This window comes from Phoxinus phoxinus (genome assembly GCF_949152265.1).
Source record: "Phoxinus phoxinus genome assembly, chromosome: 18".
Taxonomy (NCBI): Eukaryota; Metazoa; Chordata; class Actinopteri; order Cypriniformes; family Leuciscidae; genus Phoxinus; species Phoxinus phoxinus.
Window position 1 is genome coordinate 27,092,452 of NC_136893.1, and position 72,089 is coordinate 27,164,540.

The window sequence follows — 72,089 nt, forward strand, 5'->3', positions numbered from 1 at the left end:
TTGTGTAGGTCCAGTAGTCTGAGAACATATGGACAAGTTTGGGGTCAGTAAGAGATGAATACTTTTATTACGCAAGGACACATTAAACTGATCAAAAAAGTGAGAGTAAATACATTTATAATGTTACAAAAAATTTCCATGTCAATAAATGCTGTTCTTTTGAACTTTTTATTTATCAAATAATCCTGAAAAAAAAGATCACGGTTTCCAAAAAAAATATTAAACAACACAACAGTTTTCAACATCAGCATAATAAATAATAATAATAAAATAAATAATAATCGTCACATGTAGTTCTGATCTGGTTTCCTTTTCTCTGTGTTCTGTTCCTGTTTTGCATGTGTTCCCTTTGCTATTTTGTTTCCTCAGACGGAGGAATTGAGCCTGCCGTGAATACGAGCCGAAGCCTACTAAAAAGACTGAGCCAAACATCGCCCTAGAGCCTGAGCTTTGGCAAACGTATGACTCAGTGTATGAGCCGGTGTGGTGCCGAAATAGTGACCCACCGAATTATGTGACCCTTGGCACTGTAGTGACGGTAGGGTTAGGATTGGGATTAAGAGTAGGTCAGTGGGTCACAGAATGGACTGTATGCACAGCTGCACTACTTCCTGAACTTTAGCCAGCTCCTTTGTTTCATGTCTGCCATTATTGGACAAACTGATTAATCCAGGTGTGCCTGACCAACAACAATAATCAGACACCCCTGGATTAATCAGTTTGTCAATAATGGCAGACAGGAAACAAAGGAGCTGGCTAAAGTTCAGGAAGTAGTGCAGCTGTGCATAAAGTCCATTCGGCACAACACCAGCAACACCATGCTTCGCCGTGGGAATGCTCGTCGAATACAAGGGGATGGAGGAAAAGCCCACCCACACTCCCATCTCCGGTGTTCCCAGATTTCCCTTCCAACCTCAGCCAGTTCCTCAGCCCCACCTCAGCTGGTTCCCTTCATCCCCTCGACCTCTCTCTGAATGGATCTGGCTCAGGTCTTCCAGTCTCCGCCCGGTCAAGGGGATTCCCCAGCTCCTCTTTCTGCTGCTGTTCCTGTCACTCCACATCAGCCCGTCGCTCTGACTCTTCCGCTTCGGCTCCTCCCTCCCTCGGCTCCACCTGCGGTAATCAGCCTTATGGCTCCACCAGGCTCCCTCGATCCTCCGGCTCCATCTCGGCCGGATGTCACCTTGCCTTCGCCACAGACTTGCGAGCCGTCCGCTCTCCACCCCTATGTCTCCGTCTGGCTCTGCCTTGCCTCCGGCTCCACCTCAGCCTTCCGGTACCCTGCTTCCGTCTCGGGGGGTCATCGCAACGGCTCGGTCTCGCCGTCGAAGCCTGCGGTGTCGTGCAGATCCACCTGCTCTCCGCCTCTCCACCGGTTCCGTCGCCATCCGTGTTCCCCATGGCATTGTTGAGGAAAACTCCACCAAAAGCTCCTCCCTCCCTCGACTCCGCCATGGGGCTCCTCCCACCATCTTTGCCTACCTGGTCTCCTCCTCAGTCTTCATCCCGGGTTCCCTTTCCTCTGCCTTCTCTGCGCCCTCCTCCAGAGACCCCGTCCTCCCTCCCCAGTTGGACCTTTCTACGGCATGCGGCGTAATGTCACGTGTAGTTCTGATCTGGTTTCGTTTGCGCTGTGTTCCCTTGTTGTTTTCTATGGCATTGAGTTCACACATGTTCCTAAGTTACGTTAATCATCACCAGTCTATTTAAGCCTTGAGTTTTCTCTAGTTCTTCGTCCTGGTTCATGATTGTTAGTTTGGTTGTTTTTTCCTTAGTTTCCCTTCGTATGTACCATTAAAGACTGTATTCCTTTGAGACTCCAGCATTGTGCGACCTATACAGCCAGATCATTACAATAATAATAATAATAATTGTATCTTGAGCACCAAATCAGTATATTACATTTATGATCATGTGACAATGAAGACTGGAGTAATGATGCTAAAAAAAATTAAGCTTTACATTACAGGAAAAAAAAATACATTTTAAAATATATTGAAATTAAAATTTTTTATTTTTAATTGTAATAATATTTCACATTATTACTTTTTACTGTATTTTTTTTTTATTAAAAAAATGCAGCCTTGGTGAACATAAGAGACAAAAAAAAGACCTCAAACTTTTGAACAGTGGTGTAAAATGAAGTAAATGTCAGTGATTAAGCGACATTGAGAGTATGTCTCTGTACAGACAATCTGATTTTCTTGTTTCCACTGAAGTAAAAGAGAGAGCATTCTCAAAACTCGCTGTAGATCATGATCATCGGATTTTGTGCTGCTGTCATTCAAGCCAAAAAGAACATTTAAAAAAAAAACACACGCAAAAAAACTTTTACGTTTTCAATTTGACCCTTCATTCATATTTTCGCATCCAGTGATAAAAGTGCAAAATAGAGGGATTTTTAGTAGTACTCTTGACTTGTGGACTCCACGGAAGAAAGAAAACAATGCAGGGCTGGAATGACATTAAATTGAATAAATATTGTTAGAATAATCCCTTTATTGTCCTCTTATAATTTACATTTTACCTTTTAGAAAATGTCTTTCAGTCCTTATTATTATTAATTGAAGCATTTTATCGGACTTGCATATGAAACACTTCAGTATTTACCTAAGTTCTCCTACCTAGATCCCGTTATCCCAGCCGAAGTGACTAGCCGAGCACTAACTGCATGGAAATCCCCTTAAGTGCACTGTGGTGATGGGGGACTCCAGTCAGTCTGGCAGGATACACTCCAGCTATGATCACACATCTGATATTTACATTACCAAACTCCTGCTTTAAACACTAGGCCACTACCCATCACACCATCTTCAGTTATGCAGTTTGGCAATTCAGGCCTCAGTGACACTCTGAGAATGAAAGGGAACGAAACTCTGAAGGTCTTTCGAAGGTAAAACGTCAGAGAAAAAAATCCAAACGACCCAGGGAAAACCATCTTCCTCTTTGCAACCAATTCAGTATCTCCTAGGTGTGCGGCACAAACTCTCAGACTCCCAGATATGAATCAATCGAGGCTAAACGAAGAGTTTGGAAATGAACTGGCTGCATTTGTCTGATGCTGAATAGAGCACGATGTTTCGCATTAGTCTATACGTTAAAGAGAGATTGAGAACAATAAGACTGAGATTGGCACTTAGGAAAGAGAGAGGAGGTGGTGAATAGACTGTCATTAACCTCCATGCTCTCGTTCTCTCTCCCTCCATCTATCTCACTCTCTTGTTCAGCTAGAAAGGTGCTTATTATCTAAATTAGTTAATCTTACACTCCAATGGAGTACGGCAGCCATTCACAGAGCCCGCCGTGACGCTGTGAAGTTTAAATCTAACTTGTATCTTGAGATATGGGAATCTCTGAAAAGTGTAAATGTCTCTGAATGAACAATACATGGAAACAAAAGTATTAAATAAAATAAGTACCTATTATTGAGGATTATATGTCAAACTCTATCTTGCTGTTGGACCCTTTTCACAGAGTTTTGTTACTGTATTTTACTCTGGTATTATTATTAATAATAAAACAGATAAGTTAACATTGCTGTGATGGAGTTTACAGTTTCCTTACACTACCTTTCTAGCAACATCTTTGTAATTGTTTCTAACAAAATCAAAAATACTTTTTTTTCACTCATATACTAGCTAGCTAGCTATAGATTGCTAAATGAATTAATAAGTAGTCTTATTTTTATGTTGTGTGATAAATGCTAATAGTGACGTGACATGCTTAATTGTTTAATAATGTTATTGACAAGAATCGTACTCTTATTGATTCTAGTTTTAGAATTCTAGTTTTCTAGTTTTGTCTTTTGCTTTTGAATCAGAAGAAAATCCTGCAATATACGACTTTCTATGGTCTCTCAGTTTACGGCTAAATGCCAGCTGTGTCATTTATTCTGCCATAATTTCCTTCTGCATTTTAAACCCCCGAAATGTGAAAAATACTGGAAACACCAGTTGATAAAATGAGATGTGTGAGTAATTTCATGATTGATAAACCGCACCAGAATCTGCTGATGTATTCATACAATCATTCACACCTGCACAGTATGTAAGTTATATGGAGGATTGTAGACGGCCATCAGCATAAATAGTTTTCTACAGTCAATTAAATGTGTTGGACCAGTGTTTCTCAATTGGTGGGCTGCAAGAGTGTTTTGAGTGTGTAGTGGAGTGTGTAGTCTAACAACAACAGCAACAAAACTTGTTCTGATTCAGTTTCTGTGGTCAGATGAGATGTTGTCAGGCTATATGTCACTGTCATTATTTTATCGTTATTTTATACAAATGTTCCTGTCCTGTCAGACTCTATACTGTGCTCGTAGACTCTATACACTCTCTTCAATTGACCCTTCGCAGGGAGCTTGATTGACAGGTGATCTGACCAATCATACTTCACCATCCACCATTTTGTCCGACAAAGCAGTCAGGAGAGTTAGTAGATTAACATGGGAGGATTTGATCTTGAGAAGTGTAGTGTACTGACGCCTTCCCGCAGTTAAAACAACATTCCTTCTGATGTTCATTCATGTTTATTTGATGCTATAAATGAACTAGAAGGAAGAGATGATCGGTTCACGTGCGGCTTTAAGTGAGGCGACACAGCGATCTGTCACGACACATTAAAGAGCCACAAAACGCTATTTATTGTTTCAATTTCTTTAAAAAAATGACCAAATTTGAAAGGTGAGAATAATATCAAAAGTAACCCAAAAGTAACCTGGCGTGTTGTCAGTCTCCTCTCTGCTCCGCGATGTATTTTTCACTGCGTGAGAACATGGTGTGGCGTGAGAGCGTCGTAGCTTGTCAGCCATAGCGACAGTAACTAAAGGGGGTGGGTCTTTGCGAACGGTCAATTGCACGCGCAAATACGAGTTGCATGCTGTATATTTCTTCGTTATACATAAAGCACAAAATAAATTACGAGCATGCAATGTCGCAGTTCCCTTTCGTAGGGAACTCGCACTGCGTCGTTGAAAACGACTCTTTGGGGACGCTCCCTAAGCGTACGCCTCTGAAGTATGAATGAAACTAATCCAATCCTGATTGGTGTTGCGTCGTGACGTAACATGTGACGGCATAACCGGATGCATAAAAGTGTCGCCGGCGCACACACACATTAGCTTTCGCTCTTCAGCAAGCGCTCTCTGTTTTTGTCTGTCTTATTTGGTGTTGTCTGTCTGATCCAGTCACTGTATTATGGCGACTGAGCAATTCATTAGATGTGTGCACCCCTGCCCAAAATATATTACGGGTGGGGACACGCATCAGTTGTGTGTGAATTGTTTTGGAGTGTAACACACGCACGGGCAGCTCTCGAGGGGGCTGTCTGTGATCTCTGTGAAACACTCCCTATCAGTACTGCGCTCGCGTTCCCCGTGGTTCAGGTCCCGCGTCCGTTGAGGCGGCGCGGTGACTCAGATCGCGGGGTTCGCAAAGGGATCTTGCAGATGAGGATGAGACTGCTGCGGCACTTTCTCATTCTTCATCTGAAGGTTCTAAGGCTCTCGTTCATGGTGCAGAAGCCCGCGCTGCGGCTTCTTCTGCCCGTGACGAGACCTCGATGTTTGAACTATCTGCTTCCGAGGGAGTGGATGTGTTCAGCATCGAGGCGGCCGGAGGAGCGTGAGTTAAATTCACCAGTTCGCGTTCCCCGCGGTTCGGGTCCCGCGTCCGTTGAGGCGGCGCGTCGACTCAGATCGCGGGGTTCACGGGGATCTTGCAAATGAGAATGAGACTGCTGCGGCACATTCTCATTCCCTATTTGAAGGTTCTGTGGCTCCCTTTCTTGGTGCAGAAGCCCGCGCTGCGGCTTCTTCTGCCCGTGATGAGAACATGATGTTTGAACTATACACTTCTGAGGGAGTGGATGTGTTCAGCATTAAGGCGGGTGAGCGTGAGTTAAATTCACACAGCTCGCGCGCGGCGAATCAGATCGCGGGATTCGCGATAGGATCTTGCAGATGAGAATGAGACTGCTGCGGCACTTTCTCATTCCCTATTTAAAGGTTCTGGGGCTCCCGTTCATGGTGCAGAAGCCCGCGCTGCGGCTTCTTCTGCCCGTGATGAGAACCTGATGTTTGAACTATCTGCTTCTGAGGGAGTGGGTGTGTTCAGCATCGAGGCGGATGAACGTGAATTAGACTCGCCAGCTCACGTTCTCCGTTGTTCAGGTCCGCGACTCAGATCGTGGGGTTCGTAAATAAAATAAATAATAAAATATGAATTTTGCTGATGAGAGTGAGACTGCTGCGGCACTTTCTCATTCGAATGGTTCTAAGCCCGCGATGCGGCTTCTTCTGCCCATGACAAGCACCCGATGTTAAAATAAAAAATCTTCAACATCGAGGCTTAATAGCGTGTTGTTATCCGTGCTGTGGCCAGATGAAAATTAACTGGCCACATGTTAGACAGGAAGCGCTTAATAAATAACTAAGAAAGGAAATAAGTGAACACTTCCTGCAGCAACAATCACAACATCAGCGCCGGAGCTTACCATTTTTATTGATTTATTTATTTTTCCTGACTTGTATAATTATCTAAGTCATGGGATAAACCCCACTCCTTCCTCGAGAGCCCCTCCCTCTGGAGTTTGGCAACAGATAAATTTATCTCGCTCTTTTGATCAGAAGGATGACCTGAGGGCCGTCCTTCAGGCAAGAGGGCTTCAGGAAAGAGGTTCTACCTGAAATAAAAATTAGACCCTTTCCCTCCCCCCTGTTGTAGAGCAACTGAGGTTGTTCTCACAGCGGAGCCCTCAGGAAAACTATGTGGTTGCCCGCCGTCCAAGACGCTTCGGGCCACATCAGTTTCCAGCGAACGCATACTGTTGTGTTCGCTCCAAAAAGCTTGAAAAAGGGCATTGACTATGGTTACAAAATCGGTCTCGACTAATCCCTGCCGGTCATCTGCTTCAGGGGGTCGAGAACAATGCTCAAAGAATACCCAAAACCAGCCTCAAGGGGCTGGTTCCCGTAATAGATTTTGTTGAAGCGTGTCAAAAGCTTACCCAACATATCTGCATGGGTCCTGCGTATAAGCAGGATTGGGTGATGGAACAAAAAGTATACTCTTTACTGGTCAGAGAGGCCATATGATGGGTTCCTCCTCCAGACAGGGAGTCCGGATTTCTCAGCCGGTACTTTATAGTTCCAAAGAAGGATGGAGGGTTCCTGCCGATTTTAGATCTGAGTCACTTAAATCGTTCTCTGAGGAGCTTCAGGTTCAAGATGCTCATCGTGAATCAAATCAGGTCCGAGGACTGGTTTATCACGATAGGTCTAAAAGACGCATACTTCCGTGCTCCATCCTTCCAATATACAGGAGGTTCCTGAGGTTCGCTTTCGGGGGCGAAGCGTACCAAATTCGGGTTCTTCCGTTTGGCCTAGCACTCTCCCCTCACAAAAGCTCCAAGTGTATGGATGCAGCTCTGGTCCTACTGAGGCTTCAGGACATCCTCACACTTAATTGAATCGACGACTGGCCCATTCTGGCTCAGTCTCGAGCAATGGCAGTTCGGCATCGAGATGTCGTCCTTGGCCGTATTCCAGAGCTTGGGGGTGAGACTCAACACGAAGAAAAGCGTGTTGGTACCAGCTCAGAAAACTACGTTTCTGGGCGTGGTATGGAACTCAGATACAATGTGGGCACATATGTCTTCCGCGTGTATCGAGTCCATCTGGGCCATGGCATCCGGGATAAAGCTAGGCCAGGCCATCACTGTAAAGCAATTTCTAAGACTGCTGGGCCTCATGGCAGCTGTGTCCAACATAATACCTTTTGGACCTTCTACACATGAGGCTCCTTCAGTGGTGGCTGATAGCCAAGGGGATTTCCCCAAGGGGGAATCCGTTCCGAACAATCAGGGTTACGCGCCGATGCCTTCGTTTCCCTAATTAATATGGAAGAAACCTTGGTTCCTGTCCCAAGGGCCAGTGTTAGCAGCGTCATGTCGCCGGAAAACCGTTTCGACAGGCGCCTCCTTCACTGGCGTGGGCGTGGTCATGGATGGCCGCTTTGCCAGGGGTCTGTGGCAGAACCATCAACATGTTTGGCATATATTTTGCCTAGAGATGTTGGCTGTGTTCAGGGCTCCGAGGAGCTTCCTCCCAGACATCAATTTATCTGAACCGACAAGGGGGACTCAGATCGCGCCCTCTATCCAGACTGGCGCATCAGATTAATCTATGGTCCCAGGGGAAATTATTATCTATTAGAGCAATATATGTCCCGAGGGTTCAGAATCAGGGAGCAGACATCCTGTCGAGGCAGGGGCTGAGGCCCGGGGAATGGAGACTTCACCCAGAGGTGGTGAAGTTGATATGGCAGAGGTTGGACCAATGGAAGTGGATCTGTTTGCGTCTCGAGAGACGTCCCACTGTCCACTTTGGTTCTCCCTCACTCATCCAGCCCCACTGGGGTTGGATGCCATGGTACAGGCTTGGCTGAGGCTTCGCCTGTATGCTTTCCCCCCGATCGCTCTGCTCCCGGGAGTCCTGGAGAGGGTCCGTCAGGAGGGCATCAGTCTTCTTCTGATAGCCCCGTTGTGGCCGGCCCAAGTATGGTTTTCAGACATATTTTCACTTCTGATAGCTCCGCCGTGGCAGATTCCTCTGAGGAGGGATCTGTTGTCTCAGGCGGAGGGCACAATATTCCACCCTCGCCCGGAGCTGTGGAAATTGTGGGTCTGGCCCCTGAGGGGGTCCAGTACCTAGATGCCGGTCTATCAGCTGGGATGGTCAAAACCATACTTAGCTCTAGGGCTCCGTCTACTATGAGATTATATGGCCTCAAGTGGTAGGTTTTTCCACTTGGAGTAGAGAACATGAGTTAGATCCAGTTAACTGCCCAGTGGCTTCAGTTCTGGAGTTTCTTCAAGATCGTTTCTCTGCGGGTCTCTCCCCGTCCACACTTAAGGTGTACGTGGCTGCCAGTTCGGCGGTCCATGCACCACTGAGTGATGGGCCTTTGGGGAGGCACCAACGGGTCATACTATTTCTCCATGGTACATGGAGGTCAGGTCCTTCCTGGGACCTGGTGGTGGTTCTCGAAGGGCTATCCCTGGCTCCCTTCGAATCCCTCCAGTCAGCTTCGCCTAGGACCTCACGTTCAAGATAGCCTTTCTCTTAGCTGTTTCTTAAAATTATTAAGAGAGTGGGAGATCTCCAAGCCCTGGCACTAACGCCAGCTTGCTTGGGGTTTTGCCCCCGGCAGAGTTAAGGCCATCCTGCACCCGAGATCCGGCTATGTGCCTTAAGTGCATTCTAACATGGCTAGGTCCATGGTCCTGCGAGCATTTCATCCTCCACCTCATGTGTCGGCAGAAGAAGAGAGGTTCCTTTGCTCTGCCAGTCAGGGTTCCGAGTATTTACCTTGAGGGGTCCTCTTCTTCGAGGAGGTCGGACCTACTACTGTTAGTGTGTTTTGGGTCACCTAATAAGGGGCTCCCGGCATCCAAACAAACCATAAGTAGGCCTACAAGGTGCGCAATTTGCCTTCACCTTTGGCCGTAAGGGCTCATTTTAACAGAGGCATGGCGTCCTCTAGGGCCCTCCGTTCGGGAGTGCCCCTCCAGGAGATCTGTGAGGCAGCCGGTTGGGCTACCCTGCACACTTTCATCAGGTTTTATTGTCTTCACCTCCTTAGTGCGTCTGACGCACGAGTGCTCTCGTCCTAGCTTAAGTGCCTGAGATCAACTTCACTCTAGGACAGGCTTTTTCGGTGCGTGGCCTAGTGGGTATTCGTTCCCCAAAGAGTCGTTTTCAACGACGCAGTGCGAGTTCCCTACGAAAGGGAACGTCTCGGGTTACGACTGTAACCCTTGTTCCCTGAGGAGGGAACGAGACACTGCGTCGTCTTGCCACGCCCCTTAACGCCTGGGAGTGGCTTGCTTCATCGCGAGGCTAATGTGTGTGTGCGCCGGCGACACTTTTATGCATCCGGTTATGCCGTCACATGTTACGTCACGACGCAACACCAATCAGGATTGGATTAGTTTCATTCATACTTTAGAGGCGTACGCTTAGTGTGTTGTCCTCACTGCAGTGTAGCAACTGTAGCTATACAACCAGCTAACTCTGATGCAAAATGACGACAAGTCGTAGTGAGCGATTTCTTGCTGTTTACTGTGGCTTTAACATCATCTTACATGACAGAGTGAAAACTGTAACAAAGAAATAAAGTTTGACTGTTTTAACATAAATCTTGTCTAATGAAATATACATGTAAATAAATAATGTAACTGTGTGTAGTCTTTTCTTTTTAAACAGTATTGTATCATTAACTTATTACAATAACAATGAATTTCGTACTTACGACATTGCTTCTAGCGCTAACATCAGATGAATTACATGTGCTCACATACTGTCAGCTTCCTTACTTCTGTACAGGAAATAACCTCTAACCCCAAACTACGGGTCTACATAATATCAAAATAAAAGTCTCTATCAAATTAAAAGTTCCTAACATTTAGCCTTAATGGCAACACACTCCCCGCCTGACATCTGTGAGGTCACTACTCATCAAGTTTTTACTAACATAAAAACATCACTCTTTACTCAGAAGCAAAACAAGTTCTGTCACTGGTCTAAGGAACTTTTTTGAATGTCCTTGATCTGTGGTCTTCAATTCCACCTTACGGACTTTCCCGTCTTCTCCAGGGATAGCCTTTGTGACTATCGCCCTAGGCCAGTTGTTGCGTACAACTTGGTTGTCCTTGAGGAGGACGACATCTCCTTCTTGTAGATTTTGGTGAGACTTGGTCCATTTCTTCCGGCCTTGCAAAGTTGACAAGTACACTTGTCTCCAACGGCGCCAGAACATGTTGGACAGGGCTTGTACTTGTCTCCACTGTTTGGTTAGTAGGTCTCTGTCCGTAAAGTCTCCTGGAGGAGGTGGGGTGTCGATTTTCTGAGTTAACAGCATAGATGGTGTGAGAATGAATGGATCCTCTGGATCATTTGAAAGGGGAACCAGAGGCCTTGCATTCATAATTGCTGTCACCTCTGCCATTAGAGTGCACAAGACTTCATGAGTGAGGCGAGTGCCATGTTCAAGAAGCATTGACTCCAGGATCCTTCGAGCCACTCCAATGAGGCGCTCCCATGAACCACCCATGTGCGAAGCATGTGGTGGGTTAAACACCCAGGAACATCCTTGCTGGTGTAGGTACTTCTGCACAGTGGTGTCTGGTTGTTCTGTGCTCATCCCAAGTTCTCTGCAGGCCCCAATGAAATTCGTGCCACAATCTGACCGTAGTTGTTTAGCTGGTCCTCTTATGGCGAAGAAACGCCTTAAGGCATTGACACAGCTTGAAGTGTCCATTGAGGCAATCACCTCAATGTGAACCGCCCTGGAGCTCATACAACAGAATAATATGGCCCACCGCTTGCTATTAGGCTGAACTCCTCTTGTGCGTCTGGTGGTGATGTGCCATGGTCCAAAGACATCTAGCCCCACATACGTGAAGGGAGGGCAGGCCTTGAGACGCTCGGGTGGCAAATCCGCCATTAGTTGCTCCTGCATCCGCCCTCTGAGTCTACGACAGGTCACACATTTGTGAAGAGTTGAGTTAATGAGCCTTTTACCTCCCAGGATCCAGAGTCCTGCAGCTCTCACAGCGCCTTCTGTTAGATGGCGGCCCTGATGTTTTACTTGAGTATGATGATGTCTGATGAGCAGCAAGGAAACATGATCGTCTTTTGGGAGAACTACAGGGTTCTTTTGCTCAATCTCTATGTCTGCGTTTTTCAGGCGGCCACCGATGCAGACGAGGTCATTCTGCAAGAAAGGGTTGAGACGACGAAGACAGCTGTTTAGAGGAATTGGCTTGTCTCTTTCTAGAGCTTCAAATTCCTTCCCAAATGCTTTCCTCTGAACGGCTCTAATGATGACATCTCTGGCTTGGGAAAGCTCATCTGGAGAGCGAGGCAACTCACATTTATGCCATCCTCTACACTTGTCCATGATGTTAGGGGACTTGAAAGATCTTGCAATGTGAATTAAGAGTGCCACAGCTCGCTGGAGTGTGTCAAAGGTAGAGAACCTCTCAAAACGCTCTATGCGGAGACTTTTCTCGTGTAGCTGGGTGGCATAACTCTTCACATCTGGACGAATTTCTGCATCCAACTCTGGTGAAACTAAGCTGAATGACTGGATAGGCTCTGGTTGAATGGAAGGCTTGCGCAAAAAGGTAGGTCCGCTGAACCACATTGTTTGAGTGAGACAGGATGCTGGAACAGACCTTGACGCAATATCAGCCGGATTGTCCTGTTCGGTGCGATCAAATACATTTTTACCCAGCCTGTCTTCTTTAGCCATGCTGGGCACTAAGACACTCTTCCTGGGCTCTTTGCCATGAAGTTTATCCCTGACATGCATAAAACTTGTGCACGGTTGGAGAAGCGAGGGCCGTTGACAATCAAGCACTGTTGTCCTGTAAGTGCTGACATTTGGCTTGTGCGTCTTCCCTAGGCCGACCTCTCCAACCACCACCCAACCTAGGTCAAGACGTTGAGCAAAAGGGGCATTGGGAGGGCCATTTACTTGTTCCCTTACTTTGTGCAGTCTAATTGTGTCTCTACCAAGCAGCAGGAGGATCTCTGCAGTAGGGTCCAACTCGGGAATGTGTTCTGCTACCTTGACGAGGTGAGGTTGATGAAGAGCGGCGTTCGGCGTGGGAATTTCATCCCGGTTGTCAGGTAAGTCGTTACATTCAATAAGCGGGGGGAGAGGTATTGTCACTTTCCCATCAAGAGCCTTGACCATAAAATCTTCGGCCCTTCTGCCAAACGTTTCCTCTGTGCCGGAGCACGTTCTCAGTAGGTAAGGATATGGCTTACTCTGAATGTTAAAAAGATCAAAGAAACTGGACCTCGCCAATGAACGGTTGCTTTGGTCATCTAAAACAATATATGCCTTGATGGCTTTTTCTGGACAGCCCTTGTGATACACCTTTCCTAGGCATATCTTGGAACACGACCTCCCAACTTGTCCTGCACCGCATACTTCAATACAGCTTGAGCTAACGACTTCGCTGTTGTCGTTACCCTCTTCTCCCTCCCTGCCATTCTGTGACGAGATACCAGGAGCCATAGTCTGTGGTGTAGGGCCCGGATGCATAGCTGAGACATGTTTGGTGCTGTCACACTCAGAACATTTCACTACTGCAGTGCAGTCCTTTGCCACATGACTATCTGAGCCACAGCATTTAAAGCAGAATCCTCTCTCCCTCAGAAAGGCTTTCCTATCTTGAAGATCTTTGGCTCTAAAGGCTTTGCACTTCTTCAGTGGATGTGGCTTTGCATGTATTGGGCAGCTCTTATTTGGATCACTGGAAGTGCTTGACTCTGCTGGGGAGACATTGGTATTATGAACTGCAATGGGGTACTTGGTGCTTTTAAATTGGGGACTTTCAGACTTTACAGCAGATCCGCTAGCATTTAAAAGGGCAAAACTGGGATCATTCCTTTTCTTTGCTTCATAGCAAATTAATCTTGTAAAGAACTCAAATGGTGGAAATCGTCCTCCATTTTCCTCTTTGTACTTTGAACCCGCAGAAATCCATTTTTCTTTAAGTCCATAAGGCAGCTTGGCTATTATAGGTTCAATACCTCGTGCATTATCCAGGTAGGACAAACCTGGAAGGTAGCCGTCTTCCTTAGCACACTGCACTTCCATCAGCAAATCTGCTAGCTCCCTTAGCTTCAGATTTTCTTTAACCGAAACCTTGGGGAACATGTCAAGTCGAGTGAAGAGGGCCTTTTCAACTACCTCTGGTGCTGCGTAACATTCCTGAAGACGTTCCCAGGCTTTCCTGAGTGCTATGTCTGGCCTTGTTACGTGCACTGAACGCAAGCGTTTCACTTGGTTGCTGGATTCTTTGCCAAGCCATCGAGTCATTAAGTCTAACTCCTCAGTAGCAGTGAGACCCAGCCCTTGTGTTGCATTTTTATATGAAGAATGCCAAGCACGATAATTTTCTGGTTTATCATCGAACTCATACAAGCTTGCACTCACCAGGTCCCGTCGCGCTAAATATTGCGCAAGATGTTCAGTTGCAGACACGCCCTGTTCAGTTTTCAGCTGGGGGTAATAGCACGGAGCAGAAATATTCAAGTCAGTTTGAAACTTCTTTGAATCGACTTGAGCATCCTCTCTGTCATATAAAGTCTGACCATATGAGAGTTTGACTGGCGGTGGAACATAAGCATCGTCTAGACCATCCTCTGATAAATTTACATTTCCCATGCTATTAGCCTGTCGTGGCTCATTTGAAGAAACAGGAACCTGCTGGTATGAAGAGAAGGGATTGTTCGGACTGAAAATGACAGTGCCATCTGTAGCCGGCTGAAAAGCCTGAGGGCTAGTATTCGTAGCTTCTCGCTTTGGGGAGCTAGTTGGGCCAAAATGAGTTTGGACGTATTCGCTTGTCCGCTCCATTTTATCTTCTCCTGATGAGCCAGTTTCATCCAACAGAATACACTTTGCAATTAAGTCAGCCGATTCCCATACGGCAGCTTCAGCTTCAGCAGCCGCTGCTTCACGACACATGGCGAGTGTTTCAAGCTCAGTCTCTCTTTTTACTTTCTCCAACTGTGATTCAGCTTCCTTAGCTGCCTTTTCTATTTTAGCTTTAGCCTCTTTTTCTGCATATTCAGCATGTACTTTAGCAGCTGCTGCTTTAGCCCGTGCACGGATTACTGCACTCCTTGCTGAAGCAGATGAGTGAGAAGAACTTCCACTTGCCACAGAAGACTTAGTACGTTTTCCTTCCATCTTGCCACGATGTTCAACACTAACTTTCAATGTCTTTTCACTGTGTTGTCCTCACTGCAGTGTAGCAACTGTAGCTATACAACCAGCTAACTCTGATGCAAAATGACGACAAGTCGTAGTGAGCGATTTCTTGCTGTTTACTGTGGCTTTAACATCATCTTACATGACAGAGTGAAAACTGTAACAAAGAAATAAAGTTTGACTGTTTTAACATAAATCTTGTCTAATGAAATATACATGTAAATAAATAATGTAACTGTGTGTAGTCTTTTCTTTTTAAACAGTATTGTATCATTAACTTATTACAATAACAATGAATTTCGTACTTACGACATTGCTTCTAGCGCTAACATCAGATGAATTACATGTGCTCACATACTGTCAGCTTCCTTACTTCTGTACAGGAAATAACCTCTAACCCCAAACTACGGGTCTACATAATATCAAAATAAAAGTCTCTATCAAATTAAAAGTTCCTAACATTTAGCCTTAATGGCAACACACTTAGGGAGCGTCCCCAAAGAGTCGTTTTCAACGACGCAGTGTCTCGTTCCCTCCTCAGGGAACAAGGGTTACAGTCGTAACCCGAGACGTTATGTTGTCAATTAGTAAGTCATGAAATTAATAAAAACAATTATTCAAAAATATATTAAAATACCAATTAAAAAATAAATGTAAGTATGATGTTAATTTTATTCACCAGGAGCAGTTTCCATGTTTCATTTACAGTTCATGTGTTGGGGTGTACTTACCATGGTAACTGTTGACAAAGCCACTTGAAGGCAAGCCTACGGACCTACTAACAGGTACAGGCAAATATATTTGCTCTAAAACATTGTTTTGGATTTAACAATTTTTTTAATTTACACCAAAAAAATGCTATTATATAAGAGAAGTCACGGACAATTGCGCAACAGGTATGATTCAGTTTATGCTCTTCTCATTCATTTCTATGGTATCCGCAAACAGTGATTGACTGTCACACAACTCTGAACGAAATTCAATGACGTAATGTGATTGGTTATCAAGGCACACGGGATCCAAGTTCCTCAGACTTGGGGACCCTCAGTTCTCCCAATAATAAGACCATCTGCTGTGGTTTCCATAACCCCAAAATGCCGCTTCATTTTCACTTTGTGTTATTTTGTATATTTTTAAATTACTCTAATGGCTCATTATTACAATGTATGTGTATGTTAAGTAAAGTGGGAAGGTAGTCGTGTGTGTGTCAACCAATTTTGTGAAATAACAGCACAGGTAAGCTACTTCTCTAAGATGTCTGCTAAAGAGCGCTTAATCTGGAAAAAATCTGTAAACATCGTAAAAACATCTTACAACGTGTCCACCCGCCACCGTTGACGCGTCGCATTGGGCGACGGCGCAACGGCTAGATTCTGACTATGCATGCCAATAAGTGACAGTTGCAAATCCATTTGTCCTTTCTATGAGAAGTATCAAATATAATGAGCATTGGTTTACTATCAGGGATTTGTCGCGTTGCACCGCATCCAGTGTAGTAGACAACATCACTGATTATAATGGGCTCTATTGTAATTTGTCATGTTGCATTGTGCCGCTCGCGTTCGGTGTAGACACAGTGTTAGAAAAAGCAGTTTTACATACATTCTAAATCACATTCTAATAAATCAAATACATTCTAAATCACATTTTCTAAATGTCTATTTAACATCTGTCAGGAAACGTCTTGGAGATATATTGCAGATGAGCAAACACTCTAAAAAATAGATCTCAGTCTCAGTGATGTACATGTCTATACATATATAAACCACTACATTTGAGAGAATGTAAATACAAAAAACTTCCTGTTGCCTTTCTATTGGACAAGTGAAAATCATGTGGAAATCATGTGGAAATCATGGCTGACATAAAAAATTGAATTGCAAATGGGTTTGAGAGATGCCAGCTAATTTGATTAATCAGGCAAAAATATATCAGCGCAGCTTACCGCTCATTGTTTCTGTCATCACTCCATCTTTCTACAATCCAGGTGGGGGGAAAAGTACAGGCGGTCATTGAAAAAGGTACAGTTCTCATTGAACTCTTATTCTTTTTGGATAGCTAGCCAACTATGTTTTATCTTTACCCTGATGACTGTTCTCCTTCACCCCATAGGTGAACCTGTGAAATATAAATGTGTGCAGTCTACAGAAATATTCCCTACTGCTGCTGAACTACTGTGAAACACATGATACATGCCAAAGACTGACAGCAAAACTTTCAGCTTGGAATTTCACATTGATTGAGCTGCCGAACCAGACCAAATGGCTCTGCTGATATATGATATCATTAATATATGATATATGCACATTCATTCACCATTTCCCATTCACATCTTTTGCAGTGCTACAGCAAACTGGCCAGCATGTCCAAGTCGTAAAGAGGACTGTAGACAGGAACCAAGATCTCTTTAAGACATCAAGTCCAACTGTTATTCTCAACCTTAACTTGTACCAGTCACCAAATTTGAATGCATCCCATTATACACCCTTCAAGAGCTAATCACTTCTTGATTCGTAACTTTCACTTTCCCTACCCTAACCCTACCCAAGCCAGATCCCCACAACACCTTTCCCTCTTATCTCAGGTATCAATATTTCATAAACTTACAGTGACAAATTTATTTTAATGCGCCTTCCGCATCGACGCAGAGATTGATTGGCCAATCAGGACGATGGCACGCCGGTGTGTGGAGTGGTTGGAGGGAGCTTTACCGCATACATTAGTCAAAGACAGACGGCAGAAAGGAAGGAAAAGGCAGGAGAGAGAGCGAGAAAAAGAGAGAGGGGGCCAGTTGCCAAACCGGGGGAGTAGATTTATCATAGTTATGGCTTTCTCAGGCATCCATTTTCCTCAAGCCTGTTGACAGGTAGTATCTGCACAGGCCTTAGTATTGATTGACTGTCTTTCTCCAGCTCAAATGGGCTTTGGTAGAAGCCTCTGCTCTGTGATCTCATCAGGGGCCACTGGTACTACACTCCAGTAATTGTTGGTTAAGAGATCGTAACAGGCACCCTTTTGGGCTGTCTAGTCTTTGGAAATGTGTGACTTCCAGGGATTTCGCCACTTCAGTCTCTACAGTTGTTTAACTTTTCTGTTTTTGGCCTATCTTGACAGTGAACGCATAGATTGAACAGGACTTTTTTGGGGGAAAGACTGGCGTGGAGACAGCTGGATGGCGGGTCTTAAAGCTGGATGGCAAGGTGGCTCAGTGTGTAGCAGTGTCGTCTCCCAACAAGATGGTCCCTGGTTTGAGTTCTGACGGAGTCATTAGGCCTTTCTTCATAGGGTTTGCATGCAGCATAGGTGAATTAGAGATACTAAATTGTCTGTAGACAATGAATGTGAGTGTGAGCCCTGCTATCCGTCCAGGGTGTCCCCCACCTATGGCCCGAGACAAGACTTGCGGGACAGGTGAATTGTTGACTCTAGAAATTGTGTGTTTATGTCTTTTTGTGTTAGCCCTGCAATAGACTAACCATTGTAAGGGTGGATTACCTGCAGGGGTTCAGGGTGCAAGACTGCCGAATGACTAAAGAAACTTTATCAGCTAGATGGTAGAAAACTCTACATTTCTTGTCTATTCCACCCACTGCTACTTATACCAATGACGAAAATAAGCGCAGTTACAATATCTTAATATGTGGAAGAGCGTTGCTATAGAGAGTGATAATATTGTATTGCAATAGGTAGCACTTCAAAGTCAATACCAAATCAAAACTAGTTAGCACATTATTTGTAATCGGAAAGGTTTAATGACAAAATATGGTTATGGTTACACTTAAAATAGTTACAAAATAGATTATAGATGTATGAGATTATAAAAACTTATACCATTAATTGTACCCAGCATATATGTAAAATATTACCAGAGAGAGAGAGAGAGAGAGAGAGAGAGAGAGAGAGAGAGAGAGAGAGAGAGAGAGAGAGAGACAGAGCACCAAAGAGGAGATCTGAAAAGGGCATACACTGTAAAAACTAAAACATAGATTTTATTTATATTTAATTAATAAAAATGAGGCAACAGATTACAAGCAATATTATTAATTAAATTTAACAAATTAGAATTGAGTAATAATTAATCAAATTAATTCCTTAAATGTTAACCATTTAAAATGAGTAAAATTTACTAAATATATGTTATTGCCAACATTGAAGACACCTGATGTCAACAAGCAGAATCACTAAAGGAGAAAACCATAATTAAAGTCACCATTATGGAGATCAGTGTGTGTTTTAGTTGGGCTCTTCACCCTTAAATTATTAACTTTAAGTTTTGTTTGGCTGTTGTACATGAGTTATAACAGCCAGATGAACAAATAGAAACGGTGATCTGATGGTGTTGGTTGTGTTTCATAATTTCACAATCATTTGACTTGAATCACTGATCTCATGTAGAGTCCAATTTATGAGTTAAATTTATTTTATAAATTCTAGCTGCATAATATTATTAGCCTTTTCAATGAAATCCAAATGATCAAATCAATAATAATAAAAAAATATATGTGTTTTTTTTTTTAGGCACACACAGACATCATGATTTAGCGTATGAATCTCAGCAATGGTGACAACCTCTGATCATAAGCTCATTATTTATTCATGCAGCAATGCATGATGGGAGCCATGAATGAGTTTTGATTGGTGCAACCCAGAATGCACTGCAACATGCTTTATAAATGTTACCATTGTTGAGATTCACAGGCTGATTCATGATGTCTGTTTTTTTTTGACAAGAGAAACTTTTTAGAAAATATTTGGATTACATTGTAAAAGTTAATAATTGTATGGGGTACAAGGCCAGTACTTCTACAGTTAATAAAGTTAACTTGAGTCACAAATTGGACTCCATTTGAGTTCAGTGATTCAGGTCAAATGATTGTGAAATAATGATTATGTTAAAACACAACCAAGACCATCAGATCACTTTTGTTCATCTGGCTGTTATAACTCATGTACAGCAGCCAAACAAAACTTAAAGTTATTAATTTAAGGGTCAAGAGCCCAACTAAAACACACACTGATCTCCATAATGGTGACTTTAATTATGGTTTTCTCCTTCAATGATTCTGCTTGTTAACATCAGGTGTCTTCAATGTTGGCAATAACATATATTTTGTAAATTTTACTCATTTTAAATGGTTAACATTTAATGAATTAATTTGAATAATTATTACTCAATTCTAATTTGTTAAATTTAATTAATAATATTGCTTGTAATCTGTTGCCTCATTTTTATTAATTAAATATAAATAAAATCTATGTTTTATTTTTTACAGTGCATAGCAACCATTTCAATCTTTCTTTTATCCCTTCCGTGACCATGTGACTAAAACCCAAATGTGAGACATTCAAAACTGTCCAATCAGATAATTACAACTTCCTCCATTGTACTAAAGGTGTGACAATTTCATACCCCCAAAGTACACACATCTTAGGCCTACAGGCCTTGATCACTATCAGCACCTCGATGCCTTTAGGGACTCCAAATGGTCATTGGGGAAAGAGAGGGTGAAAAACAGTAAAGCAGATGTCTTTGTTCATTTTTAAATATCTTGGATTATTTTCAATCCTACACCATCCATCCTGGGTGTTTCCCTGTCTACGGCCTGAGATGCTGAGGATGGCCCCAGCATCCCAGCAACTCTACACAGGACAAGCAGTTTGGAAATGGAATGGATGGATTTGATCCTGTGTATTCAGCATGGATATTCTGAGCATCTTTTAACTGTTCATCTTGTGAAACCTACAATAGAAAAGGAGTATTCAGTGATTTGCAACAACAAAGCGACTAGAGTCATTCATTTTCAGTTGCCACATGAGCCAACGTGAGCACTGTTGACAATGCAACAAAGTTGAAAAGAGTTCAACTTCAAACAAATGCAGACAGTAAAGTTATGTGATGACTACCAATGGGAATGCAGACAGTGAAGTTCATGTTCATACAGTTGATGTCTATAGGCTAACAACCAGGTTTAGGTGCTTCTACATCAGTGTTACCTATAATTTCACTTCAATTTTAGGGAGAAGTTATGGGTAGGTTAGGGGTAGGGATTGGGTTAGGACTAAATTTTCTGACAGGAATGTTCCAAAATATGATACTCCAATCCCGTCCATGGAGGGCAACTATCCTGCAGAGTTTAGTTTCAAACCTAATTAAACACAAACAGCCAATTATGGTCTTCAGGATAACTAGAAACTTCCAGGCTATGTCTCTATTAATCTGGATACGTCTGATACTCTCCATCCAAGTGTTTTCCAAAAGTTTCTCACACACACTGAAACATCAGAACATGCTAAAATCATCTTTTTGTGCATGTGTAAAACATAATAAGAGCTCGCTGAGATGATACAGAGTGGTCAGACATAATAAAGTTCTTACGCTATTCTCCACAACCATTTAATTAGCAAAGTATCTCACCACTTACTGGCGTGTCCAGGTCCAGGTCTATGTATGGTCTAAAACACAATTTTGGGTTTATTTTGTGTCATCATCTCAGGAATATATTAGGAATATTGAACAAAGTAACATTTTTAGCAACACTGTGAAAGTGAATAGCACTTAGAGGACACACAGGCACACAGAGATATACAGTATTGCTACAATATGAATGTGTCATCATCTTCAAATACCTCAATTCTCACGTCTACGCTACAACATGGAAAGTGTATTTTCTCATTTATCTACTTGGCGGAGCGTTATCAAAAAGCTCAGTTTCCGTTTGACAAAAACTGTCTCAGTGTGGACAGGAGGCCAAAGCAGAGAAAAAGATGAGTTTTCAAATGTATCCAGGTTAGTGTGTGGCCCTGTTTACACCTGGTTTTAAGATGAGTTTTGGACGATCGGATCACAAGTAGACGAGGGAGACTCATTCCCGTTTACACCTGGTGTTTTAATCCGTCTCTTTTGTCCACTTTCAACCACTTCTGTCCTGATTTCTTCGAGGTGAGGGTCTATGGGCGGGTAATTGGATGTTTTTTTTCTTCAAATATGCTCAAAATGTCAAATGCGTTTTCGACTACCTCTGGAAGTGGTCGAAAGGGGACAAGCTCAAAAAGTTTAAGACCCATTTTACACCTGTATTTAGAGTTGCGCACTTGTGATCCGATCATCCAATAAACATCTTAATACCAGCTGTAAACAGGGCCTAGATGTAGCCCCAGGCAAGGGTGTTGGGGCAGGTAGGAGCTAAACTCAGGACTTTGGCCTCCAGGAGCAGGATTGGACACCACTGTACTATTGAATGGGAAAGAGCTGCCTGAAGCTTCTTCCAAGCCTCTCCTTATATTTTCCTTAGCAAAAATAATGACATATAGGTTTAGCAGGACAAAAGGAGAGAGAGTCAATTATGAACAATTCCTTTAAGACTGGGTCCATTCATATTGCTAATTGCTAATTACAAAGGGAATATTTTCTGGCCGTCTGCTTTGTTTAGACAAAGTTAAGACCCTGACATACTTCTAGCTAAATCAAAGAACGAACTGATGGGATGTTATTTTAAACAAAATCAGGCCAAAACGAAGTTTGTTTTTAGTTTGTTATGGGAGTTCGAAACAACTTTCCGGAGAAGTTCTCTGCGGCTGGTAAACAGCTTTGTATACCATTTGTCCGTGGCGATTATGTCACTGTAAACCCTAACGCTCAAAATAATTAATTGGTTTGAGTAGGACAAACTTAAATTAAACTAATTTGTTCAGTCAAATTATTTTTTATGAGTATTTAGCACTTTCTTTTTCTTTCAAGTTCTGATAACTGAAAGAATCATAATATATCACAAAACTGATATATTTTAAGTAAACTGAACTGTTTCATTGTTTTGAGTTTTATAAAAAAAAAATCTTTTAATTTAGACGAACTTAAGTTTAACTGAAACGGCTGGGATGTCTATTTCCCAGCATGCTTTGCCGATGGCACTCGAAAGGGAGAGTAAATGCTCAAATTAAGTGTAATATATATTTTTTTGTACAAGATTAATGTTAAGTGGGAGATTTAGTAGTGATTAATGTTTTGTTATGCTAATTTAAAATAATTTCTGTTAATTAGGATAGTTATCATCATGGTGACGAGTGGAGCATGATCTTGATCTGAGAGCAAATATTACCTTTATATTGTTGCTCTCATACAGCAAGTGCTTTGTATAACATACTATCGCTAATATGATAACAAATTAACATGTTAGCAGATTAGCTTGTTAAAGCTAACTAAGTTTATACAAATAAAAGTGTTTACATTGAGATAACATGAAAGTTTTAAGTTAATTGTATGAAGTAGTGTACTCATGCATTTTAATTGTTCTTAACCTGAAATGTTTAAGTACAAAATAAAAATCTGCTAGTTCTGCTTACTTAAACCTTGAATTTAATAACTTAAAAAATTTGAGTTTAAAAACTTTGAAAATCAATTGTATGATTGATGTTTTGAGTTCTGCCAACTTATTCGGGTTTACATTGTGTGTGCGCTGAGGCTCCGTCTTCTTTCATGTGAAATCTTTCCCGGTTCATTTCTCCTGTTCAGTGAGTTGAGGTCAGAAACACGAACACACTGGAGAGCTGCTTTATAGTAGAAAATGAAGCTGTTTTTTGATGAAACGAGACACTGACACTGTTTTTCATGTTTAATACGACAAAGCTGCTTGATTTTAAGCAATCTATTGTATAAAGTGATTTTTAAATAAACATGACGTGACATTACTAAAGTGCCGAATTGCAGATCTTGTGCAAAGATATCCACGTCGCTATGATGATCAGATGCTTTTCTTATGCTTTATTAAAAATAGCTTGCTGTTTTCCCAATTTTGTTGAGTGTTTATTTTGTTATTGAGAGGAAAGCGTCAGATGTTCATTAACAGTATATTGCTGCTCACGTATTTCGAACTTCGTGTTACCCCTAAGCTTTCCTCACTTTCCTCTGAACTCGAGACCAAATCTGAGACCAAATCATTTGTGACTTTGTTGGACTTACATACCAAAATTCTGCTTGATTTAGCTATCATGGCACAGACTTTCACAACTTGCTCATTTTGTTGAAACTCAGTAATTAGTCATCACACAACAGAGGGGTTGGAGGGGTTCAGTGTAAATGAGTTATTTCTGCTTATTAGACAGATTGCGTAATCACTGTCATGAAAGGTGCCACAGAAACTCAGAGAACATACTTCCTCAATACACAAATGTTCACACTCAGCAAACATGCTTTCCCTCAGTTGAAGAGATCGCTGACCTATAAGCCATCAGACCTCTAATATGCCACACGAGGCCAGGCATTACTCCAACTGAATCTGGCATCGTATTTATTGTGCTATTTTGAAATGTTAGGACATCTCTATTGCTTGCACTCAAAGGGCCTTGTTTGGCGATAGTGCAACTGGCCAAACTTCACATTAACAAGAGGAAGTTGCAGTTCCTCTCTTAATAATTAAGTTAATGTTCTCATTAAGGTGAACTGCTTCATCAAAGGCCAAGTCCAGCTTCACTTTTATGATGGGGGAAGACAAGGAAATGTCCACTCAGTTCTCATCAGACACAGAAAGAACTCAGGCAAACCCTCGTCTCTTCTTCTCTTCTGCAGATTAGTGAAGGCCTTGTAACCGTCCTGCTTATCTTGTGAAGGAATCTATTGCACTCTGTCATCAAGTTATCATACTATGCCAGCTGATGACAACTACAATCGCTCATATCAGTGAACAAATCACAGTTTTCCCAACTTCTCACTGTAGTAGAGCTTTGAAAAGAAAAGCACTTTGAATCTGCAATCGCTTTGCATACTTGAAAACTGAAAACATGCTGAACACATTTTTTCTCAGTGGTACTGTAGCAATGGCTAGCGAGTTTGATCCATAGAGAATGATTAAATGCATTTCCTGAATTCACTGTAAGGAATGAAAGCTAAATGTAAATATGACTTGTTAGTTGCTGCTGTAGCTTTTTTTGTTCTTTGCAGACCAGCTTTACACTCAGTGTGAAATGCTCCATAGGGATGCATTGTTTTCTGTTAAAGTTGTGATGTGGCAGAAACTGAGGTTAATGGGCTTCTTCAGCAATCTGGCGCTATTGCCAACAGAAAAGGTGAGTGCTTCATCAGATAACTTCGAAGAACAAGATAACAAATTTATTCTATTATCATTCTAAATGCACTGGCAAGTGGCAACACAGTAAAGGCCCATTCACACCAGGAATGATAACTACTGTATATAGATAACTATAAAAATATTAACATCTACTGCAGTGTGTAACCCATCCACCCGGTTCCTTCTCCCCCCGCTCCGTGTGGGTCTCGAACCCGGGTCACCGGCATGAGAGTCAGGCGTTCTAACAAGGAGGCTAAAGACTGCAGCCTCTAGCATCTGTCGCTAGAGCGCCTATTGAGATCAGAGGAGTGAGGTTTACTCGCACAGCGACTACTAGCTGCCCTCCGTTACAAGTGGACGAAATCGTTCTATTTATTCATGCTCTGCAGTTTTGTCGTCTGTCGCATTGAATGATCAAGTTCTTTAAAGCAGGATGGATTCCGATTAGAAAAGTCAGAATTGTGAGGTAAAAAGTTGCAATTATCTCTTAAATTGTTTTATTCTGTGGCGGAAACAAGCTTCCATAGATGTTTTTGGCGGAGTATCGAGGCACGAGCTGTAAAGGCTCCGCCCTCTTCTGGAAAGGGGGGAGGGAAGAAGGAGCTCATTTACATTTAAAGACACATGCACAAAATCAGCATGTTTCTTACTCCACTCAAAAATAGTCATTTACAACATGGTAATAAATGATCTGTGTGGTATTTTAAACTGAAACCTCACAGACACATTCTGGGGAAACATGCGACTTATATTACATTATACATTATAATAGGTCCCTTTTAAGACAATTTTTTTTAAGCCAGTTACATAAAAAGGTAGATTTGTCTAATTTGACACCGAAAATTTGATTACCGCTAACTAACTGATAGGTCAGATTAGTTCTTAAAGGAACACTCAACCATTTTTGGAAATAGGGCTTATTCACCGTCTTTCCTACATTTAGATAGGTGGGCAAATGCATTTTTGTCTCAGTGCATGCATTGTTTTAGTTTAGCAGGGTCGCCGCTAGCTTAGCTTAGCATAATGAATGCAATCCTTTGTTGCCAGCTAGCATGTCCTGAGTAAAAGTGAAAAAAATAAAAATAAAATAATTACTTCTTGTGGCCTGCGTATACACAACGAGTACAAATAGCGATGCAGATTAAGACTAGGCGATTTCCAGGGCAGATATTGACTTGGGACTATATGGGTGAAGCACAGGCGCAGCACTGCTACTTGGGCGCAGAGATATTACGCAACACCTGAAATCCCCCAACTTCCGTCAACATACCGGCGTGAATATTAGCTGGATATTTTTCCTACAGTAGACATAGTGAATGGCGATAAACATGACTGATCTTGTGAGAGACGAAGAGGGTGACTTCTCAGACAGTCAAGAAGATCCAGAACCATACCTCTATGAGCCAGAGTTTTCAGAAGAGGAGCGCGTGCTTTGGAAACAGAACGACAGGAGGAGGAGGTTGCCTGTGCTGTGTCGACTGGGACATGGTACTGCCATCGATGACCAGGCTCAACGTGTCAGATCAAGATGAGCTTGCCCGCAGTTGTGTCACAGCTACCGGGAATTTCTCGCCGTTGATCCATCCTGCAGTCCTCGACTTTTTTTATCCGGTGCGATAAAGTAAACTGGAATAAACGCCCCACGCCGAATGGACCCAATGGACAGCTGTCCACAGAGTAAGTGATTATTTTCAATTACCATGTTTGCTGTAACTTTTCAAAATAAACACAATACAAAAGCGAAGATACTAGGTACAGGTCACGCCACGTCATGTTGACGGATTTCAGGTGTTGCGTGATATTTCTGCGCTCAAGTAGCAGTGCTGCGCCTGTGCTTCACCCTAATATAGTCCCAAGTCAATATCTGCCCTGGAAATCGCCTAGTCTTAATCTGCATCGCTATTTGTACTCGTTGTGAATACGCAGGCCACAAGCGTTTTTAAAAAAAAATCACTTTTACTCAGGACATGCTAGCTGGCAACAAAGGATTCCATTCATTATGCTAAGCTAAGCTAGCGGCGACCCTGCCAAACTAAAACAATGCATGTACTGAGACAAAAATGCATTTGCCCACCTATCTAAATGTAGGAAAGACGGCGAATAAGCCCTATTTCACAAAAACGGTGGAGTGTTCCTTTAAGACACAGTCTTAACACAATGGCTATGTTTATGCAACTGACCCCAGGTCACTTTTTATGTGATAATTAGGGAGGGGAAAATCTAAATCAGAATCACAGTTCTGTATGTTATGTTAACTAACAAACCCCTTTATCACATTGTAAAATGTTTATTTATTTATTTTGCTCCTTTATTTGGATTGTTTTCAAGTGGCACGTGCTCAGGACAGAACGTGTTTTGCTCTGTCTTAAATCATGTGAGAGAGAGAGAGAGAGAGAGAGAGAGAGAGAGAGAGAGAGAGAGAGAGAGAGAGAGAGAGAGAGAGAGAGAGAGAGAGACAGGCTTCAGAATGAACCTATCAATCCAGCCTGCCTATTATCTGGTGTGAGATGCATCTCCATATCAGACAGCTAGTTAGTGAGACTTGTTTAAAATTAATAAAAGCGGTCGCCAAGCGTGGCCAGGGACAGCTCTGGTTATTGATTAAGGCACGTCAGAGAAATAGAAGGCAGTGCTATTAAAAGTACAAATTATGTTCTGTGTTTAGCACAGCCTGTCATTCATGAAGATGGATATACACACAGAGATAAATAGTTTCTCTTTTACCGAAGCCTGCGCTTCTGAAGCACTCAGATTAGATTAATCCAACACATGGATTTCATTTGCATTTATTCATTATTTGTAATCTATAGGATCAGAATCTCAGTATATTTATCACCAGATTTCAATGAGTAATTATTGTTATACAGAACCATTCAAAAGTAGGATTTTTAAAAATGGCTTTTAAATGTTCTCTTATGCTCACAAAGACGGCATTTATTTCACAAAATAAAGTAAAAACAGTAATATTGTGAAATATAATTGTATTTCTATGAACAAAGCTGAATTTTCAGCATCATTACTCCAGTCTTCAGTGTCACACGATCCTTCAGAAATCATCCTGATAGAAACATTTATGATTATTGTGGAAATTGTGATTCAGGTTTCAAGATTCTCTGATAAATAAAAAATCCAAACAAACCGTATTTATTTGAAATATATATATTTTTAAGATTATAAATGTCTTTACTGTCACTTTTGAGAAAGAAAAAAAAATCTTACTGACCCCAAAGTTTGAAAAGTAATGTTAATACAATAAGTGTTGAAACATTTGTCAATCTGGAATGATATTAGCTAATATACAAATAAATATGAATGAACTACATGTACTTACTGTAGAGTTACGGTTATGATTTAGTTTAGGGTTAGTTACTTGTAATTATGCATAATTTACCTTTATAACTATAGTAAGTGTAGTTATATGTAACCAAGTCACCTTAAAATAAAGTGTTAATTAATGTAATTTTTTAAATCATTAAAAAAAAGTGTTTTATATGTTAATGTAATTTGTTCAAAATGTTCAATAATGTGTCATATTAAAACATTATTTTTAAACCATTCCTAGAGTATAAAAGTAACTTCTAGGGAAAGTTCATTTTCTTTCTGTGTGTTAATTGCTTGTAATTCATGGGCGCCAAGAGTTCAGCAAAAGATAAACTCTCACCCCATGTAGTTATACGACATGTCATTATGACTGAAGCCACGCCAGAACATCAGAGAAAGTGTAAATGAGTTTAAGTGTCAAAAACACGAACGCATCTTCTGCTGAAGCAGTTTTTCCTTTACTTTAGATGCTCATTTTTTTTCTCTTTATTGTGTTGGAGAGACCTCGTGCTCTCTGAGAAACAACCACTTAATCATGTAACAAATTAAACAATATCATCCCGACAGCTCCAGATGGTCAAGTCCTGCTCCTCTTCAGCCCGAGAGGATGATTGAGAAGGAGTGAGAGAGGGGGGGATGAAAGAGGGAAAGTTAATTTGTCAGAACAGAGGGAAATTTGCATTCGCGTGTAGTTTAGAGGAACGGCAGACATTGCAGTAAACGGGCGAGTAACAGACTACAGACAAGTGTGTGTGTGTGTGTGTGTGTGCTGTCTGGAAGGAAAATACAAAAAGATGATTTTTGTTTACGAGAACTTTATTGGATGATGAGGGAGCCGTACGCACTCGTTTATGGCTGAACGCACCGGTGTGCGTCTGGATACAGGACCCTCTTCACCTGCAGCTGACAGGCCATCAATTTACAGACAACACAACAACAACAGAACATGGGCAGGAGAGAGACAGTGATGCCCAGAAGACACCTCGTGTTTTATACATATTTAATACCTTTATTTTGGTTGTCCCCATTAGACTGCAGCAATAATGAGAGCAGTGTGTAACACACACATCAAAGTCTGAAGCTCTCGTGCATCGGCCCAGCTTCACACACTGAACACAGCTGACACGTGCCGAGGGCTGGATGACTGGAAATGTGCAGTAAATGTGATAAAAAAAGGATTTCGTGAATTACTTTGCTAAGTAATTGTGGTGTTTGCTAAGCTACACTCTAAAAAAATTAAAATTTAATTTTTAACCCGACGTTTGGGTTTGTCCATATTTGACCCAAAATTGGGTTGAAACAACCCAGCATTTTTTAGAGTGTAGTGTTATCGCTCTCGATAACATGAAGGATTCATTAAATCACTGTTGAGGAGAAGATAGATGTGATGTTTCTTTTCACTCTAAAAAATGCTGGGTTGTTTTAACCCAATTTCGGGTCAAATATGGACAAACCCAAATGTTGGATCAAAAATGCAATTTAAAAATGTAACCCAATGGCTGGGTTTGTCCATATTTGACCCACAATTGGGTTAAAACAACTCAGCATTTATTAGAGTGTTACAAGAGAACAAATTGAAACAGTTTAAATATAAACTGTTTTACCATATATATATATATATACACACTCTAAAAAATGCTGGGTTGTTTTAACCCAATTTTGGGTCAAATGTGGACGAGAACAAATTGAAACAGTTTAAATATAAACTGTTTTACCATATATATATATATACACACTCTAAAAAATGCTGGGTTGTTTTAACCCAATTTTGGGTCAAATGTGGACAAACCCAAACGTTGGATGAAAAATGCAATTTAAAAATTTAACCCAATGGGGCTGGGTTTGTCCACATTTGACCCAAAATTGGGTTAAAACAACCCAGCATTTTTTTGAGTATATATATACTGTATATACACTTGTATTTTAAAGAAATTAATACTTTTATTCAGCAAGAATGCATTAAAATTGATCAAAAGTGATGGCAAAGACAACATTTCCACAAAAATATGAAGCAGCACAACTATTTTCAATGATAATACACTCTAAATAATGCTGGGTTGTTTCAACCCAATTTTGGGTCAAATATGTAAACAAAAACGTTGGGTTAAAAATGTAATTTAAAAAATTAACCCAACGGCTGGGTTTGTCCATATTTGTGTTGAAACAACCCAGCATTTTTTAGAGTGTAATAGATTTTTCCTACGATTTGACTTTTTATGTTAATTTCCATCATTTTTATTTCCAAGTCTGGAAATATAAATTCCATTATATTTCCGGGTTTTCCAGAGAAATCAACTCCCTCTCACACACGCACTTAACAAATACAAATTCTCCACAGGTCAAAGGTCATCAGTTATGGCCATGACTTTAGTAATCTAGGAACGGTTCAGTTTGAAGAGACTAATTAAGTGTGAATTAACCAAGTTAATCAATACAGACAAAGCCAAGATTTGTTCTGCAAAGCATGTGCAAACATTTCAATGGTGCTTTGTGTGTGTGTGTGTTCACTCATGCGGTTATGTGATACAGTGTGTCATCTGGCTCAACAGCCCCCATGTGTGACATGAGCAGCGAGGTGTGTGTGTGTGTGTGTGTGTGCGTGCAGGAGCTGAATCAGCGGGAAGCGGCTCCTAATCACCGCTGCTCATCTGTTAATGAAGTTAATGAAGAATGTGACAAAAGCCAAACGTGCTGAGATACTACAAGTTCCAGCACACTGCGCTGAGCTTCTGTTTATGCTCCCTTCCCCTCATCAGCTCCTCTCTCATGAATCACCTCCCCCAAACACACTGCTTTCGTGTCCGCACTCCTCCTCTTACCCCTTTCACTCCATCATCCTGCTCTCGTCTCTGCTTGTACAGGCTGTGTGTGCTGCTGACAGCTCAAAACACTCGCGTTCACACACTACAGCTCACAGGACGGTAAGACAGGAGGGAAGGCCTGTTCAGCGAGAGCAACAGCTAAAGATTTTTTTTTTTTTTTTTTTACTATTTGTGTATTGGTAAAAAATGTCAGGATTTTTTTTATTTTTTTTTTATTTTTTATGAAATGAATGTACAATGATAATGTTTTTTGCTAAATTATATTTAAAATGCTGGGTTGTTTCAACCCAAATTTGGGTCAAATATGGACAAACCATATAAATTGTTTAATTAAAAATGTTAACCCAATGGTTGGGTTAGTCCATATTTGACCCAGATTTGGGTTAAAACAACCCAGCATTTTTTAGAGTGTGCTGTCTTTATAATCCATTCATTCACTTTTTGAGCATATACCTGAATAATGCTTTAGAGCACAGATTTAAGTTGGATCTCGTTTCAAAGATGACACTTGGCAGATTATTGCTGAAGTGAAAAAAGTTTTAAAAAGTGAACTTTAAAAAAGTCACAGAATTTTACGTTTATTGTTATGAAAAATGTGCAAAAATATTCTCAATTTTTATATGAAAAATATCTTTTCAAAAACATGTTTTACTCTAAAACGCCATAAAGCCATAAATCTAAATAAGTTGTGTTAAAAATGTTGAGCCTGATATCTAAAAAAATAGCTTTCAGTCAGGTTGTGTTTGGCCGCAGTACCAAAAGTTTCCACTAGATGAAATTCGTCTCCCATTCATTTCCAATGCGAGGAGCACAATGTGACTAATTTTTGCAGGACCATTTAACCTGTTCGAATCATGTTCATGATTTATTTATTTATTTGTTCACATAAGTAGTGCCAAAACCAAAAAGTTTCGTACCATTCTGAAAAAACAAAACAAAAAAACAAAAGTAAAATTTTTCAGTCAAAAAATGACTGAAGAGCACCAGAGGGTTAAAATGAGATACATTTACTTGAAATATAAAATTATGCTTATTTGTCTTAGCCAACTGGCAGAAGTTGTTCAAGTCTTTTCTTTCCTATTGTGATGAACATAAAGTTTACCGGTATTTTGGAGTTTACTGTTCTGGCTTTTTACTGGTAACAGACCGGTAAATAACATCATCACATTTACCGTTATTTTGGAGCTGATGTGTGAATGGTCTGTTACTGGTAAAAAGCCAGAATGCTGTTGCTTGTGTGAACAGCACATTTTTTAATTTACCGGTATAGTCTTTCTGGCAATTTTACGGTAATTTACCGGCATTGCTGTGTAAAAGGGGCTAATGTCTGCATTTCCATCTCTTTCAGAAAGCTCTCAACACAAGCTCTGTACTGGCCACTGCCCATAAAGAACCCGTCCCGCTCACAGCAAACCCCCTTTCAATAATTCAAGACATTTTTTATACAATGCTTTTTAGTTGAGCTATAATGCTCTTGTATATTAAAAAAGTTCTTGATTTTGGAGTCGTCATGTAGCGCGGTTGTGCTTGAGTTTGAGTTTGAGTTTCTCGCCCACCTTCTTTCTCCCACTTTGGTTAAAGACACAAAAGACAAAAAAGTTATTGATGTTACATTATAGGTTCTGCACTGTAAAAAACAACTTTTTATCTTTTGTCAAATCACCTTAGATAATTAATGTAGTTCAGACTCAATTGTTTAATTTCAATGAACTCACATTTTTAAGGCAACCAGGTAACTTACTTTTTTAAGTTAAACCAACAATAATTTTTTACAGTGTGCTGTTATTTTTAGGTGTCTGGATTAATAAAAGCACCAGCTACACTAGCAAACAAGGAACTTGAATGTCATGCTGAATGTCTGCTGAAAGTCCTGTGAACATCCCGTTGAATGTCCCTTTAGCGCCCATTTAACCCTACAACATATCCATTCAGGGGACATTATGGGAACCTTTTTTGTTGTTGTTAGCTGGAAGTACACAGATGCTTTTATAATGAAATAGAAAACAGAAAGAATACAACTCAGATCTGCTTTAGTAAAGGGGGGAGAGAAGCATTTTAATAACTGAAGTTTAACCAGCTGTTTAAAATGCAAAATCTGTTTTTCAATGTCGTTTCATTAAGGAAGACAAGGTTTAATTAGCTTTCGGATTCACAAACGTGTTGGAGCTAAACCAGCTGGAGCTGTATGAATGTATCACCAGTGTAATGAAAGAATAATTAGTAATGTAAATATGATTCTATTTAGTAACCTGTAAGTGATTTAATCTATTTGGTTAGATTGTTTAAAATGACACAAATGAACTGTTGTACAGCAATACCATTTATTGCTTTGATATTATCAGCTAAATTTCATAAAGAAAACAAACAGTATTAATAATTATTTTTGTCTTGTTTTCTCAAAAAAAAAAAGAAAGTTGAATGATACATTTACTTACAAAATTGCAGTATATATTAAAATACTTTTACCCATCAATTGTTCCCCCCCCCTTGTTTTAAGCATTAATCTGACACAAAATAATAAATCATATTTAATAAATTGTATGCTCTAAACAAGTAAAAAAAAATCTTACAGTGCATTTTCAGAGAATGTGAATGTAAACATTGATACACTGATAATAAAAGATAATAGATCCATAATATAAATAATAAAAAAGATCCATAATATAAATAATTTCATTCCTGAGCAGCACATCTGTCACATGTAGTTCTGTTTTGGTTTCTCTGTGTTCTTTACATGTTTTACCTGTGTTCCCTTTGCCATATGTTTTCCATGATAATCCGTTGAGTTTGCACGTGTTCCTAAGTCACGTTAATCATCACCTGTCTATTTAAGCCCCGAGTTCTCTCTGGTTCTTTGTCCTGTATTGTTTATGTTATGTGGTTGTAATACCTGTTCCCTGACTGTTCCTGTGCCATTTTGATTAAGGTCGGTTTGCTCTGATTATCTCGGTCATCGTGCGCCCTACAGCCACATATCGTTACAAAATCAGCATATTAGAATTATTTCTGAAGGATCATGTGACATTGAAGACTGGAGTAATGATGCATTTAATTCAGCATTTAATATTTCACAATAGTACTGTTTTTAATGTATTTTTACTGTGTTATTTCAAGACTAGACTACTGCAATGTTCTATTGGCAGGCCTTCCAGCCAGAAGCCCCTGAATGTGACAGCATGTCTGTTCTACAATTAGCCAAAGAAAACCCATATCTTTAACAAATTGCTTTTGTTCCTCTCTTGTCCCTCCACACATGATGTGTGGCTGTAAGCACACAAAGATGAAGAATTATCCAAAAACAAACAAATACAAACAAGAACCAAATGACTGCAAATATAAACAGGGCAAACAAGGAAACTAAGTGAGACACAGGTGAAAGTAATAGGTAACTATGGAAACTAACAAAAGAGTAATGAGTAACCAAAGAAACTGAAACTGAGCAGAGAGGAGAAACCGTAACTCAAGGAAAGACTATAAAAGAAGCGTCACCGTGACATTATACAGTATACCCCTTCCAGAAGGCACATCCTTGTGCCATAAACAGTCCAACAGTGGAAGGAGGGAGGGAGGGTAGGGGTCTTGGTGGAGGCTGGGCAGACCAATTGACTGAGGTGGAGACCCAGGCAGAGCTGACGTGATGAAGACCCAGGGTGGCGCGGCTGGATCGCAGGACAGGTGTTGAGCCATCTACTTGAAAGACCAGGGCGACACTGGAGGGAGTGATGACAAAGAAGGAGCCGGAGGGAACGAGGAGCCCATTGGAGCCAAAGGGCTGAGACAAGAAATGTGTGATCCCAGTGGAGCCTGAGGGATGACGGACCATGGTGGATTTGAGGGAGCGTGGAGCCTTAGGGATGATGGACCATGGTGGATTTGAGGGAGCGTGGAGCCTGAGGGATGACGGACCATGGTGGAGTCGAAGGAGCATGGAGCCTGAGCCATGAAGGACCATGGTGGAGTCAAGGGAGCGTGGAGCCTGATGGATGACGGACCATGGTGGAGTTGAGGGAGCGTGGAGCCTGAGCCATGAAGGACCATGGTGGAGTTGAGGGAACGTGGAGCCTGAGGGATGACGGACCATGGTGGAGTCGAAGGAGCGTGGAGCCTGAGCCATGATGGACCATGGTGGAGTTGAGGGAACGTGGAGCCTGAGGGATGACGGACCATGGTGGAGTCGAAGGAGCGTGGAGCCTGAGCCATGATGGACCATGGTGGAGTTGAGGGAGCGTGGAGCCTAAGCCATGATGGACCATGGTGGAGTTAAGGGAGCGTGGAGCTTGAGCCATGACGGACCATGGTGGAGTTGAGGGAGCATGGAGCATGAGGGATGAAGGACCATGGTGGAGTCAAGGGAGCGTGGAGCCTGAGGGATGAAAGACCATGGTGGAGTTGAGGGAGCGTGGAGCCTAAGCCATGATGGACCATGGTGGAGTTAAGGGAGCGTGGAGCTTGAGCCATGACGGACCATGGTGGAGTTGAGGGAGCATGGAGCATGAGGGATGAAGGACCATGGTGGAGTCGAAGGAGCGTGGAGCCTGAGCCATGAAGGACCATGGTGGAGTTGAGGGAGCATGGAGCCTGAGGGATGATGGACCATGATGGAGTTGAGGGAGCGTGGAGCCTGAGCCATGAAGGACCATGGTGGAGTTAAGGGAGCGTGGAGCCTGAGGGATGACGGACCATGGTGGAGTTGAGGGAACGTGGAGCCTGAGGGATGAAGGACCATGGTGAATTTGAGGGAGTGTGGAGCCTGAGCCATGAAGGACCATGGTGGAGTTAAGGGAGCGTGGAGCCTGAGGGATGATGGACCATGGTGGAGTTGAGGGAACGTGGAGCCTGAGGGATGAAGGACCATGATTGAGTTGAGGGAGCGTGGAGCCTGAGCCATGAAGGACCATGGTGGAGTTAAGGGAGCGTGGAGCCTGAGGGATGATGGACCATGGTGGAGTTGAGGGAACGTGGAGCCTGAGGGATGAAGGACCATGATTGAGTTGAGGGAACGTGGAGCCTGAGGGATGAAGGACCATGGTGGAGTTAAGGGAGCGTGGAGCCTGAGGGGTGACGGGTCATGGTGGAGTCGAGGGAGCGTGGAGCCTGATGGATGACGGACCATGGTGGAGTTGAGGGAACGTGGAGCCTGAGGGATGAAGGACCATGGTGGAGTCGAAGGAGCGTGGAGCCTGAGCTATGAAGGACCATGGTGGAGTCGAGGGAGCGTGGAGCCTGAGCCATGAAGGACCATGGTGGAGTCGAGGGAGCGTGGAGCCTGAGCCATGAAGGACCATGGTGGAGTTAAGGGAGCGTGGAGCCTGAGGGATGAAGGACCATGGTGGAGTTAAGGGAGCGTGGAGCCTGAGGGATGACGGGTCATGGTGGAGTTAAGGGAGCGTGGAGCCTGAGGGATGAAGGACCATGGTGGAGTCGAGGGAGCGTGGAGCCTGATGGATGACGGACCATGGTGGAGTTGAGGGAGCATGGAGCCTGAGGGATGATGGACCATGGTGGAGTTGAGGGAACGTGGAGCCTGAGGGATGAAGGACCATGGTGGAGTTGAGGGAGCGTGGGGCATGAGGGGTGAAGGAATATGGTGGAGTTGAGGGAGGGTGGAGCCTGAGCCATGAAGGAACATGGTGGAGTTGAGGGAGGGTGGAGCCTGAGCCATGAAGGAACATGGTGGAGTTGAGGGAGCGTGGAGCCGAGGTGGAGCTGACAAGCCGAGGTGAAGTCATATGCCTGGAGGCCCGAGGTGTAGTCAGGGAATCACAGGGTTGGCCTTGGGATTGTGAAGCCCGAGAGCTAGATGGAGCCAGTGGAGAGTGCAGAGCCGAGAAGCTGAGCGGCACCAGCGGAAACAAAATGACTGATTAAACATTTATTTGTTTTGTATTGCAAACTAATATTGAACCTCAGACTTTCTAAAGCATAGTTATGTTCAAAAGCCTTATGTTCAAAAAGTGGGCATAAGCCCCATCTCTTTTTACTGCTTTTTATTTCATAACAGTTATTAAGATGTGTGTGTGTGTGTGTGTGTGTGTGTGTGTGTGTGTGTGTGTGTGTTGGCAGCCATGCCCTGGTTTCACTGTGAGGCTGGACACAGGATGTGTAGGCTGGGACTTCCTGTACCCTCCCTGCACCCCTGTCATCAGTCTGTGCTTCTGGCTACAATCAGACATACCCTATTCACACATCCAGTACTGCTCTGAGTGTGTGTGTGTGTGTGTGTGTGTGTGTGTGTGTGTGTTCTGGTAAATCCAACGTTATGCAGACATAATGTCCCTACAAAGATCACAGCATCTGAAATCCTTGTCCTTGTGGGACGCTTTTTTTGGTCCCCATGAGATAAACAGCTTTTAAATCACACGAAGTGATGTTGTTTGAAAATGTCAAATGCAGAATGTTTTGTGTGATGTGTAGGTTGAAGGGTAGAGTTAGTGCAAGGAGAGAGAATATACAGTTTGTACAGTATACAAACCATTATGTCTGAGGAGAGTCCCCATAAAACATGAAAACACAACATGTGTGAGTGTGTGTGTGTGTGAGAGAGAAACGCATGGTATCTAGTCTACACATGTGTGCACATCCAGGATCCACCTGTGATCTGGCCCTCTCATCCTGTGCTCTCTGCTTGCTGGAATAGTGCTATATAAGAGCCAAAGGTTATAGGTCACAGGGTCAGAGGTCAGGGAATATTGAAACTTTTGAGAAAGGTTGACAAGCCAATTTTAGCCAATGTACTTGACATAAGCTCAGTGAAGGGGACAGATTGTAATATCTATGTGCTACCAGATAATTACAGGAAATTCCTGTGTTCTGATATGTATTAATGGACCAGAGGTCATGGCACAATAGGTAGTTCAGAGAACATGGATTCAAGAAGTAGAATCACAAATATATATCAACATATGTAAACAATTTAATGAATTTCCGTCATAGAATTGGCTGTCATGTGACCAAATGTCAACTTGAAGAATTTCAGTGAATGATAACGGCGGATTTGCCAGGCGAACGCAACTTACATGAAAATAATTTAGTTTCCTGGTTCTTGACGGACAACCTACTTTGTCAGATGTCCTTAGACACCGATGTGTCTCGCCACTATTGATCAAACAGGTTTGATCCGTCATTACTACAATTAGCCTGAATCATTTGGGTAAATGTGAGCTAGATTTATGCCTATTTTTTCACATCTTCATGGACACCACAATGATTTCCCTCGTGTGGTAATATTTTGTTTTGTAATTAGGTATGGTTTGAAAAAATATGAACTACTGCGTCTGTGTAGATGAGAGAAGCAAAGTGTGTGTGCGTTGTGCACACGCCAAGCAGGCGCCCTTAAAATAGCATCTGAATAACGCACCACTGTCTTTAGACTAGGTTTTTCCTGGTCAGTGGCGGAATTGTTTTCTGAAAATGCAAAAAAGCACCCCATAGAAGTTTCTATTTCAAACAAATGCAGTTTTTTTTACTTTTTTGGATTTTCTGAATCCTGAAAAAAAATATATCATGGTTTCCACAAACATTTGAAGCAGCACAACTGTTGCTTAATGTTTATTGAGCATCAGGGGCCTCATTTATAAAAGAGTATGTGCACGCGAAAGCCAAAAATTACGTACGCAAAATAAAATAAAAAATCAGACTTATAAAACGTGCGTACGCCAGAACCTGCGCAGAATTCACTTTATAAATCCCAGTCAGCGGAAGATTGTTTGCTCATGCGTCTCTTCCCCGGAATAACCATATATGGAGCTTACAACGCCTATATGCATATCCTCATCTGCATATCATTTGCATATGATTATTCATCCACGTGATCACATGTTTAACGGTACAAGACATTAGGAAAATATGAAATGCCGTCACATTACATTAATAAAAATAATTTAGGAGCCTATCTTTGCCTTGTTTTTTGAATAAATAAATCAAATAGAGTAAAATACATTTCAGAGAAAGTTTTTCTCAATCTTTTCCACTGACCAAATAGTATTTGTAATTTATTTATATTTTTAATGGAAACACATAGACCTTGTTGTGCATTATTTGCACAATCTGCTATATATAAGCAATTATCTCTAGTTAAAACATTAAAAAGCAGCATGCCAGAGGACACATTTTCAAAAGCATTGCATCCACGACAAATATTTCTATTTATTGAATATAATTTTTTTTTTGAACTTCTCAGTAGATGTAATTTATGTGTTTAACTCCATTAACGAGAATGGCATATTTAATCTAAATGTTAATATCAGAAGTAAAATATAGTTTATATCATTATTTTATTTAAGCTGTTATTATAAACATGCACTGTATTGGGACTCATAATGAAGATTTTTACTTCATGCCGTTAGATATGCGTCAGTTTCACTAAACGGCCCAGCTGGCGCGAACTTTTAAGGTGTGGATATTTGCTTCAAGTGATAGGCTTGGTGAGTGAAATTATATTTGTATTATCTTTCTGTATATGTATAATTTTCTGTCTAAAAGTGACCAAAAAGACATTTAACTCCAGTACACCATCGGTGTTGCCAAACTGCTCCGTCTCCAAAACGTTCGTACGCATGGGTCCGAGTTTGCGCCACATTTTCCCGCCAAGTTTGTTTTTATAAATCACAACTTATGCGTCGGAAGTGGCGTACGCCTCTGGCCCTGTTTTGTGCGTAGTTATAAATATTACAACAGTTATAAATGAGGCCCCTGATCCTCATATTATACTGATTTCTGAAGGATCATGTGACACTGAAGACTGGAGTAATGATGTTGAAAATTCAGCTTTGATCACAGGAATAAATTACATTTAAAAATATATTACAATTCGTTCTCAGAAAATTACATCTTTTACTGCTATTTGATCAAATAAATGCCGCCTTGGCCAGACTTCTTTCAAAAACATGAACAAATCATACTGTCCCCACACTTAGTGTATATAGCTCAGGTTATCCTGGCTATTTGAAACAATAGGGACATTCTTAAGGTGAGGAAAGTGAAATGTTGAAAGTTTTGTAAACTTGGAGATCCTTTTGTTTAAAGCCGAGCTGGATGGAGTGAACTTGAGCTGAGCTCTTGTCCTGATAGACGTCCAGTCACCATCTGCTGTCTCAGCAGGAGCCCTGAGCTCAGTCCTCACACCCCCACCCCTCACCCCGTCACATGTTCCTGTGTAAATCATCCTCTTATCTCAGCGACGATGCTTATCAGGACGCTGGTGAAAACAGAGTCATGAGGGGATGGAGATCAGGACACTTCGACGACCTTGAGGACGGATCATGGGGGAGTTTGAAGCTGACTACTGGAATTCTTCTACAAAAGATCAACAAAACAACAGATCCGACAATGAAACGCCACAATCTACCGTGAAGACGCTTATGATGACTTTCTAAACAAATGCATGAAACAAAACAAAAAAACAAATACATTATTATTTTCCCTTTACAAATGTACTTTTTCGATTTTGGATTATCAGTCTTCGGTGTCATATGCTGATTTGCTGCTCAAGAAACCTTTCTGAATATTATCAATGTTGAAAACAGTTGCTGCTTCAGATTTTTGTGAAAACTGTGAAACTTTTTTTTTTTAAAGGATTTTTTGACGAACAGAGAGTTTGAGGAACACGATTTATTTGAAACACATTTTTTTTTGTAACAATATCAATTTAACGTGCCCTTGCGGATCTTTTTGATCTTACTGTTTCCAGACTTTGAATAATAGTGTAGCAATAAATTTTTAAATTAATTAATTAGGAAACTGTGTAATTCATTTGAATACAATTTTTGATAAATCTGAAAAAACCCTGAATATTTTTGCATAATCTCTTTACATACACTATTTACATACATTTCTATAAATTAAGTCAAGTAAATGTATCTTATGTAATATGATATTGTTACATAAAAACGAGACAAAAAATCCTTTAGATTTATTTATTTATTTAAGATTTATTTTCTTTCTTTTCCCCTCTGTTTTGTAATGTAGGGCAAAGATGACTTTTAGTACCAATAGAAGTGTGTGTGTGTGTGTGTGTGTGTGTGTGTGTGTGCAGGCTTATGTGTATGTGTGTGTGTGTGTGTGTGTGTGTGTGTGTGTGTGTGTGTGTGTGTGTGGGTGTGTGGGTGTGTGTGTGTGTGTGTGCTTGGGTTTTGTGTGTGTGCTTGCACGTGTGTGTGCTTACTTTTTGTGTGTGTCTGTGTGTGTGTGTGTGTGTGTGTGTGTGAGTGTCTCTGAGTGTGTGTGTGAGTGCGTGTGTGTGTGTGTGTGTGTGTGTGTGTGTGTGTGTGTGTGTGTGTGTGTTTAAATGAGAGTAGAACTGGCTGACCTCCTGGTTCTGTATCTGATCTGTCTTTGTCTCTGTCCCAGGCCTCTCATAAAGGACAGGCAGGCATAAAGACTGGCGCTCTTTCCTTCCCGTCCCATTGTTAGGCCTGGATGGGGAATCCCTGCGCTCGGACGCGGAGCACTTCCCAGCTCGCGGAGCCTCTGCCCGATACAGCAGCCGCAGTCGTTCCTGAGAGGAAGACACACATCTGTGTGAAGGACGAGGTGCACTTCCTCACTGTACAGCAGTGAGAGCCCAGCCTGATACTGTACACACACACACACACACACACACACACACACACACACACACACACACACACACACACACACACACACACACACACACACACACACATTACTTTCTCAAATAATTACTGAGTAATATTAAGTAACTTCATGTTAAGGTTATTATTTAATGAATCATAATCATACACTGTTCTCATTGGCCAGAGGAGAACTGGTCCCCGACTGAGCCTGAGTTCTCCCAAGGTTTTTTCTCCATTCTGTCACTGAGTTTTGGTTCCTTGCCACTGTCGCCTTTGTCGGCTTTTGGCTTGCTTAGTTGGGGACATTAAATTTAATATTCAACAATATTATTGGTCTGCCTGCATTGACACCATTATATGAGAACTGAACTGAGCTGGACGCTGACATCACTGTTAAATGAAAGGCTGTTAATGTCACCAATATTATTTCATTTTTTGGTTACAAAAAGGTGTTATAATCGTTTTTTTTTTTTTACATACTAGAGTATGTCTACATAGAAAGCACTGCAGAGATGACGTAGGCAATTTTTGTACCCAAATTAAATGATTTTGTACCCAAAAATCCAAATGAACACAACTATTATGAACTCTAAAGCTTAGATGCAGAATCTCCTTGTGTTCACCACAGGCCTTATTTCTATCATTTCATCACAAACCCATTCAAAAAACCCATTAAATTCAGGACGACCGAACCAGAAGTGCTAAAATGCAACTTGTTTCTGCGTTTTGGCCTACAAAAATATGTCATCCCTTCAGCACTCTGTATTAAACCGTTTATTTCAGTTTCTGTTTTTGATTACATGAACCCTTATATTTGATCATAATGTTACACAACTCTAATGCATCTCTTGATCAACAGATCTCCAGAGACATGCCGAGCATGGCACGCATTACGTGATAGCATTACAGCAGACAGAGGCGATCTCCGCGAGCAATTAAACCCGGCGCACAATTAAAACCTCTGCGATTGAGCCTGCTGCGCGAGCTGGTAAACACCAGTAGGGTTATTGTCTGTCTGACAAATGGAGTGGAACCAGAGACATTCCTCTTTTGTTCGATACGCCAGCTTGTGTTTGGGCCGGGCTGTTCCCGAGGACTGTGTTCAGTTATAGTTACACGAAGACAGCGGCGGCAACCCATTTGGAGACGCTGGGCTGTGCCACGACTGTTCCCTTAACAGCAATTCAACGTCCTTGTGTATCAGCGGATCAGAAGTGATTCGGTCCGGATGGCTTTATGTAACTCCTCAAAGTGCTAATTTGCAGACTTTGCTTTCTCTCATTTTTGGATGTTGAAGGTATAAAGGTTTTGCTTGTCGTTGACTTACTGGAGCACACTCTTGTATATCTGAGCGGTAAGCCATGAGGTGTGGTCACATTAGCCAGATTTTGTGAACAAAGAAAGTGTAACTATCGCCAGCAGTGATGATGTATAAAGCACAGCTCACACAGAAGTCACTCTCAAACCAAAAGCTTTCTGTTGGTCAGCATGGCTATAGCTATATTGGTATCATCAACTTGAGCCCGTTGCTAAATCTGCGTGGGGAAATATTTCGTATTCCAATTTACGCTTCACAAGGAATAACGATACATTTAATAATGGCTACATGAGACATCCTTGATGTGAGTTATGTGGGAAGTGCTCTAACCTGTGTTTTGTTGCAGTTGTCTGGTAGCTCACCTGCAGTTAACCGGTTAATTGGTGTCACCTGAGGGGAGCCATTTTAAATCGCGGACACATGCTCATTCTCTCTCTCTCTCTGGTCTCGCAGCCAACACTGCAGTAGTGTTGTCATCTCTACAGTCCCTTTTTTCTTTTATAATTTAAAGGGATGGTATAATGCCATTTTCACAAGATTTAAAATAAGTCCATGATGTCCCCAGAGTGTGTATGTGAAGTTTTAGCTCAAAATACCCCACAGATATTTTTATATAGCATGTTAAAAATGTAACTTTTTGAGGGTGAGCAAAAACGCACCGTTTTGTGTCTGTCCCTTTAAATGCAAATGAGCTGCTGCTCTCGGCACAGTGGCCGGAGCTTCAACAGCTCGTATCCATTTACCTCACACACACACACACACACACACATGCTCTGAACATTTCAAAAACTTTTAGGCTTTTATGTTCAAACCAGATTCAGATATGGAGAGACTCAAGAAGAAGTGACAACATGTAGAAGCAAAAGGACATTTCTGAATGGTTAGTTGATGAAATCATATAGCTGATGTGTAGTTATCTTCTAGTCATTGATTAGCATATTCTGTCTTGATAATCTATAAATCGTGTTCAGGGGGCGGGGTTTATGTAAATTTTTGTGTTGGTGATGTCACTAACCCGGGATGAACCTCGTGTAGTTCTTACCAGCCGTTTGTTGAAGTCCTTAAAAAGCAATATAAAAAAAGCAAATATCTTCCTTTGCTTTGAACTTTGAGCGTTGTAACTTTGCAGATGTTGTTTATGATCAAACAGCAACATTACACACTAACTAAAGTTAAAAAAGTGAAATCATAATCGATCACCCCTTTAATAAACTTTACTTTTGATTGGCAGACATTGTGTCCTAGAGCCTGGGCTGTAACATAATGGGGGCTCGTCCGGGATCAACAGACCCTTCAAGCTAGCTCTGGATGCGAGTGATTTTGGTGTGGGTGCTGCACTTCTCCAAGATGACTCAGTAGGAGTCGAGCATCCTGTGTGCTAGTGTTCAAAGAAATTTGATATCCATTAGAAGCACTATCTACAATTGAAAAGGAAGCTTTGGCCCTTATTCTTACAGTGAATCATTTTGATGTGTACGTTTCATCCAGTGTTTCACTTATGTGTACACTGATCATAATCCTTTCGTTTTTCTCCACAGCATGAGAAATGCCAACCAGCGATTAATGCGAAGGAGTTTGTTTTAGCGGGGTTATGATCTTAACATTTGTCACATTCGTGGAGAGGATAATGTGTTGGCAGATGCCTTCTCAAAGTTGTGTCTGCCCTTGTTTACATTTTCCTGTACATGTTGGCGTTGTTGCATTAGGTTGTCCTATAGCAACATTATAAGGGTGGGAGTGTTATGTGGGAAGTGTTAGAACCTGTGTTTTGTTGCAGTTGTCTGGTAGCCCACCTGTAATTAACCGGTTAATTGGGGTCACCTGAAGGGAGCCATTTCAAATCCAAGACCGATACCCGGATGGTCTACTATTTCCGGATGGTCTACTATTTCCGAAGTGCAGATCGATGCGCACTCTAACGGCTGATATTGTCCACAACCCATCGCGTGTTGGACGAGGATTCAGTTAGAACTACAAACAAGTGAAAAGTGTTAAAAAACTACAGACATGGAGGACGCGCAAGTCCGGCGGTTATGTAGAGAGGTTTAGATAAAGGGCTTTGAGGGATTACCAGTATCTAACCTGACAAATTTTTTTTTATTCAATGTTGTCTACGTTATATTGCCTCTGCAGCAGCATTATGAACTTTTGACAAGAAACGTTTAGCCATTAACTTTTAAATGCATCTTTACATTCAAATTGCAAACACACGAGGAGTCTCCGCATGACAGACCCGTGACTGGCAGATGAACGTGCTACTACATTTCTCTCCGAAACGGTAGGAAATTAAATTTGATTGAATGGAGGATTTTAACTGTGACAAGATGATTGACAGGACAGTTTACTGACAGGATGCACGCGACAGATCTGTCCGTTAAAGATGACGAAGTAGTATGTCCCAAAGCTTGCCTACTTTTTCTTCACAAAAAAAATACATACTTTTAGGGCGTAGTATAAGTAGGCGTATTTCTCTGGTCTTCCAGCCAACACTGCAATTCTGGTATCAAATGTTGTCAGCCATGTTTATCACATTCCACTGTGTGTCCGGATGATTTTACTCATGTGTTTTTTCTCATTCTTTGCCCTGTACTGAAAACGACAATGGACATGACTTCACTTAACATGACTTGAAAACTACACAACAGCAAAACGTCTATGTGGCTTATTTGCGGTAATTTGTCCAGGAGCCCCTCAGGGTGTGTTGTCAGTTGGTCAGAGTGTATTTTGAGTGTGTATTGACTTACTCAGACCTGCGTGATATGGATGTGGTGTGTGTTGGGGTTGTGTGACTAATGTTAATGGTTTTTTGAAGATGTTGAGCTCGTAAAAGGGCTCCTGTCAGAGATAAAGATTTAGATGGTGGAAGCATTTTCCGTAATTCCTCAAAACCGAGACCTTGAAGAGAGATGGGAACTGGGTGAATAGACGTGCTCTCTTTTTTATTTTCTTTGGTGGCCCTGTTTTTGTGGCATTCAGGAGCTGTCGTGAGATATGTCCTTTTTTTTCACTGTGCATTTAAAACACCAAGTGCAATAATGCCTAATGTACGGTGGCCGAGAGAGCTCAACGCGCTGCAACTGAAGAAAACACATGCAAATAAAAAAAAACACATGCAAATAGAAAAAAGCACATGCAAATAAAAAAAACACATGCAAATAGAAAAAAAACACATGCAAATAAAAAAAAACACATGCAAATAGAAAAAAACACATGCAAATAGAAAAAAACACATGCAAATTAAGTTTCACAACACACGTGTGCTCCAAATACTCACAACACAACCAAATACAGAAACGCGCTGCAAATAGAACAGAACACAACGGAAATGTTTCCGGGGAACCCAATAAGTGACGGACCCGGCTGTTACGTGCTTGGTGCTTACTGCTTATAGGGATGTTCGCCGGAGTCAAATGTGACGTCACGATATGGGCGTGGTCGCGAACTGGTTGGCAGAAAGAACCAAAACATGTCGCAGACTCGCAGCAGTCTACCTGTGTTTTGTCAGCATATGCTAATTATTTGTCCGAAGAACCAAAAAAGAGTTATAAGGTTAAGCTTTTATATAACCAGGGTTCATGTTCTCTGCCTGATCAATATCACCTGAGTGAGAATTGGAGCAAAAGCCCGGACACATGGCCAGATTTGACATTCGGCGACATCTATCTGTATCTCATCGACACGCCATCTATGTTTACCAGAGAGTCGATGAAGGCGTACAAATCTTTAGATGCCTATAAATTAAGTAATAATTACGAATATTACTTGTTGTAACTAAGGATAACTGGTAAATATGTTACAACTAGAGTAAAAATACAGGTGTAATTTATCCATGGGCTATATTCAAAATTATCTTACCTCTGATATATAACATTGGTTAACATATACGTAAAATGTATGAATGAAAATACAATAATTTGCCATTAATTTATAAGGGTATGTCAGTGTTATTATACTTCCATTGCTCAGTCACAGCATGCACAAAAAGTTATGTAAACAAACACTTTGACACGTCTTCCGCGGTATTTTGTACAGTTATTCATTCATTAATTAACCCATCAATGCGATAGAACCTACTAGTAACATTTATTTACAAAATTAGTTTTAATTTTTAACGCAAAATGTAGGTAGCAGACGCGATCGTGGTCCGCTGGCTCCCATTGTTTTCCGCTGGGTATAGACGCCTAATTGCAGAAATTCAAAGCTTTCTTTCTTGATTCAGGCTGTTTAGGTACACGATAGAAGCTCTTGGGGTTATTACTCTTATCGAACCTGTTAACACAGCCGATCACAAAGCACGATACAACCATTTTCTTCTGTGTTTGCGCTGCGCTTTAAGCGGTCATTACTTTTCTTCTGCCAACCAGAGCGCGTCGTGACGTCACGGTGAACATCCCTATAGCTACTTTCATTTTATTTATTATTATTTTATTTTTTTGCAAAACATACAGAGATGACACGTTTATGACATACAACTTTGTATACAATATACAAAACGTATTTACAATATGTTCAATGTTATAAGAATACTAATCAGATAAGAACAATGAGCATGTTCATGAGCAATGAACAAAGACTCAAATAAATAAATAAATAAAAAGATAGAGAAAAAGAACATGAGGGAAAGATATTAATCTATACATCAGTTACATTGTACACATTTTGTCATGTTACGTTAAAATAAGTTTCATAAGAAATGTTAGAATGCAGGGTCCAAATATGAGATACTCACACACAGATATAACGCATATTTTAAAAACTGTGTTGTATAAAATCTATATTTATTTGCAACAGTTATGTTAACAGCAATAAAACTATATTTCTGGTAAGCTATTCAGCTGACGGACACCGCGCTGCGTTGTCATGGGAACGTCCCAGGTGAAAATAATGAGGAAATTACGTTGTCTTTCGTTGCTCCCTTCATGTCCGTTCCAAGCGGCTACATAACGGCACACAAGTGCCCTGCTCCCTCCAAAGTCCCCACTTCAAGGGCTCTACCGTCTGCCCTTCTAAGGGCGTAGGGCATAAGGATGCTCACGAGCAATAAGCACGTACCAGCCGGGTCCGTCACTTATTGGGTTCCCCAGAAACATTTCCGTTGTGTTCTGTTCTATTTGCAGCGCGTTTCTGTATTTGGTTGTGTTGTGAACTTTTGCAGCGCGTTTCTGTATTTGGTTGTGTTGTGAGTATTTGGAGCACACGTGTGTTGTGAAACTGATGAAGATGTTTTCTTAATTTGAATGTGTTTTTTTCTATTTGCATGTGTTTTTTTTTATTTGCATGTGTTTTTTTTTTATTTGCATGTGTTTTTTTCTATTTGCATGTTTTTTTTTTTATTTGCATGTGTTTTCTTCAGTCGGTCTTTGTCACGTGACGTCACACTCGCGATACACGAAGTGCATTATGGGCGTAACCGCCATTTGTAAGGTATCGATGCTGGGGTATTCTGATGTTGGAGAATTGTGTTTTTCATTCTTTTTTCAAACTAAAACATCCTTAACATGACATTATCATCATCATCAATACAGCAAACCTATCTTTGCTATTACTACTGTGTCCTTCGGTGGGAATGTAAATAAATCCTGTACACAGCCGTTTATGAAATGTCCGTGGGCTTTAAGAGATTTATAGTTTTTAAATTGTTCACTGGTATATGCGCTTATACCATAAACAAGATAGTTGACAATGTCCAAGTATGAGGATGAGGAAAACAATTCGCGATCAGCACTCCAACTCACTGCAGTTAGCTCATATATGGATCTATGTTCTGAATGGATGACAATTTCTCCAAATAACGGTACCTGCCATATTTATCGAGTTTATTGCGGTACGACCTTTTCTCAGTTTTCTTGTGCTTCTCCAGTTTTGCGAGTTATTTACTTGTTTTCTCTACTATTGTAATCTCTTCAATGCTCACAGTCAGTAGCGATACCTCAAAAATGGCGGCGCGGTGACGTCACACACAACAAACCCACGTGTCTGACAAAGACCGGTTGCAGCGCGTTGAGCTCTCTCGGCCACCGTACTAATGTGCTAGATAAGCAACAAAGTCACAAAATGTTAACAGAAAGTAAATTTCGACCGTAAAAAGCAAACATTTTCAACAGACTGAAGTTTCATTCACAGTATTTATGAGAAATCTTTCCTGATAATTTACTTTAAGTTTCTGAACACCAATACATCATCTTGTACAAAATATGAATGTTATTCTAATGCTGGGACAGACACACAAACTAGGCACATTTCATACAGTTGTGTCTGTCTCTCTCTCTCACACACACACACACACACACACACACACACACACACACACACACACACACACACACACACACACACACACACACACACACACACACACACACACACACACACAGATAAGACACTTACTGTCCGGCTCTGCCTCTATATCAACAACAATATTTCTTATGAACTCTGGGCTAGCAGCTCTTCATGAATTTTTATTAAGCAAAACTCTAAGCAGATTGATTTCACACAGGCGGCTTTATTGCATTTTTATTTAATTCTTTTTTTCTTCTGATCTCACTCTCTCTCATTTTCCTGCCAGCCCTGGCAGATTTACCTCTCTGGATTTGTGGCACTGAATAGACTCATTGCGATTGTATTTGTGTTTGTTTGTGTGTGGTTGTGTGTTTGTACGTGTGTGTATGTACGTGTAGTGATGCTGTTCAAGGGGCTTATAGAGAAGGAAAAAACCTAGAGAAAAATCTTCATTTATCATACAAATTTATATGAAGGAGCTATACCACACAGTCTTACGGTTTAAGAGCTGGAAACTCTCATTGTGTCTGAATCAATGGGTCTATTTTGAGGTCTAGATTTGGACAAATATAAGCGCACATGCAATGATTTTATCCTGGTTTAGCGCTGTTTTGAGGCGAGATGTGTAGCAGAGCCCTTTAACAGTTACATTATTGCAACACAGTCTCTTGTGGCTTATTGCTTTTATAAAAATGGCACAAACAGCTGTATGATAAAAACACAGATGTTCAAAATATTAAAACAAGATTAAACCAAACAAACAAATTAATTAATTTAAAAATATTGCTCCACATGGAACCTACATTTCGAGTCTGCACGTGCCTGGATTTGACCGCAGTAATTGGTGAGTCCACTAGACTGGAAACACTCACAGTCGCTTTTAACAACTACTCGAAGTAGAAGAAGAAGGTGGAACAATAACGTATGCGTCCGAAAACGTAGGCAGCTGACTTGTTGCTTCGGTTTAGCGCAACGGTTTAACAGACGCCATCTTTATTTCTCTAGCTCAACTGTCACAGGATGGAAAGCACAGGATTGTGGGATATCAAAGGCTGGGAAGGATACATGGATGCTGCCTTCAAAAATCGATCAGATGAAGGCGTCTCAAAAGACCAGAAGTGAAGCTAACATTGGATTCGGATGTGCCTTGATGCCTTCCGACCTTGGAAGTCGTCCTCCGAAGGTTTCCAACGCAGACGATATGAGGAGGTCGACTTATTGTAGTTTTAATGTGAGACACGGCAGGCAAAAACATCTTTTTTTTTTTCACTGGTCAATTTTGAGATTTTGGGCTATTTGTCTTCAATAACATGTCTTCTTTCAGACTTGTGGTGAAAAAAAGTCAAAAATACACATTTAGGTCTTTATTTTACTACACTTTGTCTATTTGCGTCTGTAGATTTCTCCGAAATTCAACAAAAGTTGTCGTTATAAATCATCCGCTGCTCCGCGATCTCTGTCTGCCCCCCGTCATCACACACACCGCTGGAAAGCGCTCTCTCTTCTGTACAATGCTGTCGGATCCAAATATGGTAATTTCCTTTTAATCAGCAACCAATCGTGAAAGTACAATGGGCATTTAACTCTAAAAGCGAAATCTCATTGGCTGATGTAAATTTCTGACAACCTGATTGGTTCAGATGCATCACGTGACGCGCTCTGACATTTAGATGTGTGTTTTTGACAGTTTTTCTGTTCAGTTGAAGGCCATAAATGCAGTGTTTATAAGTTTTGATGTGATTTAGGTGGTTTGTATTGTTGTTGCTGATGACGATTTTTTAAGGCTATGGACAGTATATTTTGATTTCCTAGGTAATGAAAGCATATATCCTGAAATCCCTCTGAACATCTTCTTTCATCTTGTGTGTAATCAAAATGAAAAAAGAATTTTGCACCTGGCTTTATCATATGTTCAGATCTATACCGAAAATAAATGCAAAATTGCGCACATTTAATGAGATAATGCCTAATTTGCATAATTAAACATACAAATTTCAAAAACTTGTAATACATTTTTTTATGAACTTGTGTAAGTAATCAACTGAGGAAGTTTCATGGTGATATCTATTATTTTAAAATTGTACCCTATTCACCTGTAGTGTCTCGCCTTAACTGCAGGTCTGGTGATCTATTGCAAATCACTTGTTACGCCCATGTGCGTATGAGTTCATGATCACTGGATTATTCTCAGAAAGGTTGACTGAAATACAAAGCATATCGAAGGCTATATTGGTCATAAAAAAATAAAAAAATACAGTACAAAAACATAAAAAAAATTTTTTTTAAAAGTGATCTGCAGCTAAAATTAGCTATTGGTGTGAACAGATCTTAACCGCTGGCTGTTTACGGTTAGCAATGCTACAATTAAAAAAACAATTTCAAGATTAATTCTAATATGCAGTCACCCCGGTGTGCATCAGATATTTTACATATTCAGAAATGGACTTTATAGCCAGAAGTATACTTTTTTTTGTCCATTAGCGATTATATCACGCCGTATTGCTAGTGCATTTTCTCTCTGCGTCCATAATTGAAGATGTGCGTGCCACAGTTAGAGAGGTGATAATGTTAAATAGTTAAATGACATGTCCTGATTACGCACAATCCCAGTCTCTTCTGCCGTGTGTGTTCATCTGAGCAGAATGAATAGCGCTCAGTCGCAGGCCTGCTGTGTGTAATGAGGTATCCCGCTGCTGCATGCTGTTTCACAGCCCAGCAGCCCTGCGCTTCACAGCCCGCCATCTCTCCCCTTCATCCCTTCATACTCCTCTTTCCCACAAGCCTCAATCGGATTTGTGCTGCGCTTGCTATCAGTATCATTTAGTTTCACTCTTAAAGCTGCTATACGTGTCATTTCCGCACTACAAGTGGCAGCAAATGGCAAAAATAATGATAGTTTCCAAACAGGTTTCCATAACATTCTTAAGGACCTCACTCTCCCCAACCCTAACCGCATATCGTTTTGTTGCCCCAACACCTGTGGACCACATATGACTATTTATGACAAATTATGACTAATTTTCTATATATTGTAGTCATTATGATCACAACTTGTGGTTTATTTTATACTCAACATTATGAGCAGATTACAGCTCTAAAATATTTTAATTGTGACAAAATACCGGACTAGTTACCGTATTTTCCGGACTATAAGTCATGCTTTTTTCATAGTTTGGCTGGTCCTGCGACTTATAGTCAGGTGCGACTTATATATCAAAATTAATTCATACTGACTGAGATGAATTAAGAGAAAACATTACCGTCTGCAGCCGCGAGAGGGCGCTCTAGTTAGCGGAGTTGTTCAGAAGCGACACCGAGGAAGAACTCAATGTATTCAGTGTTGAGGAGTGAGATCGGGAGCTTGGTGAACTTGCTGACCAGTAACTTGTTGGACTCGCTGGCTAATGTTAGTTTAGCCTATTCAGCCTCCCAGGTATATGTTCTTTATGCTATTGTGTAACTGAATAACTGTTAATGTGTTACGCTAACACACCGGACACTATTCAGCTGTTGTTCTGTGTGCTGTTGTGCAGTTGAATAACTTTCCAGATTAAATGTCTGTTCTTGGTCTTGGATTTTGTGAAATAAATGTCTAAATAAATGCGACTTATAGTCCAGTGCGACTCATATATGTTTTTTTCCTCTTCATGACACATTTTTTGACTGATGCGAATTATACTCCGGAAAATCCGGTACCTTGTGAAAAAGCCAAGGTAACCAAAAGAGTTGGCCTCAAGCCCTGGTAGCCCAAGTGCACAACGCTGCGGCTGCCATCTTTGCTCACTTTTGTGAACTAATCACTGTATCCGATTATGCATATTTCCCTACTATATACAAGGCAAAAAGTGTCACAGTGTTGGTTTATGTTCCCTGGTGTCCACTAGAGGTCCTCTTTCCCCACGGTGTCATTCACATTAGGAACTACAATTCCCATCATCCTGTCTGTCACTGATTGTTCATTTTGTTCAGCTGTTTCTCGTCACCTCGTTTAGCACTTGTGTATATATACCCTGTCTGTTCTAGTGTTTGTCACGGAGTCCGTATGGTTTGTCACTACACTTCTGATGTCTGTTTCCTGGATTGTTCTTGTTTTGTTTCTTGTGTTTTGGATTGCTTTATTGGATTTTGACCCCTGCCTGGATACTATGATTTGGATTACTCTTTAATAAACATACTGCACTTGGATCTGTCTTCCAGTGTGTATCGTGACAAAAAGAGTATGTGAAAATAGTTTGCCTGAATTCACAGTATTCAACAGTAGGCAAAAGGACTTCCGCAGAGATTCTGAAGCGTGAATCCAATAGACACTTTACTAAAACCAAGAGGCCATTGAAGAGGATTTGTGAATGGCAGTGAAGTGACGCAATTGACACTGGTAGGTCACATGATCATGACAACATCGATATGCTTAAAACTGAGAAGTTTTTCCTTTGAGTTTTCCACGTACAGACGACACCATTGTCAAAACGATTCCCATTCACACATTGAGTGCTTAACATGGTCATTCTCCTCTAAATTGTCAGTGTTTTCTGCTAGACAAATCTTATGTTTGTGAGAAATAGTGGCAAGTCATGGTAAACCTCAGCTTATTGATCTCACATCTCAATTGGTTGTGGTTAACTTCTTCAATGAAACGAAATGGAAATCCAATGGGCTGCCTTAATGGTGGATTGCTGTGCTCCTTTTCCTCTCCATACCTCCTCCTCCTCCTCTTCCTCCTCCTCCTCCTCCTCTTCCTCTTCCTCTTCCTCTTCCTCTTCTTCCTCCTCCTCCTCCTCCTCCTCTTCTTCTTCCTCTTCTTCTTCCTCTTCCTCTTCCTCTTCTTCCTCCTCCTTCTCCTCCTCCTCCTCCTCTTCCTCTTCTTCTTCCTCTTCCTCTTCCTCTTCCTCCTCCTCCTCTCTGATGATTAGTCTGTTGTCAATGGTAAATTAGCAGGGATCTCCCATGCTATGACTCTCCTGGAGTGTACCGCAGTCCTGCAGGGTGTCAGTGTGTGTGTGTGTGTGTGTGTGTTCGGCCTACATAATGGGGACAAAATGTCCCCACAAACATGGCAATACCTGAAATCTTTGACCCTGTAGGGACATTTCTTGGTCCCCATGAGGAAAAACGGCGTATAAATCACACTAAGTGAAGTATTTTTGAACATGAACATACAGAAAGTTTTGTGATGGGTAGGTTTAGGTAGGGTTAATGTTAGAGGAGAGAATATACAGTTTGTACAGTATAAAAATCATTATGTCTATTGAGAGCCCCCATAAAACATGAAAACACAATGTGTGTGTGTGCGTGTGTGTGTGTACTTGCGTAACTATATTTTGGGGACAAATATATACCCAGAAGTGACCAAAACCTGACGAAATCTCCAAAAACATTCCTTCAGAAACGTCCTCATTTCTAAATCTGGCAATTAAAGGGTTTAAAAAAAATACAGAAAGTTTGTGTAATGGGTAGGTTTAGGGGTCAGGTTAGCGTGTGTGTGTGTGTGATGGGTTGGGTTAGTGTATGAGGAGAGAAAATACAGTTTGTACAGAATAAAAACCATTACGCCTATGGAATGTCGCCATTTAGATATAAGTAAACGTGTGTGTGTGTGTGTGTGTGTGTGTGTTTGACCAGGTGCTGAATGCTGCCCTGCAGGTGTGTGTTCCAGCGCACTCAGCTTCCAAAGCCTACAGAAACATAAGCTCATTTCTGGACAAATACTGTGTGTGTCAGCCTGTGAAAACAACCTTAATGTGATTTGTATGTGCTTCCACTGATTTTGGATATTCCAGGTGGCCATGATACGATCTTTTATTCTACACAGAGTAGTTTACAGTACATTCAGCTGTATTTGCATTCCTCAGTGTCAGTTTTGAGAAACTGAAAGAGATACATGAAGCATTTGTGGCATAATGTCGATTACCACAGAAAACAATTTTGAGTTTATAGTAATGCATTAAACATTGATTTGTGTCTCCACAATTTGAATATCGAGTGTTCACAATAAAGAAAATGAAAGATCTCTTGGTTTTGACCATTTTTTTATGCCATTTTCAAAAAAGGAAAGTGTAGGCTACATATCTTAATATGAAGAAACAGTGAAACACGGTAACACTTTAGTAGTTATTCGCTAATAGTGAATACCACATTCGACTGAGCGCTATTACTCACTAATTCATTAATCAGAGTTTCTTATTAGTTAATAGTTACTAATTTTAATAGTGCGTTACTCATTTGTTCCTGTGTAGTTTTTCATTAGAGGATTAGTTCACTTTCAAAAAAAAAAAATCCTGATAATTTCCTCACCCCCACGTCATCCAAGATGTCCATGTCTTTCTTTCTTCAGTCGAAAAGAAATGAAGGTTTTTGAGGAAAACATTCCAGGATTTTTCTCCATATAATGGACTTCAATGGCAACCAACCATTCAAATGTTCAAAGAAGGTTCAAATGTCCGTCTCAATGCAGCTTCAAAGTCTCGACACGGTCCCAGTCGAGAGATAAGGGTCTTATCTAGCGAAGCGATCGGTCGTTTTCTAAAAAAAACAAACAATTATACACTTTTTAAGCACAAATGCCCGTCGTGTACAGGTGGTACGCGAGATGCGCCACGCATTACTTCATCACGTTGGAAAGGTCACGAAAATAATAATAATAATAAAAATAAATTAAAACAAAGATGTCGGACGATTTTGAATTTACACTACCTTTTTGAACCGGAGTACACAGACAAAGATCTTAGACGGATAACTTAGACACCTTTCCAACGTCATGACGTAATGCGTGGCATCTCAGAGATGGTACACGACGGGCATTTGTGGTTAAAAAGTATATCTTTTATTTATTTATTTTTTTAGAAAATGACCGATCGTTTCGCTAGATAAGACCCTTATTTCTCGACTTTGAAGCTGCTTTGAGATTGACATTTGAACCTTCAACCCGTTTGTTTCCATTGAAGTCCATTATATGCCTTAATTTCTTTTCGACTGAAGAAAGAAAGACATGGACATCTTGGATGACGTGGGGGTGAGTAAACTATCAGGACATTTTTATTTGAAAGTGAACTAATCCTTTAATGAAGGAACAGTATTATAAAATGTTACCAATCATTCAATAATTCAGAAATTCTAAAAAACATTTTAAAAATGATATGGGCATCATATCACTGACCTGGATGGAGTGTGTTTCTCACGTAATATTTCACAGATAGTTCCTATTACAGATAGAAGATATCCTTATGCCTATTGTGCAGAAGCTATCAGGTTTATGACATTAAAGTTGAAGGATTGGATATCCTAACTAATATTTTTTCTAGGCTCCATGCACTCCCACTGTAAGTGCTTTACTGTGAACACCAATGATGTCCTGCGACACAGATGCTGTCGACGAGCTTTAACTTGTATTGAACTGGAACATTTGTTTAATGCACCTATAAATGTGCCTTCAATGCAGTTCTGCTGTTTTTGAGCACCAGAACGCGTCGTGTGTGTGTGTGTGTGTGTGTGTTCGCCCCCCTACTGCGCCGTGGCATTCTGTCAGCTCGCAATTATTTGTCTGGCTTGATTGGGACGCCCTGCCATGAGACCATTTGATATCAGTGTGTTGAAATGTGAACTGGAGTCTTGTGCCGATAGGAGTGTATCGGAGAAGACCGCCTGGGGTGAGCGTCAGTGCGCCGGGATCCCAGACAAGGCCACAGACACGACGGAGCAGCTTTGATGCACCTGTATTTGAGCATTACTGTCTGTTAGATTGACTAACGTGGTTGAATGTGTGTATGTAGTTGTTTTGATGAACCTGATCTCTCGGATAGTAGGTTTTTTTATACCTCCTTTCTTGCATTCCCGCTGTATTCGCTCTCTCTCTCTCACACACACACACACACACACACGTATATATTATGCCCCAAATCTTTCCCTCTAGGTATATAAAGCCCACACGCTTCGCCCAGCCCCCATCCACTAAAAAACAGTCATTATTATTGAAGCCTGCAGGCAAAGCGCAACTAAAAAAGGTGGCAGAAATTCAGCGTTCGGCTATGGAAATGAGGACTCTCTCATAACGTTAGTCACCAATATTTCTGTTTTCCTTTCAAAGAGAGGGAAGAAAAGATCCGAGAGGGGGGAAAAGAGAGAAAGAAAGGAACAAATGTGGGACAACCATTGTTCCTTCTCCTGGGTTTTATGAGCTATTAATTAATTATGAATGAATGAGTGAGTGACTTACAGGAAGGCAGGACGGAGGTTCTCCCGGTGTTAACATAATTATAATCGCTGCTCGGTCCAGATAGCGACAAAGACCGCTTTCTTTCGCTCCTTTTATCACCTCTCATTTTGAAATGAAAGCAGATAAAGCTTTATAATGCATTAATTTGTCATTGATTTGCAGGAGACTCTGTGTAATTACTTTGTCAAAAGTGCCTGCCCTCTCCATGAACGTTGCATAGAGAAACTGAGATATAATGCATGCTTTTACATATTTTTCTATTACATATTTCTATATTACATATTTCTTTTTTTTTTTGTGGAAGTGGAGGGATCAAGAAAAAAAAAATCATTACACTCAATTACAGGCGTAACGTCATTGTGTAGTCTCTTGAATCGAGGTTCTCCCTTGAGACACACAAGTGATGCTTGGAATGAGAAGATATGAATATACATGAACAAGCCGTGTGTGTACACCGCAGCGCCCTCCCCTTTAATACACGTATTAATCAATATCTGTGAAGCATTGAAATGCAATTAAAATGATACTGAGTGGGAAGAAAATAGGGGGGAAATTAACGAAGAATTTATTATCTAAGACCACCCCGGACCGTGTGCTGTGGCTGATGGGCCAGTCTCTATCTCTCTGGATCTGACATGTCTTTCCCTCCATTCTGAGACACGGCCCACGACCCGGTTTAATAAGCCTGGTTTTAGGTTTTAGGTTTTAGGTTTTAGGTGACCCCCAACTGAAAATTAAGATGCAACACAACATCCAAAGACGTCCATCTGAATGTGTACAATGACCAGGGACTGTCAAGCTCCACAAAGTATTATAAAAGTAGTTCATATACGGGTGTCCTACATCCTGTCCCAAATGGAAGCCCAGCTCTCGCTTTCTTCTTCCAAGCCCACACTTTCAGGACCTAATGCAGCTTTTAATAAAGGTAGGGACAACTATGATTGATGAAATAAAAAGCTGTTTAAGTGTACTTCAAGAGAATACATGTTTTACGTTTAGTGTACATTTAAAATAACCGTTTGTCATGCAAAGTATACTTATAAAGATGTACTTAAGTGGGACAGAAAAGCACTGCACTGCAAAAAATAAAAAAAAGCTAAATTATCTGCCAATGGGGTAAGAAAAATAATGTTGTTTCTATTTGAATTAAGATTGTTTTTCTTACCCATTGGCAGATAAATTTGCTTTTTTTTTAAAGAAAAAACTCACTTCATTTTTATTAATTGGACATAACATCTCATGTCATTTTACTCATCTAGTAAATGCATCTGGATTGAAGAATTTTGAGATATTTGGACTGGAAACAAGACAAAAATACTAAGTAAGAAAAGCATTTTTTTTTTCAGTGTGTATAGTTCAGATAGTTGCATTTGATAAAAAAATAAACTACATTACATTTTAATTTAATTGCAATATAGGTGCCAGAAAACATTACATTCAGTGCACTTAACTTGGTATATTTAACAAGTATATATTTAGGTACTTTTTTCAGAAACAGACCAAAATTAAGTTTCTGCGAATCTTTTTCCCATGACAAAGCTTTGAAATTGTGTTTGTACATTGAAACTTGGAACCTCAATAAGCTCTACGCCAGGTTTCTCATGAAGGACACCAAATTGGTTCATTGGTGACAGGTGTATATAATTGAGGGGTTCTTAGAGACTGGTTTCACAGAGAAGTACATTTCTGTCATATTCAACTATTTTTCCTGCACTAATATCAGATGATTTGGACTAATTGTAGACCCAACAAGAAAGAAAAAAAGCTTTTTTATTAAACTTGAAGATTTTTCTTCCAAGTTCAAGTTTCAAACCATCCTAATCCTATCGACATTTCTGCAATTGCTTTAGTTTATCAGAATAGGAACCATTATAGTAAATAATAAAAAAAAAAACCTACAGCACAACGGGGGAAGCGTGTAAGAGTACGTGAGGTATCATGTGAAAAACAGATGACTAGCACACACCAAAGCCACACACTCTCAAACATACACGTTTAAGGGACATGGTTCAATTGAGGTCAGTCCATAAAGGGATTAGGGGTCAAGTATTCAGTCCCTATATAGCTATTGTGTGATCAATAAAAGTGGATTTTCAATACTAGAGGAGAGAGCAGGTTCAAAGTGTGCTAATAGTATTCTCTTTATTACAAGACCTCATTATTTTACTATGAACTAAAAAAGAGTGAAGATGGACGAATGGTCAGTACTGTGTATCTCGTCTGGTTATGTGGTGTTAAAGACATGCTAAACATATTTGACCAAATTTAGTCTTTGAGTTGTTATCTAATTCTGTTATGTATCAATATTTGGTTAAAAAAAGTACCAAACATAAATCACAGTAATGATTGCAGAACCTTGTCAAATAACCAATTAAAGCTGCAATTCAGCCTGACCATTACCCGACTAAGTTCCTCTTGCAGGATTAAGAAGAATAATGACTGGGGAGCAATTTCTGTTGTTGTGGATCATGGTGTAGTGGTTAAGTTTCCCAGTTGATTCTCAAAAGCATTCATTAGGAGTCAAGGAGTCATTAGGGACGTCCAATCTTGCTCATGAAGGGTCACTTTCCTGCAGAGTTCAGCCCCAACATGCCTGGAAGTTTCTAGTGATCTTGAAGACTTTTGCTGTGTTTGAAATCACCCCCATATACCCTCATTCCCTATTCCCTACATTACCCCACTAATATAGCCCAAATTGAGGGAGTGCATGAAAACGAGTGAGAGCGAATTCGGACACTGAGTGCGCTGGAAGAGCTGCCGCTTTTATATAGTTTGTGCTTGATGTTTAATAATCATCTGAAACATAGCAAACTGGCAGCTCCAGTAGTAATTCATAGATTTTTCTTGAACTCTGTCATGGAAACTAGCATGTATACACCTTTAACTAATCAATTAAAAAGGAGGTTATACTTGTATGGTATTACGCTATAGCCACATTGGACCAGCGGTTTGGAAAATGGATGATTCAGTTGCGGCGCCGCCTTCTGGTCAGACGCGGGAATTCATTTGACGTGCTACTATCACAGTGGATTACGGGTGTTATAGCCGTATAGCGTACATCGGTTGTACACTCGATACTGCGGTGCATTGTGGGATTGAATGAGTGCACTCGATCATTTCCACTATGGTTTCGGACACCACTACAAATGGCTGTCCCCTCAAATAGTGCCCCATTAAAGGGTACAGGGGGCGATTTCGGACGCAGGCCTTGATAAGCTGGCTCAGGTGTGTTTAATCATGAGCTGAACTCTGCAGGATCGGACACCCCTGCTTTAGAGGACTTTTCTTCAGGTTGAGATGACAAATGGCAGATAGAGAGATGAGTAAAAGAGGTCCTCTCCTCTCAGTCTCGCCTGGAGACTCTCTCCTTTAGTTTCCAGAGATGCTGCCACATGGCTTCGGCACTTCATCTCTCACTGTACCTCTTTAGCAGTTTGATTTATTCCCTCGATGGGATCAGTGGAACAACGTGCCCGGATGAACATCTCTGCTTTGTCGTCCTCATTCCAGTTGAGTATTCATTCAAGTTAATCTCTCCAGAAGGTTACTGGCCATTGCCTCTACATTAGCGACGGTTAATTCCCATCTGTTAGAGCCGGACCAGCCACTCCGCTCATTAACTCTGCACATCAAAGTTGACGCGTTAACCCTCCCTGCCGACAACCTGATCGCCACCGGTCGTCTGGGTCACCCCAAGTAAAACTGGAAAGGAGCTCAGCTGCAAAGCATAATTAATTAATACAGAACATAACACAAACATAATTCAACAGAATTTTTCCCATGTACATTTAGTGAATTGGTTTGTTTGGATGCATATAAACCGGTTCAAACAACAATACAATAAAGATTCACGAGTCCGTGCATAGATGTCTAGAAGGCCGTTTCTTTTTTTTTAAGCAACACACACAGCTTGACTGTAGTTGATTTACTTTAAATTATGAGATGCTGTCGGGGTACAGTGCTGAATGATATATATAGAGAGAGGGAAGACAAGAAAGAGCAAGTTCACTTGTCAATGCCAAGAGTAGATCGAACACAGGTCCTGTCTGCTGTCTTCTACCTTTTGGCCGTCCTTTTTTCATTCCTTCCTTGTCTGTCCCTTCATCCCTCTCTCTTTCTGTCCCTGCCAAAGCTAGTGTTCAGGGACTAATCTATAGCCAAGTTTGTAGACGTTCTTCGAAAAATCTCTCCCATGTCACTGTTAAGGTCAAAGGGCCACGGCAGGCCGTAGCCATATGTGCACTTACCTTAAAAGCCCATTTATACTTAAGAGAGAAAGAGGGAGAGAGAGAAACACACACGGAGGGAGAGAGAGAGAGAGAGAGAGAGAGAGAGCTGTCTCCTGTCACCTTGTGATATGGATCGTTTTGTTTTGTGGGGCTTGTTACTGAATATCAATGTCTGCGGATGCGACAGGTCAAGGGTATTCCACCCAACAGAAGACAGCCGCACACAGATCAAGAGTGGCATGACTCACTCGTTCACTGCAGTCAACAACAACGAACAAAGGTTGGATCACACACACCTTCACAGGAACACCAGATTGCTGAGTATTGTCAGAGTCGCGGTAAAAACTGAGGAGATCTCGCATTTGCAATTCAATCGGCCCTAGGATTGCTCGTGATTTAAAACACGAAGATCGTCAAGCAGAGGTGGTGTTATCAATTTTATTCCACTTTTGGATGTTTTCAGAAAAAAATCAAATAAAACTTTCACCAGAATCCTCCCGCAAAATTGTAGCGTGTTTTGAGTTTGAATTGCCAACTTATGTCAGTCTGAAGCAAACTCTGGTTGCATCAATGCACTAGTTTGGTCTTCAGCTTTTATTGAATGGTGTATAATACACTCGCGTACGTTGATAAGTTGCGTATGAAGACCTTTGAGCCCAGAAACATACACAATCACAAAGCCATGTGATTGAAAATGTGATCAGCAACAGAGGTAATACGGTGAGGATTGATTGTAATGATTATCTTGTTTTGAAGCTGTCTCTCTTTCATTGACTTGTCTGGTCTGGCAGCGGTGGCAGACAGACGCTAGGGTCCTGAAGGGCGAGAGAAAAAGACAGGTAATCTTTTAATCTCACCTCTCCATTTCTCTGGCTCCGTTCCCACCCACTCCCCCCTTTCCAAGACATTTCATATTCTAATCATTCCGTTCTCTCCCGGCGAACCGCCTCCAACCGCCGCTCACGGTCCTCCAGAGCTTTGGCGCTTTTAAACCTTCTGCTAAGTTTATTGAATATTTCCCTCCTTTTCTTTCCTCTTTTATGGAATACATTTCGTTTCTTGGAATATAAAGGAATAGCACTTTCCTCCCCAACTCACCCCTTCAATTTCTTGCCCCTCTCGTCTGCCTTGTCTTCATTCTATGCCCGAAGGTTACAACTAAATGTGCATTATTCAGCGAAAAACAAAAGACTGGGAAAATTGATTTGGTTATCAGACGCAGTAGCGCTGGGGCACTTTGATCAGGCCCTGAAAGGCAGCGCTACATGTCAGAAATGTGCAATAGCAGCTCTTTCTGAGTTTTACAATAACAACACCCTTCCAGTCGTGCAGGGTTAGGCCCTGCGGTAATTCCTGACGTGTCTCCCTCTCTTTCTGCTTCCTTCCATCTATATCCTCTTACTTTCTTTGCTTCTTCAAGAACCCAACATATCATCACAGTAGAGTCTAAGGGATTTGACCTTTCGGAGCTGTGGTGCAGTGGTTAACATGTGTTTCTGATTTCTTTTAGCATTGGTGCCTATGTGGGAGACATGCGTTCGAGTCTGGCATGTGACCAGTCTAATTTTACACCTTTCTCCCTAATTATTTCTCTTTATCAAGCGCCCCCCTTTTTTTTAATAGACATGAAAATGCACATTCCGAACTTAAATGGTTGTAATTCAAGAATGCTTTGGAATATAGATGTAAGATTGGTCTTGTTTTTAAGAAGACACTTGGCAAATTTTTGTAGAAGTGAAATAAATTAAGACAGTTAAACAGAAAAAAAGTTATAGAAGTTTGAGTTTATGAAAAGGTACAATGTTAAACATTTAATTATTCATATTTTATATAAAATATATATTTTCAAAACCTGGTGGACTCTAAAACTGCAACAAAAAAAAAAAATCAAAGGCAAAAATCTGAACAAGTTGTGTTTCAAATTTTAGGTTGATATCTCAAAAAATAAGCGTTCAGTGAGATGTTTAGTTTGGGCGCAGTACCACACTTCTCCACTAGTGGACATCACTGCCCATATAAGGGCGCCTCCATTTCCATATGTGGTTTGAGTCTGAACCATTATTTTTACAATTTTCATACAATTTATGAAGTGGACATCCTATTCAGAAGTAGTGTTGGAAGTTTGGCAGATTGTTGAATGAATTCAACCTCTAAGAAACTCAGAAAGATCACGTATGTGCATTATAGCTCGCTGACACATCACTAATGCTGAATCTATTATTTTTTTATTATATTTAAAACATTTTCAGACCTTTTTTTTTCAAAAAGAATTGAATGGATGCTATCTTTTGAACTCTTGGCATGAAAACAAACTGAGGTTTCTACCATTCTTTCATGATTTTTCATGTTCATCACTATTTCAAAATAAAGGTCTGAACACGCCTTAGGAGTATGAACATATTCTTGTTGCAAATTGATAAATTACGGCTCCTCTGTAGTGCATTTAGAAAAATCCAAATGAATCACAGGTCAATGAATCACAGCTTACTGATTGTAAGCTTTCAAATGATATATAATTTGTCAAGATTGGTTTAGGTTTAGTATAGGATATTACTGTTTTAAATATATAATGGCCGTGGGCCTGCCGGCGGGCATTGCCAATAAAGGGTTAAAAGGGATTTATTTGGTGAAAATGGACAATATCACAAAACAATTCTCGTATGCTCCGTCTTGCACAGTTAAAGGATTACTCACCCCCGCGTCATCCAAGATATTCATATCTTTCTTGCTTCAGTGGAAAAGAAATTCTGGTTTTTGAGAAAAACATTCCAGGATTGTTCTCTATATAGTGACGTCAACGGGTTGAAGGTCCAAATGTGAGTTTCAGTGCAGCTTCAAAGTCTCGACACGATCCCAGCCGAGGAGTAAGAGTCTTATCTAGCGAAACGATCCGTGATTTAACAGAAATGAAAACATTTATATACTTTTAAACTGCAAATGCTCGCCTTGCACATCTACGACTTCACGCATTACATAATCACGTTGGACAGGTCAGGCGATAACCTGACGTAGACGAAAAGTGTAGGTTAGGGCGAAAAACTCAATCTCATTTCCTCCTCCAACTTCAAAATTGTTTTGTAAAGGGCGTTTAACTTAGTCGCTTTGTAAACATTAGGTCATACTTCCGTACGCCACGCGTGACCTTTCAACCTGATCACGTAATGTGTGGCGTATCACAGCTAGTGCAAGATGAGCATTTGTGGTTAAAAAGTATGTACATTTTTATAGAAAATGTAAGATAGTTTGGCTAGACACGAGACTTATTCCTCGTCTGGGATCGTGTCGAGACTTTGAAGCTGCACTGAAACTCACGTTTAAACCTTCAAACCGTTCAAAATCCTGGAATGTTTTCTTCAAAAACCTTAATTTCTTTTCCACTGAAGCAAGAAAGATATGAATATCTTGGATGACGTGGGGGTGAGGAAATTATCAGGACATTTTTATTCGTAAGTGAATAAAAATGTGAATTATTTCACAGCTACTTAGCAAAGACATATATCAGCAGTTAACCATATCAGTATTGTATAATATATATATTGTTTGTCTAAACGTTCATGCACCTCAGTAGACAATTTTTTGAGAGTTCACATGTGTGTAATTCAACAAGTACATTGTCTGTTGAAAACCAGAAGTTAGCCTTTGTTGGCAAAATATTTCTAGCATTTGTGTTGACAGCCAGAGTTGGCCGTCTTCTCCATTGCCTGTGGTTTCTGATGCTCAGCTAACAGCCAGTATGGGCAGTTACAGGGCAGCCTGGTACTTAAAGCAAACAGCTTTTAATAAGCAATAGAGGCAGGAGTGAAACCCACAATAACAGACGGCCTACATCAATTATTGGATACATATCCATCACTGGACTGACTTATATGTGACCCTCAGCACCTGCCAGCCGGGATATTGACCGCGCGCTGCTCTCTAGCGTACGGTGACAAGTTCCATTTGCAATCGCATTTATTAACTGGCTGTTAAAATGACTGAAAGTGCTCCCTCTTTGGCCCGCTTTTCATTAATTTGAGGTTGAGAAGAAAAAAGATAACTACAGAGGGAGAGAATGGAGTGGAGGTGTAAATGTGATTGAAGTGGAGACCTGGAGGAGGAGGGGGTTTTACCAACCCAATGTGCCTTTGACGTGCCTCTCAATTAGAAGGGGGATTTTTGTGGCTGCAATTGCAAAGAGGGTCTTTTTTAATCAACAAGCTCTTTTTGTGACTGCTCCTTTCTTTCCTTTCCTTTCCTTTCCTTTCCTTTCCTTTCCTTTCCTTTCCTTTCCTTTCCTTTCCTTTCCTTTCCTTTCCGTCATTTAGTTTTTTATTTCAGCATGCATGCAAGAAAATATAAGAAACCTATAATATAGAAAACACACTTTCTCTCATGTCCAAATCCGATCTCGATGGAAAATCCCGCCCTACTTTATTTAATCTTTTCACTTGAGTATTGGAATTTTAATCGTCACATTGCAGAACAAAACACAGAAAGAAGCAGAAATAAGCTATAAAAGCACGTTGTGGTCTTTGACAAAAATGTGATTTTCTCAGCTTTTTGTACAAGATGTATTTTTTTTAAATGAAACTTACCCACATTCAAGTCTTGATAAAAAAATCATAAAGCTATAATTAATTGAGTTTGTTTGTTTGTTTAAAAGCAGAGGCTCCGTTCTTTCGTTTAAATGGGTCCTACAATGCCCTTTTCACAAGATGTTAAATAAGTCTCTGATGTCCCCAGAGTGTGTGTGTGAAGTTTTAACTCAAAATACCCCACAGATATTTTAATATATCATGTTAAAATTGTCACTTTTTGAGGGTGAGCAAAAACGCACCGTTTTTTTTTGTGTGTGTGTGTCTTTAAATGCAAATGAGCTGCTGCTCCCGGCACAGGGGGGCGGAGCTTCAATAGTGTGTTAGCAGCTCAGATTACCTCACACAGACACACTGAAAATGCATTAAACTTCAGGCCTTTTATGTTAAACCGGAGTCGGACAATGATGGAGAGACTCAAGAAGAAGTGACAACATGTAGACAACATTTCTGAATGGTTTGATGAATGTATGTAGATGATGTGGAGTTAACTATCTTCTATTCATTGATTAGCATACCATTATAATCTATAAATCGCGTTCCTGGGGGCGGGGTTTATGTAAATTGTAGGGTTAGTGATGTCACTAACCAGTGAAGAAGCTCATTGTAGTTCCTAACAGCCGTTTGTTGTAGTCCTTAAAAAGCGATTTCTGTATATCTCCCTTTGCTTTGAACTTTGAGCGTTGTAACTTTGCAGATGTTGTTTATGATCAAACAGCAACATTACACACTAACTAAAGTTAGAAAAGTCAAATCATAATCTACCACCCCTTTAATATTTTGCATGTTCAGATATTAATACAACAAAATATTCTGGGGGCCATGACATTTTTGTGAAAATTATTTTTTTTTAAACACCGGCGAGGAAAGAATGAAAAGTTATTTTAAGCTTTCTTTTAACACTTCCAAATTGTGACCCTGGACCACAAAACCAGCCACAAAGGTCAATTTTTGAGAATTGAAATTGAAATGAAGACGTATACCTCATCTGAAAGCTGAATAAATCAGATTTCCATTGATGTATGGTTTGTTATGATAGGACAATATTTGGCTGAGAAAAATCTGGAATCTGAGGGGGCAAAAAAATCGAAACATTGAGAAAATCGCCATTAAAGTTGTGCATTTATGTTCACTATTTTTTTACAATCACTCACAATTATTATTTTTTAAATGTATTTATGGTAGGAAATTGACTAAATATCTTCATGGAACATGATCTTTACATATTATCCTAATGATTTTTGGCATAAAAGAAAAATCAATAATTTTGACCCATATAGCCTAATGTATTGTTGGCTATTGCCACAGATATACCCATGCGACTCGTGACTGGTTTTGTGGTCCAGGGTCACAATTGGCTTCAATAATCCTAAAAACCAGTTTAAAGTGGTACAGCGCACTGGTACGGTCTGAGGCCCGTGGGAGGAGCAGGAGTGTGTGTGCTGTTCTTGAACGACAGGCGGCTCACAGGTAGATCCATTATCTAATGGCCAGTCAGTTAATTACATGCCCGGCTGACATGTTTATAAGGCTGAACTTTACAGTAGCGTTACAGCGGTGCCCGCGGCGCTGAGGCAGAGCGCTGGGGCGGCCGCGGGGCAGACTTGGCCCTCGCGCGTCTCCCTGCACCCTATTATATGCTAATGACGGCCATTTGAGAAATGCAGGGTTACAAGGAGTTAATTTAGAGGGTCATTACGCCAGGCTATATTTCACCACGGCCGACCTGTGCCGGCTCTCACACGGGCTGAGCTCAGAGGTTGCTGTGGGGGGGTGGGGGGGTGAAGGGTGCTTTACGTCTCACCAGGGAGGACTGGAGCGGTGATGGCAGATATTTGAAATAAGGACACACTAAAAAAAATACATCGCTGGCATCTCGACAGGTTAGAAGGAAGAGAAACAAGACAAGCTCAGTGATGATATGCGCAGTGTGCGTCAGGCACACAGTGTATTTGTGTACGTCTGCATGCGTGTGTGTGTGTGTGTATGAGTTACGCACCGAGCAGGATTGAGCCCAGATTTATCGCTGACATTTATAAGGGTGCGGAAGTGAGTGCGCGAGTGATAAGGTGAGGTCTGAATGATGTAGGGCTCACTATCACTCAGACAAGAGTCAAGCTCCCCGCGCCCGCTGCACCCTAAAGGGCAGCGCTTTATAGCCGTCAGCTGATATATGCTATCCCACCGCAGATTTAAGAGCGCCGCCATCACCTGCGCGCCACCGACACCGTATTTCACAGCCGTCCGTGAACATATTTACATTTTAATTTGACATCATTTGCCAACTAATTAAATTATTTTTTTTTGTCATGTTTTATGTTATTCTATTATTTTGTCAAGATGTAAAAAAAAAAAATGAATAAAAACTAAAATAAAAAATTATAACTTTAAAATCAAAGTGTTATGCTGATAACATCATTTGTAATGGAAAGTAAATCAATTTAATTTTAAAAAGCCAAACAGAAGCATTCGTACCAATGTTCTCTCTTGTAAATTTGGTTTTATTACATCCTGTTAGTGAAGTTATAATGTTATACAATTTATGGTAACACTACAATAAAGTTAATTAGTTAACATTAGTTAATGTATTAACTAACATGAACTAACAATGGACAATACATTTGTTACAGTATTTGTTCATCTTTGTTAATGTAAGTTAATAAAAATACAGCTGTTCATTGTTTTTTCATGTTAGTTCACAGTGCAAACTAATGTTAACAAGATTTTAATAAAGTATTAGTAAATGTTGAAAATAAAAAAGATTAATAAATGCTGTATACGTGCAGTTCATTATTAGTTTATGTTAACCAGTGTATTTAAACTAACGTACCTTATTGTAAAGTGTTACCCAATTTATATTATAATATAATGTCATATTCATCATGCTATAACATACACTGTCTTTTTATTATATTATCACACACACACACACACACACACACACACACACACACACACACACACACACACACACACACACACACACACACACACACACACACACACACACACACACACACACACACACACACACACAGGTAAAAAATTAGAATATTGTGCAAAAGTTAATGTATTTCAGTAATTCAACTTAAAAGGTGAAACTAATATATTATATAGACTCATTACATGCAAAGTGAGATATTTAAAGCCTTTATTTGTAATACTTTTGATGATTATGGCTTACAGTTTATGAAAGCCCAAAATTCAAATTAGAATATTGTGAAAATTTTTCATAAGCTGTAAGCCATAATCATCAAAATGATAACAAATAAAGGCTTGAAATATCTCACTTTGCATGTAATGAGTCTATATAATATATTAGTTTCACCTTTATGTTGAATTACGGAAATAAATGAACTTTTGCACCATATTCGCATTTTTGAGTTTCACCTGTATGTATATATTTATATTATATTTAGGGCTGTCAAAAGATTAATCGTGATTAATCGCATCCAAAATAAAAGTTTGTGTTTACATAATATATGTGTGTGTACTGTGTAGAATTATTATGTACAAAATGCGATTAATCTTTTGACAGCCCTAATTATATATATATATCAAAAAAAAAATATATATATATATATTCAACCACAATTATAACATTTTAAACTATTAATCTAATAATGAATATACCAGAGTTCAATGCATTACATTAAATTACATGATAAGCATTAAAAAATAAATAACAGTGGCAGGTCCTATAAAACAATCTATATGTACTCATTATGTATTACAGTAAGAATATCTTCATAAGAAAATGTTACCCAGTCTGTCACTCCCTGATGAAATATTAACAGCGGCGCTTGTTTGGTCTCCTCGCAGGAACACAGCGTCTGGATCCCGATCTCTTTCCCCCATCCGTCTGTGCGCACGGAGCCTGTTTAAACCGAAAGCAACCAGATGATAAACCCGTCTGAACCGTCACTGTATCGTCAATGTCCATATCCAAAAACATGTTCCTCAGACATGCTGGAATTTATTGAATCTTTTGAGTCACAAAGTTAAAACAAATGTAGTGGATATTTACATTTCAGAATTATGCCGACTCTGTAGTCTGACAACGGATGCTCAAATTATATAACAAAGACCACTGGCAATTTATGAATCAAAACAAAGCAGAAGTGCTCTCAAACAGCTTTATAATTGCATTATCATCCAACAACTTAATCGCTGATTTTCCGTTCGACAACAAACGCAGCCTGTAGCTCATCACCTAATGGATGCAGCGTCGATTGTTTGTGTAAATGGGGATTATGAGACTATTTGAGAATAGATATATTGGTCTTCCCGGCTTATGGTGAGCTATTAGACAAGCTTTTAGATTGTTTGTTATGTACATCCGAGCTCGCTGCATTCAACAAGAAACCCTGGATTCATTTCAAAAGCCATTACTAGCGATCAATGTCATTTTACTTTCGCATTCTACGACTGCCTCCTCGGATAATTCCAGTTATGTCTCGTCTGACTCGAAACCGGTGATTTCCTGAATTCTTGAATTGGACTGCCTTCAGCTTGTGGGAACACTTGTCCAAATCTCACCCTTTTGCAATGCAGTTAATAACGATCCTTCACCATCCAAAAGACTTGATCTTAATTTTTAAAGAGTGGAAGTGCCGTTTTCATTTGCTCTGCCATCAGAGTTTCCATGCAGAGGGTCCTAGTAAGCTGGCCTCGGTCAGCAGTGCAGGACAGGATTTATGGTCACACTTAAGGACTGGGATCAATAGAAGATAATGCTAGTGAGGAGCGGTACGGTCCAGCGATTTTGCTTTTTAGTGCCGCAACATTTGCTAAGAAAGGCCTATGGGGATTCAGCACCAGAGAACTAGATTCTAGCGCAATCTTGTCTCAGCAGCGTCCTCGGCACAGAAACAAGGGAAGTGTTTCAGGATCCGTCAGGATATCTAGAGAGATTTCTGGATGAGGATCAGGCTCATTTGCTTTACTCATATAATTTACTCTAGAATGTAGTACTAGACTTAAACATTACAGCCTTGATGTCATTGAATTTCATTCAGTCAATCACTGTTTGCAGATACCATAGAAATGAGAAGAGCATAAACTAAATCCTACCTGTTGTATTGTCCGTGACTTCTCTTTTAAAAGAACATTTTTTTCGGTGTGAACTCTAAAATTAGTTAAATCTAAGAGCAAATATGTTGAAGATTAGGGCTGTCGATTCATTACATGATAAGCTATTTCCTCACAAAAGCGAATTATTCAGCGTAGTGAAGCCTCTTCACTAAAGAAAAAAATAAAACAAAAAAGCCACCTTGTTTTCTTCCTGGTGTACGGCAGCGTTAGCAGGCAATGCGCTTTTTCCGACAAAGTTTGCAGACTTGCCTTCAAGTGGCTTTGCTAGAAACTTCCAGGCAAGTGTGTTAGGACAAATTGGAGCTAACATCTGCAAGGCATTGGTCCTCCAGGAGCAGAATAGGGCACCCCTGTGCTACTCAAACTCACAGTGTACCTGTCTTGAGAAATTTGGCGTTTGGCTAATCAGCAAACTGGTCTTCCAGCCTCCCACCTTCCTCTAAAACCAGCAAAGCAGACCAGGGGTGTGTTTTCCAATAGCATTGTTAGCCAACTATGGTCGCAAGTTCCCTTATTATCAGCAGTTCAACGAGTCTGTGTCTCCCGAAAACTGCGCTCTAACGAACATTCGCAAACAGCATCGCACAGTTGTGTGACTGGAATCCCAAATCTCGACCTTTGGTTAGAAGCAGAGTTTCTTGTTTGCATGACATATGCAAAATAAGCTAGCTTACATTCATTGCAATCCGTGTCTTTTATTTGGATCTTTTATATGTTGTTTAGTTTGTCAAGAGATTTAAAGTGTTGTTTTTTAAGAGTGCGCATGTGCGTACGTGATCTAGTAAGTAAGAATGAGCCTATGATTGAATCTGGAAA